The sequence below is a fragment of the Barbus barbus genome, assembly GCF_936440315.1.
Source record: "Barbus barbus genome assembly, chromosome: 11".
Classification (NCBI taxonomy): Eukaryota; Metazoa; Chordata; class Actinopteri; order Cypriniformes; family Cyprinidae; genus Barbus; species Barbus barbus.
In genome coordinates, this window is record NC_136739.1 from 20392409 (window position 1) to 20464497 (window position 72089).

Genomic DNA, 72089 nt, shown 5'->3' on the forward strand with positions numbered 1-72089 from the left:
GAACTCTGGCTGCGTTTTGAACCAACTGAACCTTTTATGGAGACATTTGTAGAGGCTGCTGTATTCTGAAGTCATATGATTGGTTTGTGTGAGGGCAGTTTAAATCTAGTGGGTATAGGGGTCTAGCATACATGTTTATATTGCTGTTATGTATTTTGCAAGCTCATCTTGTCCTAACCAACTAATTTTTAAGAGCAGACACAACCTTCTTTAACTGGAGTGTGCAAGGCATCCACTTAGTTATTTTAGCTGCACTAAAATATTCTGTAATGCTGTCTGATATTGGAAACAGGTATTTATCATTTTAATTTTTTATAGTAATCATACACACACTGAATTGTAGTGCAAATAGTTTTACTGTTGATTGCACTTGTTTGTTTTTCTAGGTACTGTTTATTTTTTATTTTTTTTATTTTTTACCTGTAGACTGTAGTGCATAATGAATCAGAATTCACACACATTCACTTTAAAAAATAAACTTACTAAAATTAGGTGGATAACAGTTAAAATTGATCTTGGCTTGTGATATGAGATACTTTGACATGGTTGTCTATAGCTATTTTTTTATTTTTAATTATCTCAGTTGTATCTTTCAAATTCATGTAGCTATTACTATCTATTTCAGTTGAAGTGTAAAAAATGCAGACCTGTTATATTTCAGATCCTGCTTGTAATTTTAAACACTATCTTTTTATACATTTTGTTTTTTCTGTGCCAGTTTTTCAGAATTGTCTTGAATCATGGTGCATGGCTTTTCTATTAAATTTAATACAGTGTTAGAAAAGGTTAAACCCATGTTTGTACTTGTTTATACACTGAGCTTTAGATATAGATCTGATAGAAAGTTAATAAAGCTTTGAAGTGTGGCCACATTTTCTGTTTCAGTCATTCAGTTGGATATACATGATTGGGAGTGCAAAAAATTCCCCTACATTTATTTTTTAATTCAATTTTTTTTGCCTTTGAATATTTGTTAATGTGACTGCACCTTTAGTGTTACAACAGTAAAGTGCATGACAAGGTAGTTTTATGGGGATGAGGCTAGTGAAGACGCTGTTTTTTCAACGTCTTTAAAGTTTTCTTTTGTTATCTCAGGCTGGTGAAGTCTTGCTGCGGAGGCTCTGATGGCAGAATCAAGCATTATAAATGATTCCCTACACTAATCACATCCAACACAACATCTAACGACTCTCTAAACTTCTATATCTCATTAAACTCCACTAACGTTCAGATACGTGTCTCTAAATATTTAATCTTCGCCATCACCCAAGCTGTAATCACAATCACATGTGAAGCCTTCCCTGCTGTAAGAAGAAGACTTGCTAAAGTTGTTGCACTCAAAGCAAATGACCAGCTCAAACATGAAGACATGACTCACCACAGATGTTTATGTATGACTGCATTTATAATCTTCAACAGTCTGAACTCAACCAAGAGCAGTTTGTGTAAAATTGTGTAACGGTTTGTGTAAAATTTAGTGTGTGGAATTGTGTTTTAAATGTATTGGGAGAAAAAAGATAAAGGCAGCTTGGTAAGATCAAAACACAGACTCAGGCTCCACATCTGCATCACTAAGAAGGGAGGTAAAATGTTTCATATTCATATTTTTAATTTTTTTGTCCTCGTTTTAATTATCCATTCAATTACCATTTTAAAAACCTTCACAGTTGTTGCTCTCAAAACCAAAAACTACAATAGTGCACAAAGCATATCTCTTACACCCCTGCCCTGTAACCATGGTCACAGTTTGTCTTATTCAAGTCTGTGCCATTACAATTTGACAAGTACATGTCATTGTTCCTTGACATATTCTTGCGAATTTCAAACCCTGTGATTTCGTTTTCTTTCAAACTGTTCATGAGCAGCTGAGATATAGTCAATAAATCTTTGCTGTTAATTTTGAGATGGCCATTTTGATAATTTCTTCTCCTGAATAGCTCTGACTTGCTGAGTGAAATAAAGACTAGAAATAAGGAATGAAAAGAAACAAAAAGGCAAGGGAAGTGGTCAATGCAGCCTTGTAGGTTTCATTTAAACATTTTTGTAATAACTCAAAATGTTAATTACACTAAAGCGAACATTTGCTTAAAATGCGAGCATGTTGTGATATATTAAGTGTTAAGAAAGCAGATGGCTTTTCAGTAATATTCAGTCTGATGTTTATTGATGTGTTCGGATGCAATGCAGACATGAGTTACTGATATTGAAACCTTGCAGAACCTTTTATTTTCCACTTTTAACACTTTGAGGAAACTAAAGTATTTTAAACAACCATTGGTTGACACTGACATTCACAATTTTAATGAAATTTATGCATTACTGTGATTGTGATTCATCTCATGTAAACAGAATATTGAGATTGTTAAAATGATTGTTCATAATTAGAGTCATAATCATAGAGTAACCATAAAATAATAAATTTTTATCACACATGACATTTCCCACTAATACCAGCATTTAGATTGTATTAGGATAAATAACCTGGCTTTTTGGCTTTTACAAAAATCTCAGCTGTATATTTTTAAATATTAACATTTTGTGGCAGGACAATTTTTAACTGTTGTTGGAAAACCTTGGCTTTCCTCCTCAGCAACATTGACGTTACATGTAGTTACATCATGTTTGGCAGAGGCGTAGCATGTCGCATCTTGTTTAGCAGAGGTGCAGCATGTCACATTTAGAATTTTTTTCTCTTATATTTTTGGGAAATAATCAATACTCATGCTTTAAAGGGAACAAGGCATATAATTTTTGTTTTATCACATTATTTAATATTTTTTCCTGAGGTCATCTCTAATCAAACAGGCCTTTTACTTCATATCCCCTGTGTAAATGTACTATGCGCATGTAAAACAAGTACCAATGCTTACAAGTTACTATGCCACTTCCTTCGTTGACTTTACCACAAGTTCCTAAACAGTAAATCAGAATCATTGACTGTCATTTCTGATTGATACTTTTTTGTCAGCTTAGTTTAAGTGATCTTTTTGGACAGGGAGTACCTTTTAAGTTCAGAAAGTTACAGTGTGTTTTCATATTACAAATTAAACCCTTTTGCAATAAAATATCGAGATATGAAATTGGAAATGGGATTTAATGCATCTGCTGTTTAGCTGTTTATAAACTCAATCTTTCCTCATCCTTAAACAAAGAAACATGGGTGTAATTCAATACAGAGGATGATGAAACCGGTTGAGATATACCTATGACCCTGACTTCACCTCTCTCAGCACAATTATCATGATGCTACTCTGTGATTGGTCAGCACTACAGTGTTATGGCCGTAAGAGGAACACAATCTACATGACCAGCGAACGCAGCAGTTTGCAGCAGAGGCAACAAGCAACCTAATGATGATTAACAAAAACTTAATTCACATAACATTACTTTTTAAAGAACAGTATTATAAAGAAATATCTATTACATGAATTACATTTTAATCAAATTAATTTCATATGCAGTTAATTAATCAAATTGTAATCAAATAGCCAAGAACATCTTCAGAATTAAGATAATTCAAATTTATTACATTATTGTGACAGGCGAGTAAATCATTGATTAGACTTCACAAAAAGTCCATTTTAGAAGTGGATATGTTAGTGATAATGTACATGATCAGGGCCACAAATGTGGAAACGGACGGAAAGCTTCGCCAAAGAAAAACAGTTCCTAGCCTAGAAAATGTTCAGAAAAGATGGACATTTACATTTGTATCAGTAATTATGTAGCTTTTCACCATAAATAAGGAAAAGGACACAAAATGCTGTTTGAGAAGAAAGCGTTTTAACATCTTTTATTTTAAATCCATTACAGTGTACAAAACAACCGTTCTGCAACAAGATGAACACTTCAACAATATTACCATGGCATAACAGGAATAAGACACCTCAGAATGTCATGACTGACCAATCAGAATCAAGTTTACCAAAGAACCATGTAATTTTTTTTATTTATTTCCATATCATTGAACATCACTGGGCTACAGTCCATAGCAATTTATTATCATTGATAATATTAAATATGAATATTATCATTCTTTCACACAGTATGTGCTTTTGCCATATTTTATTCATTTTTGGTCTACGTACACACTTGTGTTTTTATAATTAATATCACTGTTATTTTAATTGTTTTTATTACAACAGATCTGAAAATACAGCATAGTCTATGCATGTTCCAATGGTTTTCTAACTGTAATTAGTGTGCAAACCTCTTGGAGTGAGATGGTACTAAACATGTCGTCTGTTTAGTCAGAGCAGGCCGGTCAGAGCAAGAGTGTGTGAGAGAGACGCAGTGGGGATTCTGGGTGACACAGATATGACAGCGTGCAGGAATCCCCTAGTCTTGCAGAGAGACACACTCCATGCTTCCCTCTCCGCTTCTCTGCTGGTGACATCATCTCTTCCATGTGCGCATAAAGAATGAGGAAGGATTGTCAGGTGACAGGTATGTCACACCTGTCACTAGTAGAGCACAACGCTAGCAACACAAAGGTTATGACTCCCAAGGAACATTTGAGTATACTCAAAGTCACTTGGAATAAAATTGCTGGCTAAATGCAAGAATTTAAATAGCATGCAGCCATGCACATATATGTTTCATTTTGAAGCTTACCTAAAGGTTATAGCTGCTAGACCTGTGTTCAGCCTGTGCATATATATGTGTGTGTGCATATGTATGTTTGGTGATGGGGGCCATCTGTATGTGTGCGTGTATGCATAAATGGAAAACACTAAAAAGCCTTCTGGGTATCAGGAGGCAGAGCTTTAAGGTATGATATGTTAATAAAATGTGTCAAAATGTCTGCTTCCCATTCTCTCTTTATAAACAAACTTGCGGCATGAACTGAGCTAATTAGCGCGCCCATCTGCTCACTTGAGCAAACTTAGTGATACATACCAGAGAAACTGTAAAAAGACAAGCTCAGTTTTTCCCAGCAGATGACAAGTGTTATAAATTGCCGTTTGTTTACTCCGTCTGCTCTCTTTTCCTCCGTTTTTCCACCTCTGACATTATTCATTCAATTATTTCCTTGGCATTGCCGTGTCTCGTTTGCTGTACGTGTGTCATTGTTGTGGCATTGTGTAAACACAAGCAATGTATATACATGGCTGTAATTCAATCATCTGAAACTGTCTAGCATTTCCTAATCGTCCAGGTCTCTGATCTCCCTCGGAAGTGGGCGTTCTGCTAAACGCGTCTGCCAATTTTTCTGGTTTGTGAGGCGCTCGTGGTTTGCGGGGAGAAGACGGGAGGATAGGGGAATATGAAGACGGAGATCGGTATTCCCCGAACAGCATTATGCAAAGCTGTTAGCAACAATTAACTCATAGCACATCGATTGCGACGGGGCCGGGCCCTAGCCATTGTGCGAGCTAAGCACTGCAGTGCTGAGCTTGGAGCCGAGGGGGGAGCGATACAGGAAGATCCATCTGTTCTTTCTGCTCTCCTGCACTGATGGAAGTCTACGCTAATCTGGTTACTTGTCAGGACAGGTTAGTGAAAGCAGGCGAATGGAGGAGGCTAGAGCTAAACTGGTTGGCAGCTGCTGGCTGCACTGTGTCCTCTCCCAGACTCGATAGTGCTAGATTTGGCACAGGCCACATGCACTCAGCTCGCCCACAGACCAGCCAGTCTGTCACCAAAGGAATACCAGCGCTGGCTGACACGGCTTTCTGCGACTATGAACAGACTCGCGTGAATTTATCTATGCAGGAACCATGAGTTTTAGCACAGATGCAAGTAGGCTAGTTATTTCAGAAAACATTGTCATAATATGAGCCTTAAAACTTCCAGAATTTGAAGAGTTAAGGAGCTTTTCAACTACTACTACTTTCTACTACAGAGCATAAAAGTGAAATATATGTTTAAATCTTTGTGAAATGAGTACATTATAGAGAAATGGGAATATTATTGTATTTTAAAATAAGAAATGTAAATTGGGCATAGCAATTAATGCAGCGGTTAAAACAAACATGCTGATTACTTTCAAAAGCTTTTATTTTTTAAATTTTGGATCTCATTTGGCCTCATGAGGTTTCAACATATTTTATATACAATGAAAATATTATGAGGGAAATTAATGGCCATGTGACTGGCTTATTTGGACTCTTAATAGATCCATAAAGTTTAATAGGCAAACATGGGCTGGTCTGTACAAGATGATGGAAGCTGTCAAACAGACAGCTGTAACGGTGTACATGTGTGTCATGTTCATTGTGCCATTATAAGCAACCCTCCCAACATACTGAAAATTAAAAGCATTTTCTTCCATTTATTATCTTCACTCTTCTAATGTTGTCCGCATTCTTTGGATTCTCTTTGGTTAAACACAAATAATTTGTATTGTCAGAGGAAATAAAGATAATTTGATGGCGAAGGACAATAGTTTTCTAAAGTATGGGATGTTTTTGAATAAAATGAGCTTGAATATTTTTCAGTGTTTAATTAATCATCTGGGGAAAATGTAATCAAGCAGCCATTTATATGGGGTGGTGATGGCGCAGTGGACACATGCCTTTGGTGTGAGAGACCCGGGTTCGAATCCACTGTGAGACACCAATGTGTCCCTGAGCAAGACACTTAACCCCTAGTTGCTCCAGAGGCGTGCGACCTCTGACATATATAGCAATTGTAAGTCGCTTTGGATAAAAGCGTCAGCTAAATGAATAAATGTAAATGTATAGTTTTTGCTTTCATCCCTTAAGGTCACAAGATTTATTAATTTAGTTAATTATAGGCATTGTAAAAAGTAAAAATTGAGGAAATTTTTTATTTTTATTAAATTATCCTGCTAATTCTGCCATTTTCTGTGATTTTTAATTTTTTTAGTTCTAAACACGCACATAAACTATGCTTTTAATAACATTATGGTAGAAAATGTTGTAAAAAATATATATTTAATATGCTATTCATAAAATGATTTATTGTTTTGCAGGAGCTCTTGGGTCTGTACAACTGCCCTAACAGGAACATGATTGTGTCTACCTGTGTGTCATAAAATAAGCCACATTTTTTTGGAATAAAATGAAAATTGAGATGTTAGGCTTCATTTTCATAACTGTCCTTCAAACTCATATTTCAAAATCATCGAGAAAACCCAAAACAGATGCATAAAAGACTACAAATCAACACTAAAATGTTTGAAAGTCCCAGTGGGCATTGTTGATGTAAGTGGAAGTGAATCAAACCACCCAGACACTGCCTAGGAAAGGTTGTCTCTAAAACTCTGTGTAAAACATAGAGACTTATGGAAAAAGCCTCAAAGGGACCAATGATCACTTTGAAGTAGTTACAGAATTCAGTAGCAACAGAACTGCCAACCAGTCATCCATATTAAGATTCCATGCAGGCCTGGATGGGATGATTAGTTTCCAAGTATGATGGTATTGATTTGCATTTTGACTTTGGTACAGCTTTTTAGCTAAAATTCAAAGCAATATTATGAATTCAGGTCAATTGAACTGCTTTTTTCACAGTGATCTCAATGTCAAACAGTGGAATTCACTTTGGTTTGTAAGAAAAATCTATTAATACAAATTAATGTTATACTGTACCTGCAGTGAAATTTATGAACAAAGTATTAGGACAATGTGGATGAATGAACTACAATCACTGGTACCACAAAAACTGTAATATTTATGCAAATATCATATTTCATTTTTAAGAAGCCTTTTGTTCATGTCACAATTACTTGTAAGCTTCATTGGAAATGAAAGAGAACAGATGACAACTGCAATCTAGCATTTGTATTTGAGGAAAATGACAAATAATTTGGCAGGGGAACAAATGGTCACACACACACATACATACAAACACAGTTTTCTCTCTTTCTCAAACACACTCTCCATCTGCTGCTAATGGAGACTCATGTCTGAAGTAGGCGTGGCTGACGACTGAAGTCCCTTTGCCCCGCCTCTTCATGTGGTTTAGCTGTTAGGACCACCACACAACATTTTTATTCAATTAAACAGCCCCCACCCACCCCAAAAACTGTCCATACTACATCCTGTAGGCCTGTGTTGATTGTCTCTGTAAGCAATTTAGGCCTGTAATGATTTTGTGACTTGTTATGCTAATTATGATGGCCTTCCCAGTCTGTGAGAGCTAGTTGCAGATTTATTAGTCGCTGACTGTGAAGGAGCGAAAAGAAAAACGTTAGTGGTAATTAATCCTGTTAACCAAGGATAATTGGGCAAAAAATAGACCCCACCAATGGCTTTAGCTTTGAGGAGTGGCAGTTAACCCTGCTTCCTGTGTTTTATTTAACAGTTAATGTTTCCTTTGCTTTCTGCTTCCTCTCACGATCCCTGCAAATGTGCCGGCCCTGTTCCCTGATTGTCAGGCGCTCTGCCTCAAGGGGCCACAGGGTTCTACCTGCTAGTTAATGGCATTGCCACCTCCCTCAGTAACACGCAAAGACACACAGACTGGTAACCATGTACTGCAACATTTCCTGTGTGTGACTTCATAGGGCCCTACCTGAGCTCGTCCGATGGATGTTAATACAATAAGTTATTATAAGTTATGTTGAAATGTGTAATCATTAGCAATCATATTTGTACACATTCATTTTTGTGTGTTTCCGAAACATACATTGACAGCATCTAAAATAAGTTTTTATAGGAATGCAAAAATAGACAAATCATTTTAGGTTTATGAAATATTGAATTCATAGAATTTATAGGTTGATTTTACTGAATTTTTTGAAGGGATAATTCACCCCAAAATGAAAATTCTATCATTTACTCACTCTCCACATGTTTCAAACCTGTATGATTTTTTTTTCACAAAAGAAGATTATGTAAGAAGATGATGCACAACCAAACAATTGACAATTTCTTTAGAATTTCTTCTTTTTCTTCCTATAGGGTTGGAACAATTTGAAGGTGAGTAAATGATGACATAATTTGTAATTTTTGGGTGAACTGTTCCTTTAATAATGATAGTAATTAAATGACTAATTAAAATACTATCACATTATTCACAGCATTCGCCTAGTTTTGTTTTAGAATTGTTTAATTCTATTCTGTGTGATTTCTGATGCCGTATTCAACACTTTTTAAAGGATTACCCAATCCTAAATTTTAAAATGAATGAACACTCTTGTCTCATCAAAAAAATATTATTGTAATAGTGTATTTAACTAAAATTGTACATTTGCCTATTATGTTTTTTATATTGTTGAGAAACGGTTAGGTTTAGAAGGGGGTAGTATAAAAATATTTTTTTTATTTCTAAAGTATAAATACTTTTTTTTTTAGATGCTATCAATATGTATGTGTTTCGTCATATATCAAATGTACAAAAATGTATGTGTAAACATTATGTACCTATGTATGCTAATGATATCAATGTGAACTATTAGGACGTCTACAGTTTTTATGTGGATTGAAAGAATTTCAACTATAGCCACTAAATTATATTAGAGGAAGGAAAACTATTTTGTTTTTCCTTTCACGCAACAATACAAAGACCCTTCTTCATAAACAAAACAGCATGATACAAAGTCCAGTTTTGTGATAACGAGGCCTGAAGTGGCTGGTGTCCCTTCCTGCTCCTTTCTTATCTTGTCTTTTAAACCATCAAGCAGCTGTAAGTAAATCTGTAATTAATAGCAGACATTTCAGCATCAAGCATGGGAGCAGCTGCAATAACATCCTTCTCTAAAATTTTCCATACGCTGTCCCTTTACAGTTTACAGCATCCGCAATGACCTCTATGAAATTGTTTGTTCCTTATTATTTTTTTTAGCAGAAGATTCAGAGAAAAATATCTTTTAAGAAACAATGTTTTCATGACCTCTGAAACATGCAACATTTTTAAAGGACATCAAGGAGAGGATGAATATCTTTAAGGAAATGTGTACAGACAGTATACTTTAGATCTAAATATAACTGAACAATCATTTTTAAAGTAGAGACAAAAGAAATGTGACACTTTTGTTTTCTGCAAATGTTGGTGTTTTTAAAGGGCACAGGCAAAGGCGCCTTGATGCGTTCTGTCACCTGAGGTCACATTCACTTCCAAAGAGAGCAACCATAAGGTGACAGAGCTTTGTTAATTGCACTGGAAAATAATTAAATGGATGAACTAATTCCCCAATATGTATGTGAGTCCAACTTAATTAAAGAAACAAACTCAAATCAACCTTCAGCAAGAAAAAAAAGAAGTGTGTACACCCAGCATGAACTTGTCTCGCCCCTAAGCGTCCCACAGGAGGTAGTTTTAACATCTTTAGTATGTTTATTGTCACTGTCACATATAGCATAGGAGGCAAGGACATCCACAAAGGAGAGGCCAAAAGAAGAGAGCACTTGACATTCCCCCCTCTGAAGTAAAAAAAAACCTTAATTACACCATTTAAATAATTATTTACTGGATTTGTTTGTCCCTCATCTTCTCCCACCCTTCCTCCCCCTCCTATATTTATTCATTTATTTTCTTCTCTTCTTCTTAGGGAGTTTTTCACCATATGGTTGCAGATCAAGTAATGTCAAACATTTTGCCCTTGCAAGTTTTTGCAATTTGCAGTTTTCAAACGTGAGACCTGTTGAAGGCACAAGTGATAATGGACGCGCTCTACCCCCTACCGCCTCTGTCCCACCATATCTTTCTTCAATTAATGCTACAGCGGGAGCTTCATGTAATAACACTTGCGCTTGTGGCCTGTCCACGTGAAGGAGGGGGAGGGGGGTATAGGTGGTGTGGAAAGAGCGAGAAAGTAGGTAGGTTAAAAAAAAACGAATTAAAATGCCACTGTTGTGTGCTCATGTGTGCGTTGTGTGTTAGCTGGATGCTTATATTGTGTTTTGAGGCGGGCTAGAGCATGCAAAGCTTTGTCTATCATTATTGCTGTGAGCAATCAGGGTGATGCCAGCGGGATGGTGGACGCGTTGACAGCTGTAATTATGTATCTCCATGGTGATCACTTTTGGCCTGTCATGGAGGCCAGGCTGGCTCCTCCTCCTCTGGCATTTAATCAGATTGGGCTGTCACTTGTCAGGTGGACTGCGGCTGGTTGGGGCGTAGTGTGCATTTTGTGGGGGTGTGTTTGTGTTTGGAAGAGTGTATGTGTGGGACGTAAGGAGTGGGTCTCTCGTCTGTCTCAGCCCTTCTGCCTAAAATCGGCGAAGAATGTTTAATTGCATGCAGCGGACCCCTTCTCTCTTGCTCTTTCGCTCTCCCTCTGCTAGTCTGCACCACCTGGCCTGGTCAGACTCAATCCTCTTTCATCCTGCGCCTCCTCCAAAGGCCGGTTCGGCTGTAAGCTGTCTTTTATGCGGCTTGCGCAGGGAGTCACTGTGTCCTCCTCCTACTCTCATCTCTGAAAGAACCAAGCAGAGGAAAGGCACCTCCTTTCACCTAACAAAAAAAGCATGGCTGTCTTCTTCCGGCCCTAAGTATTTAGTTTAAGTAACATATACTGCTTATGTAGTTCTGCATTGGTTTAGCTACTGAAAAATTCTGTCATTTACTCACCCTCATGTTGATCTAAACCTGAATTATTTTTCTTCAGTGGGTTGTAAAAGGTGAAATTCTGAGGGCTGACACTTTAAAAATTCTTAGCTTCAAAAAGAAAGCAAATGCACTGTAAAAGTGTAAAAAAAAAAAAAAAAAAAAGTGGGTCATATGTGCTAAAAAAAAAAAAAAGCTAGTGCTTTTATGTTATTCAGTTATAGAGTAGATCTGGAGTCTGATTCATGAACAAATTCAGTTTTGTGCACTCATTCACTGAAAATGTCCGGCTCAAAGTTGGAGAAGTTGAGCTACTGTGGATATCAACTTAATTTTCTGTCTATTTTTTGGGCAAGATTTGTATGTCTTCAGAAGATTTGGAATACATTTGTATGATACTTTTGATTATGGTCTGTTTTAGTCGTTTGGACCTTAAAAAAGATTCATTGCAATTTTTAGAGTTGTAATAATTGAGTTTGTCACAAGTAACAAAATGAATTTTCATCTTTTGGTAAACTCCTTTAAACTCGGCATGACATGAAAATTCATTCCATTTTATGTATCCATATTTTTGATTCATCATTCATCAGATTCATCATTACGTATGTCTAATTTTTACTTTTTTTGACCTTGTAATTTTTAATTAAAATATCATCAGTCTTCCAATGAAATGGACTTCTCTCTGGAGATGTATGCTGGACTTTACTTATCATTTAGGCCCCTTAAACCCCACACCTCCTCAATCAACACCCGATGGATAGAATCAAGTCCCTGCTCTACATTTTTTTTCTCTTTTGGTAATTTTTTTGAATGTATGTCACACTGCGGAAGAAAATATCTGTTGCTGCTTCCATTTTATCGTGACTTTAAATTTCAGTGCGTCTATGAGATAAAAGTTTACAATGGCAAGTAAATAACGATCAATGTCGGTGTACTCAGCCTGCCAATATTCGGAAAACACTAATTCAAAAGAATGCTTTGGGATGATTTGCATGCAGACATCACAGCACATCACAAGGCGTGGGCTGAAGATGTGAGGAGAGAGCCTCATAACCTTCTCAGTGCCCCAACAGGAAGTAGACTTGTTTTTATTGCGCCCCCGTGTCCTTTAATGTGTAAGATGAAAGCATATGCATCAGTGGTGTTTTCTGTGCTTTTTATGGCTTGCTAATTCATATTTAGGGAAAAAGGAAAATATAAATGCATTGTTGTAAGAGTGCTTTTGGATTTGATTCATTTATAGCCCCCTTATTTATGCACTTCCTGAAATCCCAAAAAAAGACAGTCACCAACTGTGCCTTTGTATCAATGATGAGCCTTGTTTTACGCTATTATGCACATGCTATTATTTTTACAGCGTATGATACTTCTATGTGATCACAAAATGCTGCACAAGGATTTTTATTCTGCAGTAACTGTGAGCTTTCTCTTTGGTAACTGCTTCTGACAAAGGCCATATGTAGAGCTGGCTTTTACATTTTCAGCTTGTCATCTATATCTCACAAACGCGTCTTTAGCATCTGGATTGCTGTTGCTGCTGTGTGACTATTTATCTTGACTCCTTTGCCTCTGTGTTCCTCTTTGTTGCAGCATACAGGAGCAGCAAGTCTGAGGTGCAAATCCATGGACTGCTAATGAGACTAGATCTACAGTTTGTGGTGTGCCAAGCCTGGCTTCTTTAATACTGTATCAAAGGCCCAATTTCCTCCAGCAGCCTGCCTCTGAGCATCACTGTGAGCTGTTCTGCTTTCTACAGTCTTTTTCTGGCCTTGTGAAAAATACAAGAAATTATGTGCTTTTTTTTTTGTCTTTTAAAAGTTATGTGGAGCCCAGTTCTATTGTTCTCATGGGCATTTTCTTTAGGTGCAATGAATGTATACACCAACTAATTTCTGAAATATCAAGTGAGTATGGATTTTTGCAGTATGGCGTGATTGCAGTGTTGCCTTTACACTTGGGTGAATTCATATGTACAAAGGGATGTATATTTGATATTTTCCTCCTTGGGGGTGAGGCCAATTTTTGCAGATCAAAAGTGATTCTTTTATTTTTTTTAACCATTGAATCTGACCCTTGCTGCCAGGAGTATAATTCTGACTGTATTGGTTGTGCTCATGGCCATTTTCTTAAGAGACACGGACATTCCTGCCACGTGCTTCATGGAAAACATGACAAACATTTAGTAGGACAAGAAGATTTGGTTTTGTCTTGCGTTGAGCGTGAGACAGTGAAAAAAATATACAGTACAGAAAAACTTTGACACTTTTGATGGGTGGTTGTGCAATGCCAGAGATAATGTGGCTAAGCTGCTCATTTTGAATTCATGGAGTCCTTGTAGTATTTGAACATATAATTATTTAAACACAAACTTGGGTGAGGTGTGTGAAAAAACTCTCCAGGGATTTTCTAAACGAAGATAATCCTGAGATTTGACTGTTGAAGTAACATAGTTCTGTTTTTAACAAGGCATGCAATGACATTCAGACATGGTGAGGCCTCTAAACATATGGTGTTATGATTGAAATCAGCTCTAATCAAATTATATTTTTGTGTCACGTTGAAATAAAACTGAAGCATAACTGAAAGAAAATGAGCTGCGGAGGAATTCTTAGTACTGATAGATTCAAGTCAAAGATGAGATACCTGGCACCATATATGGAGTCTCGTATGGACAGTGTATTTGGCACAAAACAATTATATGACTGTCAGTTTGTCGTCCAAAATCCTGGTATGAAGGGCTGGTGGAAATTAAGACGAAATGGCTGGAACAGGTTCTAACTACCAAACTGAATTTGATTTAGCTGATTAACAACAAATGGAAATGACTTGCGTTCATTAGCCTGAATGAAAATGATCTCTCTTACTGTTCGTTTTTTAAAAAGCAGGAAAACAGGAGAATATAGCACCACTTTAGCAGAATAGGAAAGTTCATAGAGTAAAAAGCTATGAAGAAAAGAATCCACGTCTTGGCCAAATTATAGGCTTTTCACAAATGCTTTTATCATTCTTGGCAATTGCTATCAGTTGTCCTCACAGCTATGTGATAATGGTGACATTTTCTATATACACTCATTTTAAGTATTATTATTATTATATTGTGGCACATTTCTCTCAGATGCTTTTAAATAATTTACTGGTTGCATTCAGCGTTCAACCCTAATCATTGGGATCCATTTCAGGTCATCTGGAATGACTCATCTCTCTCTAACGGCATTCAGTAAATAGAGCAGATGAGCGGAGACGTTGTCCTTTAACTGCTAAGATAATGAAGTACTGTGGGATCTGACTTCCGGGCCGGCCAGGGCAGGTTGGAGTAAGTTCGGCCCAGCCCAGGGAACTGCAGTGTGGGGCATGGCGCCATGGCAGGTGCCTGTGTCAGCAGTACTGCCGGCCAAGGGGAGAGGTCAATCTCACACCTCCAGCAGGTTGGACACAGGCTTGCATTAATGATGCTTACAGTGAGATAGCTACAGTGTCAGGGGGAGAGGAAAGCATCGAGCCAGGTGTTTCCTCCAGCTCTGAGATTTACACAGGAACACAACACCGGTAACAGGCATCTAAATTAGGAATTCATGCTTGATGAAGTTGTTGGGTGAGTGGAGAACAGTCTTTGTGGTCACTGCTTTTTTCAAGAAAGATTCGGTTAAAATCACATCAAATTTCTTTATATAAAGCTTAAAGACTATAAAGCATTTATACAATTAAAAACATTACGTAAATTGCTTTTTTAATTTGATTGAGGCACGTGTGGTTGTGCTGTGTTTGTGTCTGCTGACGTTTATTATGATATCTGCTTTGAACATTACAATGCACGATAACTTTAACTCTACAATAAGTAAATCCACTTCACCAGCGAATTACTCTTCAACAGTGATGCTATAGAGCTGCTGCAAAAACAGAAGTTCAAAGAAAAATTCTGAAGATGGCTGCTCACTTGTTTCTCTAAAGCATTTTGTCTATAGAATCTGCAATTTATTGATAGTTGGTCCGAATTTTAAAGTTTGCTTTAAATGGAAATTCCAAATGAAATTACAGTGGACATTCTAAATCCATCTTATTGTGATTCATGTATGCATGTGTTGAAATTTTCATATTGTAACTCATGATAACTTGATCTTCCTGTGAAATGTCAAGGACATCTCTCTGGTGATGCATACTGGAATTCTCCAATCGTTTAGTCCACTTATTCACCTTCCCATTCTTATAATTCACTCACATAACTCCTCCTAATCCGATAGGATCAAGTCCCTACCCTGTATTTCTTTTCTTTTTTCTGATAATCTGTTTCAAGAAAAGATCTGACACTACTTCAGTTTCTTCCATTTTAATAATAGTGCATCTTGCTGTAAGTGAGTGTAGTGTTTAAATGTAAATGTGGCCAATGTATTTACAAAACCGGGTCAGGAAAGCTTCGTAATGACACTGAGCTATCTTGATATCAGGAGATTTAACTGGACATACAACTTTGAGTGTTTCCTCCAGATGTTCAATTGCACGATTTGGTAAAAATAGTCTTAATGATTAGTCTTTTTAGTTTTTGTAAACTTCTGAGTTTGAAAGCTTTATGTTACCAGTGCTGCCTTACTATGTAATACTATATAGTTCTAATATACGGTTACAATTATCTATGGTTATGATCATTTCATGTTCCAACAGCAGCCCCTGTGGCCGTTCTGCCTCATTCTGCACTCTTATGTTATGCATCTGAGTCATGAGCTCCTCACCTCATCTTCCTCCATACCTCTTTGTCCTTCTGCTCTCGTCCGTGTGGTAATGGATGAATGAAAGGAGGAAGGATCTATTCTGGACATTTCACACCCCCATCAGCTCTTTACCACAGATGATCAGCTGCTGCGTGTGTGTGCTATAGCAGAGTGTAATATAAACAGAGATAATGTGAGCGTGTCCTGATGCCACAGTGAGTCAGTAATTCACAATGAGTGAATATAGGAGTGTAGCTTAAAGGGGTAGTTTGCTCAAAAATGAAAATTCTGTTATTTACTCACCTTCATGTTGTTCAGATCTGTATGATATTTTTCTTTTGTGGAACAAGGATATTTGGAAGAATGTTGGTAACCAAACAGTTTTGACATTTCTTAAAATATCTTTGTTCCACAGAAAAAAATGTTGTTTGTTTATATTTTTGCTGAACCATTATTTTCTATGAGTGAAAGTGGAGAACGGTACTTGAACAGATACATAATAGTTAGAAAATGGACCTGGTTTTCTCATGGCAGCAGGATGGGGTCTGTTTAAATTTTAAATATGAAATATTTTCATCAGCCATCACATTAACAGTGTAATGTACTTCATTAAAATCAACATTTTTGCCCTTTCTCTCCTCGTAGTGGCCTGATTCATATTTATCTTCTTCGATGCCTCCGATGGCGGCATCTGGTCTGAAATGTCCTGAAGGAAGAACTCCTCCTCCTGGCCTTCCATTTTATCTGAGATCAGGAGTATTTGCTGGCCCCATTTGATCTTTTCAGTACACTCGGGTTTAATGTCTGGCCAGTGTTTTTCGAGCAGCAGGTAGTCACAGGCAAGCCGTTCTAGGGTCATCACTCTTTTGTGTCACTGTAATTCACACACAGATGGAGACCTTTGAACTCTGACAGAGGTCATTTTGAAATTATTACTTTATAAATTTCTGTTTTGGTTGGGTGTTTTGACGAAAGGAATGATCTTTGGACAGATTTTAGAGAAAAATACAACCCTGTAAGGGTTTTCTCTGTGAAGGATTTGTTTTCATACACGAGACCATTTTTTTATTAGTTTTAAATAACCCTTTTACATGTTAATGTTTTGTTACTGCACATTTTTAAGTTAAGGGGGGCTTTCATGTATGTGGTTTTTAGACAAAATGTCATTTGTTGCTAGCAAAGCATCGGGTAGACAGCTAGTTCTAGACAGGTTTGATCAGCCTTTTATGGCTTTTTTACATGCTATATTAGAGTATTGGCGGGGTGCCTCTGACAGTCTGTGGAAAGACTAGACTAACAAAAGCATCTTAACATGAGAGATGAGATGAACAAGCAAGTCATAATCTTTCAGCACAACAGACTGTCTATGCATTTACTTGATTCTTTTTTCTTATAGATATATTAAAATGTTTTTATGATTTTAGTTGTCAATATTTTTTAGCAATATAATATTAAATAAATATAATTGTTTATTGATTCAGTGATTCTAGTTTAGTTTTGTCTGAGAAAGTACCACTGTGTTGGTCAATCCGTTAGCTCATTAGTGTTTTTTCACATCAAAGACAAGCAAAAGTTTAACCTCACTGTGCTGATTGCATCATGTGACAGACGGAATACCTTGTAATTGGCCAGTGCAAGGTTAAAAAGGTTTTTTTGTCAGTGGTAAATCAGTTTGAGCAGTAGACTTCATAGCAGTCTGTTGAACAGAATTGTGTTAATGACAGATTCATTGGAACTGCCATCATCATTGTACTATTTGAAGCTGTAAAACTCAATTTGTACATGATTGGTGACACTTTCTATTCTAGCAGTTTGTATAGGTTGTACCCACTATGTACCTGACCTCTTTTTTATATTTCTTTTTTCTACAGGGTGGTCCCTTCTTCGCTTTGTAATGACCGAGTATCTAGTTCAGGGTGGGCATTAGGCTAACTTCATACCTCATTTGATGTGAGGTCTGTTGATGTGATCAATTGCTTGAGTGAAGTCACCAGAGTCTTTCATCAGGCGTCTGTGTATGGACAGAGCTGGAGGCTCAAACCTATCTGCTTTCATGATGTTTGTCTCTTAACTGACTTCAGAACAGTGTTTAGCTTCACACACAGTAGATGGAAGACTCTCTAGATCATTTATAGCGCGGCAGTATCTCCAAAAACTGTCCATGTGTGTCAGCCGTAACTCGCTGTGTTACATTTTGGCTTGCGTTTGCAGGTATCAAGGACTTGTGTGGTTTTGTTAACTCAATGTGGTGAAGTTGGCTTTAGTAGACATAATTTAGCAGACACTGTGGCTGTCACCAGCACCACAGAGTTGTGAAAGTATTGGCAGTAGTTAGAACTGATGTAAGTGTAAAACTTGTAGCATGTGTTACCCAATTAGATATCTGACATACGCCTGTATTTCCGATCCAGAATCTATTTCTTTTTGTTGGTGGGTGGCTCCACCTAGCCATAGATGAGATTGTAGAAGGGTTTGACAGCTTGGGGGACATTTGATCTTGTCTGTTGTTATTGTTTAGTCATGTTGCCCCAATGCTCAGCTGAGATTCTGGTAAGCCTGGCTTTGGTTTTAAAAGATTTACTCTAAGTGGATGACAGCACCCTTTTCCCAGTAGAATCCATGTGTGACGTGCATTACTTGGCCACATTTTATCATACCTGCAGGCGTTGTGCACTTACTTACTCAGCCACTGTACTTTTCAATTGCATGTGCATTTGATTTATCTGTTTGGCGTCTTATGTTACCTTAATGATTGTTTTGACACATTTATAAAACACATAGGGATTCTTATTTTATGAGCGATGTGCAGTGCCATTTCTTCCATAAACGTAGACCTAATAATAATAATAATGTATTATATTATTAGTCATGGTTGTAGACTTTCATAAAACACATAGTGATTCTAAACTGAATGAGCCATATTTAAAGCCATTTTTGGGCCATAATGTATAGTTAATATAATACAATACAATATAATATAATCATGGTTGTTTACACACATTTATATAAAAACAGTTCAAAGCTATTTTTGAATGTGCTATTCTATTCTATGCTATGCTATTTAAAATGCAAATTCTGTTGGCTTTGTTAAATTAACATTGTCGTAGCACTTTAAGTCAAAGTTGGCATAAATTACTCTCTTTTTATCTCTGTGTCTTGTATCATATTGGCGTTTGTTTTTTACAGAATTTTACATTTTGTAGGCTGTGCATACATGACTTACTGCTGGCAAATGCTGGGTTTGTTTTACCTGTTCCAGAGCGCTGCTTTCTTTCGTGTCTTCTTCAGTGCATAATGATTGAGACAGAGGCCTGTACAGATTGAATGTAGATTGAGTTGTACACAACCACACATTCATATCGCCTGCTACATTTACATGGGAAGCTCTCAGCGTGTTTGTGCAAACAGGGCAGGAAGTGTTTGTTATAGTGGACGTGTGGGGTAACTATAAGTGTCCCTTTGATTCCTGTGGTTTCAGTGACACATTCCCTCTCTGCGCTGGGCATTGTTCACCCACACTTCTCTCCAGGAGCCAGCAGTGTTTCCTGCTGAGGGTCTATACACCAGCATCTGAAGGGGTGTGTTTCAGCACAGCAAGGCTTTCTTCTCTCTTTTCTCCTGCAATCTTGTCTCTTCATCGTCACATCAGATTGTTTGTCTAATTGTGTGATTGTTCGTCAAGGCCTGAAGTGGGGACCGGCTCTGCATTTGTGGGTAAAAATTTAGATTTTTTCAAAAAAATAGTTGGATTTTTGTTCCTTATATTATATTATATTATATTATATGTGATCATGGACCACAAAACCAGTCATAAAGGGCAATTTTTTGGATTTATAAATTTAGATTTGAACGGTGAATAAATAAGCTTTCCATTGATGTGTGGTTTGTTAGCATAGGACAATATAGATACAACTATTTGAAAATCTGGAATCTGAGGGTGCAAACAAATCTAAATATTGAGAAAATTGCCTTTAAAGATGTCCAAATTAAGTTCTTGATTATATAAAATTAAGTTTTGATATATTTACGGTAGGAAATTTACAAAATATCTAACATGATCTTTACTTAATATCCTAATGATTTTTGACATAAAAGAAAAATCGATAATTTTGACCCATACAATGTATTTTTGGCTATTGCTACAAACATACCCATGCTGCTTATGACTGGTTTTGTGGTCCAGGGTGACATTTATATTATATTATTATAATGAACCAGACAAAAGATTGACTAATTGGTACTCATTATTTATTAATTTTATGCATTTATTATTATAAGCAACAATGACCTCATTTTAAGGTTCCACATCCAGATGTAAATGAGGTGGTGGTAACCAACTTATTGCGTTCCAGTGATCGGCCACACTTAGACCTGTGGAATGGCACATCTTATCAGTGGCCCTCCAGGAACCGAAATGCATTTTAGAAAGTGTGATTTCTTTCCTTTTCTTCTCCATCTGACTTTAATTTTCTCTTCTTCCTCTGCTCCTCTGGGTCAGTTGCTGTCAGGTATTGAGAGGAGAAGAGGGGGGCTGCCCGCTGCTGAGCCGCCGTTCGCCACGACACGCGCCCACCTCCGAGTCACATCTGGTGCAGGGAGCAAGCGCTCCGATAAGTGAACCGAAGCCGATGGTGCGCCACACAGATGTTGCCCCCGCTACTTTCCCCTCTAAGTCTTCCAAATCTCCTTGAGAGAGTCGCACACACTTCAGCCTCCTCCTGATAAAAGTTTGCAGAGCGAGAGTCTTCGTTCTCCACGTGGGTGGTCCAGCCCGTACGTTCACCACACTGATGGGCAGGAAGCCCATGGCATGCTGTACCTGCGCCTCATCCTCCTCTGCCCCTCTACAATCTCGTTAACTGTGTCTATTACATTCGAGGCCGCCCGAGGGCTTCCAAAATCCTCCTGAATCTCCAGCGGTGGCTGCAAGGACGTATCTAGTAGATGCACGTCTCTGCAGCCTGGCGGTTGGGGCAGCAGGGTGAAATTGAATTATCCGTTGTGAGCCTGTGGCCTTGAGAAGATAGATGTGTCAGAATCGAAAAGAGAGGGCTGAACCGGAAAGTTCTGAAGTCTTTTTTTTTCTTAGGCACTGAGTGCTGTCTTTAACTAAGCAACTAATAATGACCAGCCCTGAAAGCTGCAGACAGGGGATCTTCTCTCTGTCCAAAGCAGGGGTGAGCTCGAGTCATGCTGCGTTCCTCTAAAGAGGAAGCACAGGTCAGGAGATCAAAGAGACTTTTTTTCTGATCTTCTCCAGTGGGGTTAACTTCAGTGACGAAGCCACGTGTGTTTGATTGACTTTTGGATTTGTTAAAGTATGCGCCTTTTTTTTGGTTAGTTACTAAGTAGTCATTTTGTAGCCGATTTCAATCATAAGCAGCTTACAGTATGCTTTTTTTGCAGGTGATTTGCTCAGGCTCAGTGTTGGTAGCTCATGGCTCACTTGTTGTGGGGAAGGAAGCAGTACCCTTCTGTCTTTCCTGCAGCAGCTTTTCTATAAGTATTCCCATCCTCTTTCTATAACTCACACTAATGTAATTGCGCTATTGTCTGAAAGTGACAGGTCTTCAAGTTGTTTTAACAAGTTCAATTAATTGGAGGCCACAGGGATGTCATCTTCAATAATTATTTTGAGAGTATCTCTACTTGTGGAAGAAAATACAGAGGGCAGGGGTTTTCAAACTGGGATTCTGAAACACCCAGGTGCTGCAAGGGAGTTAATTTATTAAATTTGTTTTATTCTGCTGTTTAAATATTGCTTGGAAATCTGTTAAAAATTATTTTATTCTGTTTATAGCTAGTATATTATCTTTCTCTTCAAGTGGCCTTATGGATAGAGTCGGACTTGTAACCTGAAGGTCGTGGGTTCTCAGGGGAGTCTCAGGTCCAGCAGGAATTGTCGGTGGGGGGGGAGTGAATGTCCAGCGCTCTCTCCACCCTCAATACCACAACTGAGGTGACACCCTTGAGCAAGGCACTAAACTCCCAACTGCTCCCCGGGCGCCGCAGCATAAATGGCTGCCCATTGCTCCGGGTGTGTGTTCACGGTGTGTGTGTGTTCACTGCTGTGTGTGTGCACTTGGATGGGTTAAATGCAGAGCACAAATTCCGAGTATGGGTCACCATACTTGGCCCCATGTCACTTTACTTAAAAAATACATTGCACATAGTATTTTACACATTTATATTTGAGAAGCTAATATTTGAGCATTTTAGAATGACTTCTGAATAATCATGTGACCCTAAAGACTGGAGTAATGGCTGCTGATAATTCAGATTTACCATTACAAATTATATTTTAAAATATAATATAATATAATATAAGAGGTGTTTTAAATTGTAATAATATTTCATAGTAGTACTGTTTTGCTGTATTTTTGGCCAAATAAATGCAGCCTTGGTGAGCATAAGATACCTTTTCAAAAGCAAAATAATTTCCCTAATAATCTTTTGTCATTCTTTTGATGTTGATGTTCTGATGCCATCCAAGTTGATGGCATCAGAAATTTTGAAACCCCCTGATCTAGGAATTCATTACTTTCTTAATTAATTCATAGACTTTCTAATAAATCAGTGGCCAGACCCTAATGAAACAGAAATATTCTCAACATCAGTGCATCTGAACATGCAGGTCTCAAGGTACCAAAGGCATGATGCTCATTCTCTGCTTTGGGTGTGTTTTATGAGCTTGTTTTTTTGTGCAGTTCTGTGTTAAGCTCTCTGTTACTATTTGATATGCTTCTGCTTCCTGTTGAGTAGGGTGGGCTGCACTTCAGGGCCTTGTGGCAAATGCCACCTCCAGTGGCATCCTCTCAGTGCCTGCCAGTACAGCATCAGGGGCCTCTGATGTCATAGCAAGGGGCCGCTGGGGGTCACCTGGGTGACCAGGTCCTACTGCCGCATCAGCATGTAGGGAAGCAGAGTGAGTGTGCTTCCTGCAGGAAATGGCCCTGAGTGATTGATGATGCCTGCATTGTTCAACCTGTGCCAGCATTTTGTTGAACTTTTCCCTATTTATGCTCGAATCCATCGGATCCGCCCTCATTCTCCCCCACTCCCAGAGAAGAAACAGCGCAATAAAGCTTTGGATCTGTTCTAGGGTCAGCTCAGACATGCAGCCTGGCACAGGCGTCATATCCTCTGGCTGTGTTGTAGGTGCTTCAGAGAGCGTTCCTCAGGTGTGGTGGGGACAGGGTTTCTCTCACAGGGCACTAACACAGTGTTGATTCAGTGCCGAGCGATTGCCTCCAGCTCTTCCTGTGTGGTGTTTGTCTCTGCGGGCTGGCTGATTTTCCACTCTTTCGTTTATGCCGATCTCTCGCTTTCATCCTCTTTGGTGGGGTCAGAGGTCGTCAGTCTTTTTAGGAGAATGATCTACATTTGATAGAGTTGTCTCTCCACTCTCTGCCTTTTACTTTGGATGTGTGTTTTCTCACTTAAATAATTAGTAATTGTTTGCTTTCAGAGAGTAAACTCGATTTAGTCATGAACAGTATCCTAGAATGGACATTTATGCATTGGAGAATCATAATTGTTTTTATCCCCACTTAAGGTAATTTTTTTTTCACTTATCTTATTATGTGGCAATGACGTTGTTGGAAATTACAATTTAAATACTTTTGGAAAAAATATTTTGGAATGGCTGAGAGCATTTTATGTGTTTTTAAACACTTTTTGTGAAAAAACCCCCAACAAAAAACAAACACTTTTCACACTTTTTGTAAAAATTAGAAGTTTATTGGACAGGATGTACAATATAAATGTTCCCAATTTTTCCTTTTTATGTATATATTCCTTGATATTTTATATACAGCTCTAATTAAAACCAAATCCTGAAACGTGGTAGTTGGAAATGTTGGAACCTAATTCCTGGATGAGTGTTCATGATATTTATTTTTTGAGTGTTAATCATATTTTCCAATATCCAAAAAACCCTATCAGTACATTGACTTAAAACACAGAAATGGTTGTCCACGAGAGGTGATAATCTCTGTTACCTTAATGTTTGTGCTGTCACTCAACCCTTACACCTTTCCAGTTCCCTCAGTTCTCTCCCCCCTCATCTCATTGAACAGGCTTCTCATTATGGACACTCGGTTCATACCTGCACATCAGAGCACAGGCCCTCTGCCCCTCTCCAGCCCACCTTGGGTCAGCCAAAACCAGGGGCCAGTGCTGCCCTTTGGTGAGTCTGGAGATTTATTCTAATAAGTACTGCGCTTTTGACAGGTTAAAAGCTGACCTCTGCCGCCCGCCAGATATCACCGTGTCAGTGTCCTTGTGTTCCCTGTCCGGTTTTATCAGCTGGGCAGGGAAATGTAAATTAAAAGAAGCATAAAAATAGATGATGGGACATGTACCTTCTCTCCTTTTTTTTCACCCTCTGTGATTGTGTGCAGGTAGCATCAACTTGAAGAGGCAGCTTGTAATGTTACGTTTAGGGAAGTGCTAGCTGTCGTTTGGCCTGTCAAGTAGACCATGGTTCTGATGCTAGCGCGGACTTTTGCATGAAGGATTGAACTGTGCATGTTTTTCTCACTGGAAACAAATTATAGATGTTCCTCTCTTTTGCTGATGAACATGACTGTTTGGCATTGTGGATCTAGCCTCTGCTATTTTAATTATTGGATAAACCCCTGAATTAGTGTGCATTGTAAAACCTGTGTTCATGGGGTTTTTTATTTCTTTATTTTTTTGAATACCTGTTGTCCGCCCTGGCAAATGTATTTCTGTTTACTCGACTTCAGTTCCACATCTTGATAGGTTTTGGAACCAGGAAAAATTCTGGAATCAAATGATGGTCCGTTAAAGCAGGGGTGTCCAAACTACGGCCCGCGGGCCATCTGCAGCCCGCTATCACTCCTGTGGCTTTTTAAAAATGATACGAATGCATTTACACTGTCCCGCCGCTCCGACGTGGCCACCGGAGCGGCCACTCCAGTCAATCCGCGGCATGTTTCAGAAGCGGCTCTCCGCATGGCTTCACTAAAGATAGGCACCTAGTCTTTTTTTTGACGGACAGTTCAAGCCGCACAGTCATCGAAAACAAAATAAAAAGTCAAAATATTATACACTACAAAACTGGCACAATTGTAAATGTTACTTGTTTTAAAAAATGTGAAAGTGTTCATTTGTTTTGAAAAATGTATTCCTTGTATTAGAACCGTTTTGAAAATGCTTGAAATTCTCTGTAGACATTCCAGTATCAGAACAAATGCCAGCATTATGCCGTTATCCTCCTGCTCATGGGTGCTGTAATTTTGTGGGGAAAACATGGTGATGAATGAGAAAAGGCAAGTGAGTTTGTTTTGAGTTTGTATTGTGCATTTGTATTGTGCATTTTCCAGCAACCACTCCGCTAGTTTCAGTTTTGCATTAAATATTTAAGGCTGGGCGTTTAGAATATATGTTTATAGTGAATGCCACTATAATTTGTGTTTGTTTTTTTACTTATATTTTTGTTCTTTTTTCTATTCTGAACACTGCTTAATTTACAGGATTTTATGTGGAGGGTGGGGAATATAAAAGCATGTTTCTAATGTTTGTAAACGTGGCGTTTATTTTACATTATTTCTGAATGAAATTATAAAATGTGTCTTATACATCGACTTGTACACCAATGCAACTTATCTGTGTGTCATAAAGTGCTCATAAAAATAGGTATAGGTATACAGTAGTAAATGAGTGTCAATTTAGAATAAAAAAAAATAAAAATCAAAGCTTCATTCGTCTTAAACGTTATGCGGCCCCTCACTTAATGTGGAAAACTTGATGTGGCCCTCGAGTCAAAAAGTTTGCCCACCCCCATGTTAAAGTTTCTTGCATATGCATTCTCCTGCGACCAATGCAGTCTGAGTCCCAAACAAATTACTCTTTTGAATTGGTTCTTTTTAGGGACTCCAAAACATTGAACACACGCAAGTCTGCATGCTCTGATTCTGTCTGTGTGAATGAGTGGATTAAGGCAAGGCAAGTTTATTTATATAGCACATTTCATACACAGTGGTAATTCAAAGTGCTTTACATAAAAGAAAGTGAAATAGACATTAAAATCAATAAAAACATGGAAATAAAAATAATAAAAACAAGGAATTTTAAAATTATATAGAAAATGATTTAAAATAAATTTAAAGAAAATTATTATACATAAAAATTATTGCAGTCAGTTCGGACATATAGCACAGTGCTCATTCAACAAATGCACAGTTAAACAGATGAGTTTTGAGTCTTGATTTAAATGTGGCTAATGTTTTAGCACATCTGATCTCTTCTGGAAGCTGGTTCCAACTGCGGGCCGCATAATAGCTAAAAGCAGACTCCCCTTGTTTTGTGTGAACCCTTGGTATTTCTAACTGACTCGATCCTAATGATCTGAGTGGTCTGTTCGGTTTATATTCAGTGAGCATATCAGCAATATATTTAGGTCCTAGGCCATTGAGTGACCATTGAGTGGGATCAGTTTTGTCTATTGCACTTAAGCAAGTGACTGTCATGTTGTTTTAATTGTCTGCCATTTTGGATAATATATTTGTATTAAATCATAAGATTTAGAAATCAGAATCTAGAAAAATAAATAAGTAAAAAAAAAAAAAAAAAAAAAACCCCACAAAAAACAAAACAAAAAAACGGCAGTATTATTGTTCAGATTGTAACAAATTAAGTTAAAAGTTTATGAATTCAATTGTTTAGACATCCTTTTGGATGATTGCAATTTAATTACTTACTTACTTACTTTTACTTTTGTCATTTAGCAGACGCTTTTGTCCAAAGCGACTTACAAATAAGAAAAAGTAACTAAAACTAAAAAGTTACAACTCTATAAATACTATCTACCCACATATTTAAGAAACTAAAGAAATTAAATCAAATTGACACATGCATATAACAACAACATTTCAATAATAAACATATCAATGAAAAAATTAAATAAAAAGCTACTACTATCCCTTGCCGGTGTCCCTGCCCGGTGGAGTCGCACGGTAGAGTCGATGGTCTTTACACTCTTTACTTTTTTACTTTTGTCATTTAGCAGACGCTTTTGTCCAAAGCGACTTACAAATAAGAAAAAGTAACTAAAACTAAAAAGTTACAACTCTATAAATACTATCTACCCACATATTTAAGAAAATAAAGAAATTAAATCAAATTAACACATGCATATAACAACAACATTTCAATAATAAACATATCAATGAAAAAATTTAATAAAAAGCTACTACTATCCCTTGCCGGTGTCCCTGCCCGGTGGAGTCGCACGGTAGAGTCGATGGTCTTTACACTCTTTGGTCTTCACACTAAGAGGGCTTCACACGACGACTGCCGCGACCGCTGCCGCGGTATAATTAAACCATTAGAATAGAAATTAAAACATAAAACACATAATTTAGGAATAAATTGGATTTCATAGGGCCCCAGTAATGGGCTCCTTGAGGTGACTAAAATTATTAAGAGGAATTATAATTCCCATCCCTACACCTTGATAACAATAAGATTTCCATCCCTCTTTATCTTCCTCTGATTCTGTTTCTATCACTAAGTGGATCAGGCATAACATGGGCTAAACGGTATGCTGCCTTAATCACGATGAAATTCCACATGTAATTGTGTGACGTTAATCACGCTCAGTGTTTTCTTTTTCCTGTCCCCTGACATTTATAACAATTTTCAGGAGGGCTGAGGGACACGAGATGTTTTAAGACTGGTATTATGCCCACAACAAAGGCTAAACATGCACTATGAGTGATGCTATTTGATATAATGTCTGTTCCTGTAGGTTTTCCAGACGCTTCGGATGTTTTCTTTGATGCTGTTGTGTAGGAGGTGTTATGGAGTGTACCGTGTGTTTGGGCGTGTGTTTGTTAGGGTGGGTGGTGGGGCGTTCTTTGTGGTGTCTGATTTTGTTGCTGTATGTTAATAGATTTAAGTGGTACATCTTTGAAGTGCCTAACAGGAGGTCTGTGAGTGGCTATATCATAACAGCTCACAGATGCCTTTTGTATACATGACTGTTATTGGTTTAGCAGAGCAATCGGCCACATCCTTGCAGCATGGAAAAAAAGTATAAGAAAATATGGACATCAACTTAATAGATATGACATCTATACAAATCATTTGTTCTGCATATATTGTATTTGTTGTACAACTTATTCCCATCCATTTGTGTCAACATGACATTACAAGTGAAGAATTGATTTTGGACTCGATGTTTGGTTGTTTCACTCATGATGATCAAATGATGACATTGCTTAAGTCCAGTGGCTACATTAAGTGAAATCCACTTTCTATTCACTGTTATTGCTTTTTATGAAACTTACCTGCATTCCAATGCATGATGAAGCTAGAATAAAACATTTTTTGTTTGTTTGTTTGTTTAAAAGCAGATGTTCTGTATTGCATGCTCTGACGTTCATATAACCAAATATTCTGGGGCCCATGAAAGTTTTGTGTTTTTTATATATATAAATGCTGTCGAGGAAAGAGTTAATTTTATTCTTTTATTTTATTCAGGCTTTGACTGAATTAATTGATCAGCACTGCATGGTGATTTGAGATTTTAGGCTGTTTGCCTCTCCATTGTGGGGCCCATTTCTATTGGCTGGGGTTATGACTGAGATGGGTTTCCATTGGCCAGACCCAGATCCCACCCCTGCTGTCTCAGCAGTCGTCATGGCTGTGAATCTACTTATTTAGGATTCAGGATGAGCGGAAAAATAGGGAGGACTCTTGCTGCAAATATCTCCAATTCTGGCATCTTTGTTTTGCTATTGATTACATTTCAGAGTGCCCTCCTGTGGTATGGTGCTCCCTGTGGTGTCTGGGCTGGTAAATTCATTTTGGGACAGAGGAGGCATGCATTAATCTGTACTGTGAAGCCTAGACACATGTTATGCTACCTCACTCCTGCCGTTTGACCTTTGCTCGAGAAATTCCTCTACAAAGGTCACCAGGTTACCATTGCCCACCTGGAGAGATTCTGGTCTCCACTAGGTCCTGGATCCATCCATCACCATGCAGCAAGTGCTGCTGGTCACAGATACTGGGCTAGATACTTGTTCTAATACAACAGAATTCATAATGTCTTGAATTTCAAGTTCAACTTTTAAAGTTGAAGAAAGTTGTAGTTGAATTTTTTTATGTCTTTAATTTCAAGTTATTAAACAATATTGTTTAAAAGCTTGGGGTCAGTAAATTTGTTTAAAATGTTTTTTTTTTTTAAGTGTCTTATGCTTACCAAGGCTGGTTTTATTTGATCTGAAATACTGTGAAAACTGTTAAATTGTGAATTTTTTATTTTGTTTAATTTTAATATATTATAAAATGTAATTTATTGTTGTGATAAAGCTGAATTTTTTTGCAACCATTTACTACGAGAAACAACAATAAATGTCTTTACTTTCAAACAATTTAATGCATCCTTGCTAAGTAAAAGTATTAACTTCTTAAATCATACTGACCCCAAGCTTTTGAATGATGGTGTTATTTATAAAATGATTGTTGTATTATAAAATGATCAATTTATTAAAAACAAAATAATTTTGTCAAATATTCTTTGAATTCAGATTTTGAATTAGTTTTGTAATTTCTACTAGGTAAATTTGTCATCATTTTATACTGAGTATTTTAATCTAGTTAAAATCCAGCCAGTCAATCAGTCTGTGGTCATATACATTCATCCTAGTTGTTTGTCCGTTCTGAAACCGCTATAATGCTTACGACATGACAATCAAAAGTATTTATCGGTCAAGCAGAAGTGCTTGAAGTCAGATCAAGAAAAAAAGATGGGTAGGACAAAAAGGAGCCAGACAGATCTCCCCTGAGGAGCCTGGATGAATAAGCTGAGGAAGAAGCTTGGTGTCAACAGGTGGGATGATTCTTAGCCATTGTGGCTGCCTTTGTCCTTCTACCTGCACCACAATGGGATGTCCCCTATTGGCCCCTGGATAAATATTGCCAGTTCTAAGGCAGAGGTGCACAGTAGCTGTATTGAGCTTAAGTGGAAATCAATATTGGTCCATAGAGCCGGTGCTGCCAACCCCTGCCTGCAACACAGGTGTTTACGTTAATGGCGATGCTGGCACAATCACACACCCCCCCTAAAGGTCAGACGGGGGCATGTTTACCTTGCAGTGCGGCTCTTTGTGTGGCGCTGTGATTTCAAGCTGCACTTCACAGCTACAGATAATTCTATAAATGAGAAATGGCATTTGGGGGTCACATGAACACAATATTTTCAAGAAAATTACATATTGCTTTCAGTAATCTCTCTACTGAGCTTTTCTGCAACTTTTCATGCAGAGATTCTTTTGTATTTCTCTCATTTTAATTAAGCAAATATGCTCCTGATTACAGTAGAATAGGTATTGAAGGCTCTACACATGACTAGCGCTCTAAATACAATGTGACCACATTCATAATCAGCACCACCTTAAAATCAGTCATAGCGAAATTACTCCCACTCTGTACAACAATACAGGTGCGTTATTATTGTAATAAAGGATAACAATGACTGCTGGTTTAGTAACAAGAATTTCAGTCATCTTTATTTAGGTTATTTTAGGTGATGCTTCCTTTGGAAGAGTAGATTCAGCTGTGGTGGGCTGCTGATCTGCTGACGAATTTGATTAAAAGTCAAGGTCCATCTACTAAATTTTGTTTTTATTTCTCTGTGGTGAGAAACACAGAGTCTTACTAATTTGATTCGCAACTGATTCATTTTCTCAGGAGCTGTGTTTCTTCGCCCTCGACTAGCCAAGCAGAACAACTGGGGGTTACAACGGACTGCGATGGGGCCCGTGGATGGATTCCAAAGGGGTTAATGCTGCAACACTGGTAAATTCTCCACCTAAATCCAATTCAATCTATAGATATTGTTTGGATTTTTATTCTATCAGTGCTTTTTTTCTCTCACATGTGAGCATGTGACACGGGGCGAGGGTGTGGACCAAAGCATTGGTTTATAGTGTGAAAAACAGTTAAGCAGAAGGTTGGCTTCCCCTAACCTCTGTTTGTTGGTCCTGTGGAGAGAAGCCTGGCCGTAGGGGACGCTAGCTGTGGAAATGGATTATGATCACTACAGAGAGACCGCGATACGGTGAATGTGATGAGTGAGGTTTGGTAGAGCAGCCAGTGCCATACTTCTCAGTCTAAAGACAGTAGCGACTTCTCAGCTTTGATATGAATTATTATTTTTTTTTTACCAGAATGTTTTAAAATAGGTCGCTGTATGAGATATTTAGTAAAGGCAAGTGAAATCGCTTATTGGATTTAATCTTACTATTTAATATCCTGTTTTTTTTGTGCTTTTTTTCAAATAATTACTCATGCGCTTCAGACATTTGATACAGAGCTTGGCATTAATAAATCATGTTCTCTAAATTCATAATATCGTCTTGTCCCCAGCAAGGCAACATTTGATATTACATTAAAGGCCTAGAGGAAAAAATGTTTGCCAGAATCTCATCAAATCATATTTCTAAAAATATTGCGGAACATGTTTCACTCAAATATCTACTGCACGTTTTGTTTTGTTTTTTTGGTCCAAAATTCCCCCTGCTATTTATTTTCTTTTTGTGCCCCAGTCTTTTTTGAAAGTCCTTTATTTGATTCCATGACTCCCTCTCTTTCTCTCTTTAACCGATTCTCTTGATAGCAATTTAATTTAATCTGGGGGGCTCCAAGCAGCCACGTCCTTTGATGTTTCTTTGACAGGCTCTCATAACACATCAGATTTGATCTAACCTTTCTTGGTAGATAGAAAGAGAGAATAAAGATCAATTATTAGGTGAATTTGAAGTTGCATTAGAGGTTTTTTTTGCCGCTTCCTAGTTGCTTTAAGTACCCATCTGTCTAAACATCTCTAAATTTTTTCCTCCTTTTTTTCTGATCATTTCCTCGATTTATTCATGAGCCATGGGAGCCAGCTTTGTAGTCTCCATGTAGCCGTTTCGGCCTACCCCCACTGAATACAGCTATGTGCCTGCAAAAAATATATTTTTCACTCTGCCTGCAAATTCTCTGAACTCTGTTCACATGAATGGCCCAACTTTCTGAAGTTTTTTTTCCCTTTTTACACCCTCTCACACCCTCCCTCATTCTCTTATCCTTTGCGTTGTGTCCTTCATTGTGGATTTGTATGCAGAAAATCACTGCTGTGGCCACAAAGCACAGTGCATCACTCCAGACCATTTTTGGACGCCATGCTGTGTGAGTTATGAAGAAGGATCCCTTAATGACACTTTGACTATTAACAATGTTTTAAGTCAATATGTCTCTCTTAGCTTTCCCTCTATAGGCCAATAAATGTAAAAAATGGTGTGTTTAATGTGACTGGGTCAGACTTATAACTGAGTGGATGTTCTCATGGCTTATGTCTGTGCAATCGGTCACATAATGGTTTTACACAGGATAATTTATTTCCTGCTACAGCCCATTTATGTGCGTGTATATACATAAAAAATCTACAAGTATAGTATAATGATCTAAATTTGATATATACATTTACTGATGGGAAAATATTTTTGATTTGTACTGTAAGGCTATGAAATCAGGATGCCACATACGTCAGATTTGTTCCAGTCAGTCAAATCACAGCAAAAATACACCGCCTGTGCCACGCTCTGAATTTCCAGCATCCCACACGGGCGTTAGCTACATCACCTCGACCCGTGGCATGTTTACGCTTTTTAAGCGGCACACCTCAAATGAGAGTGCCTGAATCCTGTGGTTGACTGCCAAAGTCTTTATTTTTGCAGAGGAACTGCATGGGCCATCTCTGGAAGATGGAGTTGCGGTGTGTTTCGGTGGCTGCCCTTACGGCTGCTCATCTTGAAAACGCTCATCTAGCTGACTGCACAGTAAGCAGACTGGGAATGTGGCGCTTAGCGGCTGGTGTCACAATCTGCCCCTCACAATAGCCCGGGCAAGTGCCAACACAGCCAATCTGGAAAGGGTTTTAATCTATTTTCAGCAAGCAAATGGTTTAAAAATAACATTTAGAGCTTTTTATTAACTAAACAGAGAAGAGAAACGGAAAAGTGAGAGTGAGGCCAAGGTATTGTATTCTGAACAGAGTATATGTGTCTGGTTATGCAGTTGTGGAAATTATTTGAATGTTTTGTTCCTGTTTTCTGTTATTTGGTCTGTTTGCTAAGAAATAAAACAACAGATATACTGCCATGAATGTATAAATATTAAAACATATTTTCATTCATTTATAGTGTGGTAGTCATTGAGTGGCAGAGTTGTCTTGATCAAATGGTTCTTGTCAGGGTGCCAGCATTGTGTCTGGGAGAAGCCGGGCAGAGGAAGAGGAGGATGCTGTGGCGTGTCTCTTTCTCCTGGGCAGGGTACAGGAACTGGAAGCAGACCAGTCTGCAATCAGCGTGGTAGGCCAGTAGCCAGCTAAGCATTAGAGAAAACCCTCATGGTGGACGAGACACACACTTCCAAGTGCAGCTAATACAGCAATATTTAATGAATGTTTGTGAAAAGTTAATGGAGCATTAGTAACAAATTTTAGGAATCTGGAGGAAAATAATGTTAACTGATTGTTTATGCTTCATAAATACGTTTTATAAAATGTGGCCAAGAAAGACCTTTTTTTATAGTCGATAATATGTTCTCATTGTCATCAAAGGCGCACCATATGCTAGATGAGCCAGTATTTGTGTTGTTTTGACTGATGAGACATGACGTTCTCATGGCAGACATTCTGTTGAAGATGTTTGAGGATTTTTTTTTTTTTCCAGTGTACCATGTTATTTGTAATTCCAGTAGACTTCAAAATGCTCCAATATGAATTCAAATAGTTTATGTTTCTTGTTGTTTTCATGTTTCTCTCTAGTTTGCTTTGCATCTTTGTGTTAACTCCAAATTTGCCTGTGACCTAGTTTGGGTCACATTAAGTTATTACAAATTTTGACGAACCTGATACCAAGTGGAACCTCCCAGAAGCTTGTAAAGTGGATGCAAACAAATGGCTGTCGGTTCCTAATGCGTTTGCTTCACGTATGTGGGTGCACAAGGGTAGCAAAGGGAGCTGTAATGGATCATGTTTGTGTTTTTTAATAAACCCAAGCAATATTTCAGAATTAAGGACAAGCAAAGTGTAGGCTACATCTGCATCGGAAGATAAGCAAATTTTGAGGATATTTAAGGCAAACGGGAGTCCGATGTGACTGTGCCGAGGATGTACCCATGTCCTACTCAGCACCTCTTGTGTTGTGTGTGCTCCACACTCCAGCCTACATGTAAGGGTGAGTGATAAATGAGAGTGTGTTGGGTTTAATCGACCGAGGCTCCCTACACGTTGCTCTTTGGATGCTGGGGAGGGACGGTGGATAATGGAAGCATTGTTTCACCCAGTCGCCATGTCTCAGCAGGAGGACAGGGGGAGGTGGTGGGAATAGCAAGCCGGCCTGGAGAACAGGGGTCTGACTGCACCTCGCATCAACCTTCAGATCCTATACAGACAACCCCCCGCCACCCTCCTGCCTCCAGTGTGCACTGGGATCTGGATCATCCTATATATCAGACATATTCATAGTTGTTTATTCCCTTATTCCCAGATTCAGCAGCCATACATTTGAGTGATGTATCGGTTATTCCCTGATTCCCAGATTCAACAACTATAAGTTTGAGTGATGTGCTGAAATGTAAATTATTAGCTGAAATTTGAAAATTCTTGGCCTACTGGTTTTGAAAACTGAATCCATTTGTTTTGAGTGTCTGTTAGGTCCACTGATGTTATAATATTAAACAATTAAGTGATTTACAATAACTGCCCTCTTGGTAAAAATTGGAATTAAACCTTGTTCTGGATAATTTCATATGCATCCTGCTCTTTCTGCATGTCAAAGTTTGATATTCTATCTTTTTTAAGGTGTTGTTTCTGTAAATTCTTTTGGACTATTTTCTCTTTTTTCTTAAATAAGACCAGTTTATTATTAATTGTGCATGCTCATTTCCCCTGTTTTTACTTTTATAATACTTTGCATAACACTAACGTAACTTATAATTTAATAACACTAGTATATGCAGTCTTTAGCAAATCTTAAAATGTTGTACTTTATATTATCATGCTGTGTTTCAATTCAATCTTGGCAAAAAAAGAAAAAGAGTTTTTAATGTTTTAATTTTAAATGATTTAAAATAGTATAAAAGTTTAATATTGGTTTATCTGTATGGCAGATTTTATATTTGTGCATCCCTATCACAAGGCAAAGGACTAAGGTTTATCTTTGCAAGCATAAGGATAATAGAGTGTAAACAGTAGTTTTATCTGTAAATGCCAGTCATATAATATTAATGCTGTTAATTGCATCTTGGTAGGGGTTGAGTAGCTGTGACGTTGGCCTAACTGGCAGATACACAAACGTGACAGATACATTGGTTACTTCATACTGACGGGTTTGTCATAAAATGTTCAGACCTCAGTATTTAGTCTAAATAACTTGTAAAGATGCATTTCACACTGGTGGTGTTTTCACCAATTTATAGGCAGAATATTTGATTTAACATGGAAGCCGTGTCCAAGAGATGCCTATTCACCTCTGTGCTGGCACAGATGCCATGTTTCTCTGCTTTGACACTAACATCAGTGTGGGGGTGGGATACACAAGGTTTTATGCCTCACCCCACAGAGCAGTAAAATCTTTCTGGACCCACATCACACACTCACTGGTTTTATGGTGTTTGGTGTTGAAACATTTCATTCTGAGCGAGTGTTTCATCCCCTTGTCTTGTGTTTTTATACAACTGTGCACCAGCGATCCCAGCATGCACTTTCTTGGCTGAATTGTGTAATGGTGTAAAAGCGCCACGTTGTGAGAAATTATCGGAATTTGGCTGGGGGACATGGGAGTTTTGACATTATGTCCTTAGCGTTATATTGCTCTTGGTGCACTCGTTGTTGTATTAGGCAGCAGAGTGATAAACCTACGACTTAATATCAGCGAATGCAGCCTTGTGAATTAAATCCTTCAGGGAAATCTTATGGCTTCTAATTAAGTGGATTAGAATTAATCAAACAAGAGCGCCGTGTTGGATACACGTTGGAGGAAATACAGAACATGTACACAAAGAGTATTACACGTCTTACATCTCATTACGAAACTCATTAAAACTTGCTTAATTAATTACAAGCGCTCTTGACCAAATGCGCTTTGTGCGAGCCTTATGAAGTCATTTAGCTCAATTGAAAGTCACTTTTCCTGATAAAAATGAAAGATCTACATGCTTTTGCTTGGTTGAGATACGATACAAGGGAGGGGAGCTCTAGGCAGTGATAATTTTAAGAGATTTTAACGTCTCTCATTGTCAGTGTCTCTCCAAATGTGATTTACAAATAGCCTCTGGTGTTTTGGTTTTCGAATAAGATATTTGTCAGTAGACAAAAAGCTGCATGTTTTCCTCATCAGAGTGTTTCTACAATGACAACGGTTTTGATTCTTCAAGGTATGGATGCTGTAGGCTCCTTTCTTTAATTTATGTTTGATAGAGAATGAATATCTGTGATTTCCCGAAGGTTTCAGCTGTCAAACATCCAGTTCACATTTACAAACGAAGAGAAAGGAACCAGAAATGCTGCCACATCCTGTGCTGCTCGTGTTTTATTGGCTCGTCAATATTCTGAGCTACACCTGTCTGGGGTGCAGTGGGGCTCGGAGTACCTGGCCAATAGGACATCCATCACCTGCCATCTGAACAAAAGTTCATTACAAAGTCACGGTGGACTGGTATCTGGTGGATTTAGCTGTATTCTGCTATTCTGTTTGTTGTTTCTGTTGTCATAACAAGCCAAGGTTGATCTCGGCAAGGCGGCATGTGCAGGGTTGCTAGCAAAACAGCGGGAAAATGCAAACGGGGAGGGGGTCTAATCCCCCCCCGAGAAGCCCCCGCACCAAGCCCTTTGATCTACCTCATCCTACCTCATCCAATCACTTCAGCTCCGTGACCCCTCTCTCTCCCTGAAACCACCTTGATTACTGCCAATACTATTTTAAACATGCTAAAATAAAATCACGTATGTATTCGTGGAATCCTCTGCCCCTTTGCTGCCCACCAGGCCTGGCCTCCTCTCTTCTCAAAGGTGCTGACATAACCCACCTCTCCATTTCTAGTGCTGTATATTTATTCATTGTAAAGCAGGAAGACTTTTTAGCTGAAAGATTTTTGCTTGGATTGTTTTTCTTGTCTAACCTTTATGTTGTAGACCAGAATTAATTTCATGAAGACAAACTTTATTTATTTATGAACACTGATCTGTTGTAGTGTATTTGAATATATTGTCTCTAAGGCCTGATATACTTTAATGTATAACCCTTACTTTGTTGCCATGTTGCCAAGTGATCCAAGTTGAATATTTTAAAGAGTGCTGACTACTGCGGTATCATGCACTGTACAAAAGAAGCAAAAAATATGTTTAATACATGTTTTTCAGTTTAAGTTTTTTTCTTTTGTTGTTTTGGACACCATTAACTTATTAAATGGGCGAAAACATTTTTCAAAATATCATCTTTTCTGCTCCACCAATGGATGTCAGTAATACAGGTTTGGTGATACAACATGAAGGTGAGTAAATGACGACACAATTTTCAATTTTGGGTGGACTGTCCCTTGAAAAACTTTTAAATAATGCTGCTTTGCTCTAACTATCATTAAATGCTAAATGTCTCATTCAGCCAATAAATTCTTTAAGCAAATACAGAGTTAAAACTTTGTTTACTCTTCTGACTATAAGTGGATCTAAAGTATATAGATGTATAGATGTCCTTACATAGAGATGAGTTGTCAGTTGATTAGCATTCTTTTATGTATTTGGATACCAAAGCAGTTGACACCAGATGCTTTCTTTAAGATCTTTGTACATTCTGGACAAAACAGTCCGATCCCCTTCTTGTTTTGACACGTGTGCCCTTAGCTTTGGACCAATCGCTGTTCCACTAGCCACTCAGCAGGAACAATAATCCACCGGTCGTCTGACACATGGTCTTAATCAGGGAATCATATGGGCCTGATGATGGTTTGTAGCAATAGAATACATTCTCCACTCACCCGTACCCAGAGTTGCCAAGACTTCAAACGGTCCAGTCCCCAAAGGTTTTGTAAGGTTCACAGTTTTACTGTTGTTTTGAAGTCAGAGTTCCTCTTTGTCCAAGCGGGAGCTTGTGTTTACACAACTGGCTTGGCATGGAACTCATCTCCCCCTGGTTCTCCAGACCTCATCTGTAAATAATGCTGCTGTCAGACTGAGGTCTCTTTAGCTGAAAGCTCAGATGTCTCAAAATCAAACTTTCAAGACCCAATATCTATCACTTCTCTTTTAGCTTCTGCATTAGATTTGGACTTTGGGTCTTCTGGCAAGTTCAGTGTCTCTGGCCAGTGTGCCGATAATTGGTTATAACTGTCTGGCTCATGTTGGATTGAAGTAACAAGTAAGACACAGAACTTGTTTCTGTAGGGCATGTACTGAAACTTCAATTCACAAGTTCATACTTGCATATATTTAGCACGAGTAAGGTAATGCGTATTTGGCAAGTATAGTAATGCGTAGTTGGCGTGCTGTCCTGGGGAAGGGCTCCGGGCTCAGGAATGGCCCGAACCCAGAGTACCCACCATGGTGTGGTGAGAACTCTAGTGATGCCTCTTGAGTGGAGAAGGGGTGGTGGAGGGATGCTGATTAACCGTCAAATGAATAGAGGTATGTCAGCTGTATTTATATTCGTGCATTGATTAACTTGAGTGCGAACCTCCTGTGTAAATTAGGATAAGTATCTGACGTGCTCCTCCCGAACTTTAAGAAAACATAATTTCACGAGTTCATGCTTACATATATTTAGCACGAGTAAGGTAATGTGTATTTGGCGAGTATAGTAATGCGTAGTTGGCGTGCTGTCCTGGGGAAGGGCTCCGGGCTCAGGAATTGCCGGAACCCAGAGTTCCCCCAAAAAGCAATTGTGTTGGACAGCCGCCAGACTAAGAACCTCCCCAAAATACGCACTGAGATCTGGCGGGAGCTGGTTTTGAGAAGTCGCCTGTATGGCAGGCCGAAACCCTGCGTGCTCCGTGGGAGTGGCTTGGCATAGGATGGGTAGGCCCGATCAGCCGCTGGTGGACTGCGTGGTTGGGCGCCCGGTCGGGATGGCTCGAACCGATGCTCGACAGTGTGCTCACTGCGTTGGAACGAGTGAGCCCTACTGGCCAATGGAGGAGGAGCAGCGTAATTGTGGCCCTGACCAGGAGGGCCCGAGTTGCCTTGAGGGGAGCAGCTCAAGTAGTCGGCGTACAGGCCCTGCTGGCTGTCAGCCCCTGCTAATCAGAGGACAGAGGGCGGGTAGCTGACCGAGAGGGCCCATGAAGCCTCCGACTGGAGATCAAGACGTCGGATGAGTGGGTCCTATCGGTTTGGCAGGTAAAAAGAGTTTGGGACGTCCGACAAGGAAGACTCTCGCGACATCCGACGGGAGATCAAGATTCACGGCATCGGATGGATGAGCTTTGCTTGTGGGCGGCAAGTATAAGAGCCCAGCCGGGAGAACTCTCACCGACATCTGACGTGAGATAAGACTCATTGCATCAGACCGGGTAAGCCTCGCCGGGCGGGTAAGGAGAAAAGGAAAACCAGACTGGGAGGGCTCTCGCAGCATCCGATGGGAGATCAAGCCTCAGGACATCGAACAGGTAAACCTCGCCAGGCGGGGGGAAAAAGATGTGAGGTTTGGCTGAGAGGTTTCAGACAGCGTTCGGCAGGGGGGACGATACCCATGGCATCAGACGGCTGGGCGTCGCTGACCGTCAGATGGAAAGGTAAGGTTGGGTGCCCGGGAGACTCTCGCAGACGTCTGACGGGAGATCAAGACTCTCTGTGTCGGACAGGTAAGTCTCGCTGACCGTAGAATGGATAGGGTAAGTTAGTGTGGCTGGGAGGCTTTCGCCGACGTCCGACGGGAGATCAAGACTCACTGTGTCAGACGGTTAAGCTTCACCAAGTGTGGGACTTGAAAAGGTAAGGTTGTCTGGCCGGGAGGCTCTTGCCGGCGTCCGACGGGAGGGAGATCAATACTTGTTGCATCGGATGGTAAAGCCTCGCTGGTGGCTGAAAGCCAAGATTGCTTGACCGGATGGCTGCTGTAGCGTTCGACGGTGGTTCGATACTCGTGGCGCAAGCAGGTAAGCATCACTGGTAGTTGAAAGAGAAACGTATTCTGAAGGCTCTTGTCGTGTTCGACGGGAGATCAAGACTTGCGGCGTCGGTCAGGAAAGCTTCGCTGAGAGAAGGGCGGAAGGGCGAAGTTATATGGTCGGGAGGCTCTCGCCAACGTCCGGTTGGAGGTCTATACTCGCTGCATCGGATGGTTAAGCCTCGCCGGTAGGCAGACTGAAAAGCCAAGATTGCTTGAACGGACGGCTGATGAAGCGTTCGACGGGGGTTCGATACTTGCGGCGCCGGAAAGGTTTGCTCGACCGGCAGGCTCTCGCCGGCATTCGACGGGAGATCAATACTCACACTGTTGGATGGGTAAGCCTCACCGGTAGTTAAAAGAAAAACATTCAGAAGGTTCTTGCCACGCTCGACGGGAGTTCAATACTGGCATTGGACAGGTAAGCTTAGCTGGTAGTCAGCCGGAAAAGCAAGGTTGCTCGACCGGGAGGCTCTCGCTGGCATTCGACGGGAGATCAATACTCACGGCGTTGGATGGGTAAGCCTCGCTGGACGTAAGACAGAAGGGTTAAAGTTGTGTGGTCAGGTGATAAAAGGCATGTATTTTTCTTTTAACCACGCAAAAGCAGGATAAGTATTGAAACAGCTAGCCAGCCAAGCGGCACATCGGCTGGTAACGTTAGACACTTTGGTAGAGGTGCCTAGCAGTACGCGCTTCACGTATGTATTAAGTTGCACTTGTTAAATAATTGTTTATTTATGATGCGCCTTAATTTATTGGTTTGTACCTATGATTGTTAATCTGTTGGTCCACTGTGACTAACAGCGAAACTTCCTCTTCCACTGTTGATCTTATCCATAAAACAAATGAATCTTATCCATCTTATCTATCCATTTATCGAAATGCAATGTGTAGATTAAATACGGGTAAAAAATGCTGGTGACAAATGCAGAAAGTTTGAGTAATTCCAGTGTGTATTCTAGGCATTTGCGTCATGGTAACAAAGACGTTAACATCCAGTGATATCGCGACGCCCTTTAACAACTTTTAGCAATGAATTACCTGCCATTAGCGTTTTTACCTGAAAATTATTTGGCAACATTGGTGGTCTGCGCCGCTAGTGGGAGCCGCCTCGCGCTAGCATCTGGAAACAGAAGCAAGAGGCCCGGTTGCTTATGGCGCTGCGGTCGGGAGACCCGCGGTGAAGGCTGAGCCGAAGCGGGAAGCGAGTGAGGCTTTGCTGCGGTGAGAACTGGGGGGTGAGAAGAGAATGGAAGCGACGCCAGTGGAGGCAGAGAGCAGCGGCCGCGGCGAAGCCTGGAGCTCGGCGGCCGTGTCTGGCGGAGAAAGACCGATCATGGGGCTGGCAGTTTGGCCGGAGGATCCAAAAAGTCCTCAGCATAGGTCTCGTTGTTTGGACGGGATGAGTTGAGCCTGTGATGTAATGGTAAAAGGTGAAAACCGAATGCTGATTAACCCGTCAAATGAATAGAGGTATGTTAGCTGTATTTATATCCATGCATTGATTAACTTGAGTGCAAACCTCCTGTGTTAATTAGGCTAAGTATCTGATGTGCTCCTCCCAAACTTTGTTAATAAAACATTATTTATGGGTGCTTTTGACGATGTGATCTGGTAGAAAAACTCTTACAGCACACATTTTACACTTTCAGTAGTATATTTGGTCCACTTGCATGTTTTAAATGTTATGCACACAATAAATAAATATTCATGTTTTTAAATGACAATTTCAGTAATTATTGGAACGGTATTTGTAATATTTAATATTTTTTAAATTACAATTTCAGTAAATATTGGAATTGTAATTGATATGATATTTTTTAAAGAATTTTCAGTTTCAGAATGAAAGGGAATAAAACAAATAACGTTGATGAATTAAAAAAAGTAGCAAATAAAAATGAAGGTGTTACAAAAATTTTCCAAGACCGTTTTAATGTGAGCTTCCTGTAGGCTGTGTTTGTGGGATATATAGCTGTTCCTCTTGACCTTATAAATTCAACACAAAACCCTGAATCCACACAAACCCTAAGGCAAGGAGATTAGCTGCAGACAAATGTGCAAGATAAATCTGAATCTCATGTAAGCAACTTTAATTATGCCTGATTTGTTGTTACAGTGAGTGGGAATACAGTTCAGATTGAATTAGGCTGTCTCGTAGGTAGCCACAACTACTGACACATTTAAAAATGTTCTGTTTTCAGCCATTTTTTTGTAACACCTACCCAAAATCCTCCGACAAATTAAAAACACGCTCTCAATCCACCAAGAAGAAACAGAGATGCCAAAAAGTATGTTTTATTTTCCTGCCACTCTGTCTGTCAATTGCTCAAGATGACATTGTACAGACATTACAGGTCAAAGCCATCTGATACTTTCGATTGCGTCAGTCTGTCCCTGTCTGTTGTGCTGCTGAGAGGTTTGCGTTTGTATCTCCGCTTTTTTTATTGAATCTTTACCTTACTTTTACTCTCTATTGTTTAAAGTGATAATGTATAAATTAATTCCCACCATATTTCTTGTATTATCTATCAAACTAATCTGACTAATTTGATCGTTCGCTTTTTAAAACCGTGAGTGCAGCGCGAGTGCAGCGCATCAGCTGGTTAACTTGTTACTCGCGGTTCCATTCACGTTTCTATTCGCGCCTATTATTGTTTTCTTTTTTCTCACTCAGTTTTCATTTCTCTCTCGCTCCGTTTTTCACTAGTTCATCAAACAACAGTGGTAAGTGGTAAGTTAAGTTGGTATCATTCATCAGTCACGGTGAGTAATGGCTTCTTCTCCTGCTATTGTTGTTTGCACTTCATGTCACATGTATAGTTTATCTCTCTCTGTCGGCGATGAGGGATTCACATGTGATAAATGCAGGGAAATAGCTAGGCTGACAGAGAAGGTTTCAGAATTAGAGACACGCATCCACACTTTAGTTGAGAATAGTAAGAATGTGAGGGCTGTAGAGACTGCTTTGAATGTGACTAGCTCAGGGAGTCCTGTGCATTGTTCAGTTCCGGTTGAGCCCGTGCAGCAGGGCAGCCGGGTGACTGTAAGGCGGCCTAATTGCGGGTCAAAACACCGCACTTCCATTCCGATCAAAACATCAAACAGGTTCTCCCCACTCAGTGACACACCCCCTGAGAAACGTGATGAAAGTGCTCTAGTTATTGGTGATTCTATTCTACGGAACGTGAAAATAGAGACACCAGCCACCACAGTCCAATGTTTACTGGGAGCCAGAGCGCCTGACATCTTGGCAAATTTAAAAGTGCTCGCTAATGCTAAATGTAAATTCAGTAAGATTGTTATCCACGTCGGCGCTAATGATGTTCGACTTCGCCAGTCGGAGATCACTAAAAATAATGTTAAAGAGGTGTGTGAACTTGCAAGTATGATGTCAGACACTGTAATATGCTCTGGTCCACTCCCTGCTCCGGTGGGTGACGAGATTCATAGCAGACTGTCGTCACTCAATGGCTGCATGTCTAAGTGGTGCTCGCAGAATAACATAGACTTTATAGACAATTGGACAAGTTTTTGGGGCAGACCTGACCTGTTGAAAAGAGATGGTCTTCATCCCTCTTGGGGTGGTGCCACTCTTCTCTCTAGAAATATGGCACATAGTCTTAAGAGTTCGTACTTGACTAACTGGGGCCCAGGTCAGGAAGCAGACAGACTGGCTAAACCGACCGTCTGCTAGCCGCCTTACGTCACAGAAGTCCATTAATTCTCAGCACATAGAGACTCCTTCACCCAGATATCACACTATAGAGACTGTGTCTGTTCCCCGAACTAGAAAATACAGAAAACGTCCAAACCAAATTAAGAGTAACAATTTAATTGATGTTCAACAAATAAAAAATGTTTACAATACAGAGAAACAATTGATAAAGTTTGGCTTACTGAAAATCAGGTCCCTTTCTACAAAAGCACTTTTTGTAAATTATTTGATCAATGATAATAATCTAGATGTGCTCTGTTTGACAGAAACATGGCTAAAACCAGATGAATACATTACTTTAAATGAGTCCACCCCCCAAGATTAATGCTATAAAAATGAGCCACGTCCAAAAGGTAAAGGGGGAGGTGTTGCTACAATTTATAGCAATATTCTCAGTATTTCTCAGAGGGCAGGCTTTAAGTATAACTCGTTTGAAGTTATGGTGCTGCGTATAACATTATCTCGAGAAACACGTGTTAGTGATAAATCCCCTGTGATGTTTGTACTGGCTACTGTATACAGGCCACCAGGGCACCATACAGACTTTATTAAAGAATTTGCTGATTTTCTATCTGAGTTAGTACTGGCTGCAGATAAAGTCTTAATTGTTGGCGATTTTAATATCCATGTCGATAATGAAAAAGATGCATTAGGATCAGCATTCATAGACATTCTGAACTCTATTGGGGTTAAACAACACGTTTCCGGACCTACTCATTGTCGAAATCATACTCTAGATTGAATACTGTCACATGGAATTGATGTTAGTGGTGTTGAAATTCTGAAGCAAAGCGATGATATCTCAGATCATTATCTAGTCTTGTGTAAACTCCATATAGCTAAAACTGTAAATTCAACTCCTTGTTACAAGTGATGGTAGAACCATCACCTCTACCACAAAAGACTGCTTTGTAAGTAATCTTCCTGATTTATCTCAATTCCTCAGCATATCCAACAGCGCAGAAAAACTTGATGTAACAGAAACTATGGACTCTCTCTTTTCTAGCACTTGAGATACAGTTGCTCCTTTACGCTTAAGGAAGATCAAAGAAAACAGTCCGACTCCGTGGTATAATGAGCACACTCGCACCTTAAAGAGAGTATCCCGGAAAATGGAGCGCAGATGGAGGAATTTCGTATAGCCTGGCGGGAAAATACCCTATCCTACAGAAAAGCATTAAAAACTGCTAGATCTGATTACTTTTTGTCTCTTCTAGAAGAAAACAAACATAACCCCGTATTTATTCAATACAGTCACTACATTAACAAAAAATAAAGCATCAACAGGTGTTGGCATTTCCCAAAAGCACAGCAGTAATGACTTTATGAACTACTTTACTTCCAAGATCGATTCTATCAGAGATAAAATTGTAACCATGCCACACGTCAGCTACACTATCACATCAGATTGTGCACTATAGATCCCCTGCAGAAAAAATCCACTCATTCTCTACTATAGGAGAGGAAGAATTGTATAAATTTGTTAAATCATCTAAAACCAACAACATGTATGTTAGACCCTATTCCATCTAAACTACAAAGAGCTGCTTCCATAAGTCATAGATCCTCTTTTGGCTATTATTAATTCATCACTGTCATTAGGATATGTCCCCAAAACCTTCAAATTGGCTGTTATTAAGCCTCTCATTAAAAAAACACAACTTGACCCCAAAGATTTAGTTAATTATAGACCGATCTCAAATCTCCCTTTTCTGTCAAATATACTAGAAAAGGTAGTATCCTCGCAATTATTTTCCTTCTTGGAGAAAAATAGTATTTGTGAGGAATTCCAGTCAGGATTTAGACCGTATCATATCTGCTCTCATTAGAGTTACAAATGACCTGCTTCTATCATCTGATCGTGGTTGTATCTCTTTATTAGTTCTACTGGATCTTAGCGCTGCGTTCGAAACTATCGACCACAACATTCTTTTAAATAGACTAGAACACTTTGTTGGCATTAGTGGAAGTGCATTAGCATGGTTCAAATCGTACTTATCTGAACGCCATCGGTTCGTAGCAGTGAATGAAGAGGTATCATATCGATCACAAGTGCAGTACGGAGTACCTCAAGGCTCAGTACTATGGCCGTTACTTTTCACGCTTTACATGTTACCCTTGGGAGATATTATCAGGAGACATGGTGTTAGCTTTCACTGTTATGCTGATGATACTCAGCTCTATATTTCTTCGCGGCCCAGTGAAACACACCAAATTGAGAAACTAACGGAATGCATAGTCGATATATAAAAAATTGGATGACGAGTAACTTCTTACTGCTAAATTCTGAAAAAACAGAGGTGTTAATTATCAGACCTAAAAACCCCACATGTAATAACCTAGAAACACTATCTAACACTTGATGGCTGCTCTGTCAATTCTTCTTCATCAGCTAGGAACCTAGGTGTGCTGTTTGATAGCAATCTTTCATTTGAAAGCCATGTTTCTAGCATCTGTAAAACTGTGTTTTTCCATCTCAAAAACATATCTAAATTGCGACCTATGCTCTCAACGTCAAATGCATAGAAATATATAGAAATTCATGCGTTTATGACCTCCAGGTTAGACTATTGTAATGCTTTATTGGGTGGTTGTTCTGCACGCTTGATCAACAAATTACAGTTGGTCCAAAATGCAGCAGCTAGAGTCCTTACTAGAACCAGGAAGTACGACCATATTAGCTCGGTTCTGTCAACTCTGCATTGGCTCCCCATCAAACATCGTATAGATTTTAAAATCTTGTTAATTACTTATAAAGCCCTGAATGGCTTAGCTCCTCAGTACTTGAGCGAGCTCTTATCACATTATAGTCCTTCACGTCTGCTGCGTTCTCAAAACTCTGGCCATATGATAATACCTAGAATATCAAAATTGACTGCGGGCGGCAGATCCTTTAACTATTTAGCACCCAAACTCTGGAACAATCTACCTAATACTGTTCGGGAGGCAGACACACTCTGTCAGTTTAAATCTAGATTAAAGACACATTTCTTTAACCTGGGTCACACATAACACACTAATACACTTCTATTATTCAAATCCGTTAAAGGATTGTTAGGCTGCATTAATTAGATCAACCGGAACCCATAACACATGATGTACTCGTTACATCATAAGAAGAATGGCATCTACGCTAATATTTGTCTGTTTCTATTGTTTCTCAGTCCGTGTCCGGATCAGATGGTGGATCGGCGCCAGGAGATGATGTATGTGGCCCTGATCGTCGGCGGAGGCCGGAGACCTGGATGAGCCCCGGGGTAATATCCCCAGTCACCGTAGCCACCCGATCCGGTCCGTATCCAGATCAGATGGTGGATCAGCACCCAGAGACGACCTCTACAGCCCTGAACGTCATTGGAGACCAGGACACCGAGATGAGCGCCAGAGACAGATCCCTAGTGAGGACCCCGCCACTTAGACAGCCATCGGGAAAAGACCACTGGAACCAGTTGAGCCCTTACAATCTGACTTTGCTGCAGTTGAAATTGAACTGCTGGTTCGTTTGGCCAGAGGAGAACTGGCCCCCCGACTGAGCCTGGTTTCTCCCACGTTTTGTTTCTCCATTCTGTCACCGATGGAGTTTTGGTTCCTTGCCGCTGTCGCCTCTGGCTTGCTTAATTGGGGACACTTCATTTCCAACGAAATCGTCGACCTGATTGCAAAGACACTATCTAAACTGAACTGAGCTGGATGATGACATCACTGAATTCAATAATGAAATGCCTTTAACTGAAAATCTTTTTTAATATTTAAATTTTACATTATTGACACACTATTTTCCTTTTTTGACATTGTGCAGTTGCTTTGACACAATTTACATTGTTAAAAGCGCTATAAAAATAAAGATGACATTTGGATGTAACTATATGGTGTCTTGATTTCCTTTGCAACCCATTGTGTAACAATTCTCTGCTCCATCTCTCTCAGGGCCTATAAATAATTCATTGGGCACTTGAGACCCTTGGGCACTTCGGCCTTTCAGGGTTGCTTGCGGTGTGAAAGCATGCTGGCGCTCACTGTAAGAGATTTCTCCTGTACAGCTCGGAGGCTGCAGAGCCTGAATTGGATGAACCTGTACTTGGAGAAAGTAGTGAAGTGGAACACCTGGACTACCGTGCCCAAGAGCTTATTTGATATGTTAGGGAAAGACAGTCGGTGAGTGTCAGGAGGCTGCGCGGGGGTCAGGCCACCATCTTGCCTACCCGACAAAGAGGAGAGAAGCCCAGCGGCACCTGCCTTATTAGCACCGTGCCACCTTCAGTTGACGTAACCTCAGCCAACCTCTGGAAGAATATATACATCATCCGTAGGGCCGCGCCTACTCTATAGGCCACGCAAACGTATTAGTACAAGTTTTTGCCGATTAACGAATTCAGAAGTGAGCTTCATTATTCTGCCCTTAATTAAGATCACAATGCAAATTCCTTCATTAATAGTGACACAAACAATTTCTTCTTGGCTCCACGGGGATTATATGCAGGCCCCATTGAGCAGGTTGCGAGGTGTCACCGCGTATTCAAATGGCTTGCTTGTTTAATTGTAGTAAATGTAGCATGTCCGCATAGGTAAAAGAGTTTTGAGGGCCGGTGTGGGAGGAGGTAGAGCCCGGGCTGAGGCCCCTCCGCTCCCCCAGGCAGCTGTTTGCGGGGCCCTGGCTGCTCCCTCGGGGCCTCGGCAGGACCGTGTTGTTGGACTCTTGTCTTTTATGGCAGCAGCAGTAAACATGACAGGCTGTTTGGTACCATCTGTTTAAAATGGCTGCCGCATGGTAACAGGGAGATGAACTTGAGAGTTGGTTTGTGTCTGTCTTCGTGCTAACAGTCTTGTTTCCACGTCTCTGCAGGTGGACGTTTGACGGGAGAGGCGTGGATGTGTCCAGCCAGTGGAACCTGGCGTCTGCTTGAATGCCCGTCAACACTGTACGCACCCACAAATTCACACAAATGCGCACGCATGTAAAGGGGGGAGAAAAGCTCTTCACAGCTCTTCAGTTTCTGACAGATTGATCGGAGTTGCCAGAACATTCTGTGGCTGTCAGTTTTGTAGCAACTAAATCATTCTCCCCAAAGATTTAAGCATTTGAAATTAAGATTTTACGGAGCGAATCATATGCCAAAAAACACCTATTGCAAGTCACATGCATTAAACATTCAGACGACAATGTTTTGATGAATTACTGACCATCCGTTGACCCCCTGATGTTTTTGGTCCTCTTCTGACCAGGAATGCAATGCATATTTGACATCTTTTCTAAAGAGAGTGGTCTCATTTGGCGGCAAATCACTGGTGCGAGACTTACCCGCTAAACAACATTTATGCATTTTGAAGACATAAACTAGACAACTTGCATACCATAATGCTCAATAGATTAGTAGTTTATTAAAAAAATTAGAAATGTCATTAAACTTTATTTTTTTCCTTTACATTTCCACAGACCCCTGGATTGAAAACCCTGGCTGTCAGAATATCAAGAATATCCCATTTTTCTACTCCTATTGGTAACATTGTAACGCTCTTTGCTGTATTTGTGTCCTAACCGCATAGATTTGAGCCTGTATCAGGGTCTGTTTTCTCCACCCATTCTGTTTACATTGAATAGGTCATTGGTAGCCAACTAGGTGGAACTAATTTGGCACAGAAGTGTGGAGTGACTGGGCGTAGTGTCACATGAAGCCACTGGGATGTAATGAGGAATACTTGATTAGTGTTAAGCAGGAGAACACGGCTGTCTAAGCCAAGCGTGGAATAGGAACGTGCTCAGTGCCGTGTAGTTAAAGGCAATATTCAAGATTTATGATCTTTGTAATATTTTTTTCAACATTTTATTATATCATGAATATTTCATTTTAATTATTTAATTAGATGAGAACAAATTTATATTGTTAGAGAATAAACGTAAAGTTCTCACATAGATTAATGTAAAGTATGAGGCAAAATTGAAGCTGTTTATTTGTAAGCATTTTAAACATTTTAACATTTTCCAGAATCATTATAAACGTTATGCGCAACACTTAGCATAATATAGACTGAATATTCATGCACTGACCCTGTTCAAAGTTGAGGGTGTTTATTCATGGGTCATGAATACTTAAGCTATTTTCCTTCAGATTAATTTCCGCCTCTGTCTGTTTTGAATGGGACCATTACAGTTGTGAAGCTCTAATTAAGCACTACCTTTCAATACAGAAGGCTCTACCATCTGGTTGTTGTCGTATGCACCACAAACATAAGGGCACTGACAAAAACTGAGATGAGAATTACAACACAAAGCTGAAAAAAAAAAACCCCTCAACTTTTCAAATTTGAAATGCCAGCACAAATGTTCCTCGCACAATAGCATATAAGCAATATCTTCAAATGTGCAGTGATGTGCCCTGTCATGAGATATCAAGGGGATATAAGCATAATTAGGGCCGTCGATCAGTTATACCACTTTAATACATTTACTTACATGATATGCTGATTAACCTACTTCAATTAGATGCATAAATCTCTATGCATTTATAATTAGAGGAACATGAAATATTACATTTATTACATATGTAACAGTGCACAGTAAAACATTGCATATATCAACATTTGCTAAAAAAAACAAAAACAAAAAAACACCTGAACTGAAGACAGGGTCTTACATTATTTTGATAAATCTTGGTGGTTGCAAATTTTGTGGTAAGTTATTGAATTGGAGTCAATATTTATTTCAATATAGTGTATATATAGTTTTTCACATCATTTATCATAAGTCTGTCACTGGCCTGTACAGTCCATAGTAATGATTGTCCAAGAAACACAGATTCTTCTACTCACATCTGCACTCTTTTTGATAGTTCTGATTGAAGGTGTTAAATTGACGGCCCTAGTATTAAGAATCAGTCACTAGATAGCTTAGCATGGATGTTCTTGATTGGCATTCAAAATATGTATTATTTATGTGAAAATATTAATATTACATATTTTGTCTGAAGTCATGGTGGATATCTTAAAATGCCAAAAATCTAAGATGTTCTGTTGCAATGGTTGGTAAATATTTCACCTCTGTAGTTTAGTCAAGAGGCATGAAAACACAGCAAATCCTACCTTAGACCTTTGGATTTATTTGGTTGTGTTACACCTTAGCTGTGAAATTTCAGCCAACTCTGCCCTTGAGCGTTCAAGGATACTGTATGTCAGCCACCAGGAAATATTACATAACTGTTTATTTATCTAAAGGCTATTAAGATTACAGCTCCAGTCGCCACGTGATGTCATGTAGTATGCAAAGCTGCATCTCTTGGCTGTTGACTTCTTTAAATCAATATACAGATGTGATGACGTTTGTAAAGCAGTGGACATGTGAAAGCACTTCTGCTAGATTTAGCTGCGTGAGGCCTAGATCAAATATTGAGTGAATTAAGGAGGGGCGTTGACACATCAAAGACCTGCCTTCCGTCAGAGAGATTAAAGAAATTCTTGAAGAACTGGGTGAAAGAGACAAAATAGTCCTCCTGTAACCACACCGCTTTGGGCAGTCAATACCTGACCAACTGTACAACGAGAATATCCTTGAACAAAGAGGAAAAAATCAGCCGCAACTGCCTCAGGTTGGCCTGAGCATCTTCTCAAGGACATCTTGGCTAACCTTGAATAATGGCATGAATTTAAAAGGAATTGGCCACGCCCTACAGGAAGTTGAATTTACTGAATTGCAATTCAAAGAAGTTTTAGCACATTATAGAATTCTAGGAAATTGAATGTTTCCCCCAACCAATTAATTGAGTTTATTCTATCTGTCTGTCTGTCTGTCTGTCTAGCTAGCTATCTAGCTATTTGTCGTTCTATCGTTCTATCTATTTATCGTTCTATCTTTCTATCAATCTATCTTTCGGTTTATCTATCGTACTATACATCGTTCTATCATTCTGTCGTTCTATCTGTCCTTCTAACTATCCTATTTATCGCTTTCTATTTTCATGTTAACTTTTTTTTTTTTTTACTTTCACTCAAATTTTATTGTAATTCTGCATTCTGTTTGCTGCAAGCCTGCAACATTGTAAATTCAATTCAAATTGAGGAATTTATTTTTGCTGTCATTGCCTTTGTTATGATTGGACAGTATGTAGACAGGAAGTGAAGTGGGAAAGAGAGAGGGGGACGGGATCGGGAAAGGTCCATGAGCGGGACTCGAAAAACTGGACGCCTGAAGCACAATGGTGCTTTATGTCTGCACGCTGACCACGAGGCTATTGGCGCCGACATTGAATTGGAATTTATGTTGTAAATTCATTTCTGATTGCCACACACCCCTAATATGAGAACGTTCATCACTATATCTGTTTGTCGGTTTTGTGTCAGGGTGGGATAAATGCATATGGCGGGTGATCTGCACCAGGACTGCTCTCTGTTAAATGATCCTGATAAACTCCTGGAGGTCAAAGGAAGATGTGTCCTAAGCCAGTCCACCAGGATTAGGCTGATGAAGTCTTCAGGCCATCCTTTAAAGAAACTCACAAGCCATTTCCAGTCCTCCTCTCTGTGCCAGGACGTGTCAGTCCAGAAAAAGAGGAAGAACCCGGCAGATTAAAACCATTCCAGCCTCTTCTCTCTCTCTCCCTGCCTGTTCTTCAAAGACCTGACTTCCAGATAGCGTCTTAGATAACACAGCGCTCGGACATGAGGAGATTTATTTTGGAGAGAGAATAGATAACATGCCATGACCAGAACGGTCACTTGAGAGCACAATTATAAATAAACACTGGATATTCCTTTTCAGTTTTTAGATGTGGACATGTCTCTTGGCTGCTTTGGGCTGCATCTGATTCGGGGCTCGCTGAGACACGGAAAACACAGATGAGTTAAAAAGGTGTGGTAATGTGCATGTGATCTGTGCACGGTAGTGAGACGGTGCTGTGGTAACAGAGGGAAGGGTGATTGAACAAGCGCAAACCTCATCCCCATCGTTTCTCTTTTCCCTGCCGTGACTGGCTCATAAATATGCATTCAGGTAAGCCGCCACATCCCCTTGCTGGCCGAACCCTTTGCTCTTTTCACTTCAGAGTCCTTCAGAAGTGGCGGCGGCAGCAGTAGTTACCTGATGCACGACTGGTGCTCTGTGGTGAGACCTCGTCCTGGGGCCTGCCCCATCTCCTCCTCGGCAGAGCCGCAGCACTCTGAAGGGATTAAAAGATTTATGTCACAGCAATAAAATCTTGAGAGAGTCTGCGCTTGACTTACTGGGCTCTGGCCCAGAGGCATTGTTTTGAAAAGAATTAACCTATAATACATCTCAAAGCTTTTGAGGCTTCTCTTGAGAGAGGCTGTCTCCCTTTGGCTTAGAAAGACAAACCTACGACAGCTTTATTTTCCAATGGCTAATAGAAACGGTGTATATGTGGGACTGTAGCAAGGATTTTAACCTGACTGGATTTTTTTTTTGGCCCACCACTGCTTTCACTAACCTCTTTTCTATTCTAAAGACAGGCTTCTGGATACTGAGAACATGATGTCCTATTCCATCCATCCATATTTTATTTTTGTACATTCAAATTTGAATTGGAATCTTGTTTGCCACCATTCAAATTTTCAATGTAGTTATCAATGGCACACTTTACAACACTATTAGTGGGCGTGATTCAATTTCCTTCACAATCAATTCTGTTCTCCAAAAGACCATCACACACACAATAAGGGATGCAGTAGAATTCAGAAACGTTGTTTGAAGTTTCTCATATTTGAAAAAGTAAAGTCCTAAAGTATTTAAAAGTATTAAGTATTTAAATCTCACCTTATAAATTATATAGTTTCCAAAACAGAAAAACATTTTTAAAATTGAAATTCCAAGCATTTAAAATTTCACTCTCCTTCAAATTTTTAACACTTTCAAACCCTGCTGGTTTTTTTTAGCAACATAACATGATGTGGGATTCCTTTCTGCTTGATTCTTATGTATGTAATATCGTTAGAGATGGTAATTGATCCATCAACACTGAAGCATCACATTTTATTTTTCTTCACCACATCATGCCTTCCAGATTGTAGCCCAATCACAAACAGCTTGTTGAGAAAGTCACACAGCCGAGCAGATGATGGGGTGGTGTCAGATACACATGTCTGTAGCAGGGGCTGATGGGAATCTCACTGTATTTGGGGAAGAAGGGGTCAGCGGGAAGACGCTGATTGGGCAGTGAGCCAAAGCTCTCCTGCACAAGCCGTTGCATTGATCCACACCCATGCAGCTTTGGAGCGCTTTGTGCAACCTTCACAATAACTGCAGGAATAAGCAACTGCACACTCAGAAACCATCTCTTTCAGCTCACATCCCTCTCAGTCTCCAGCTCGAAAATTTAAATATTAGGGCAAGGCAGGGAATAGGGAATTTAGAGGTCGAGTCCCTGGATCAGTGGGTTTTCCATTTTTTTTTTTTTTTCTTCTCATTGCTGTGTATTTAAGATTTACCCAAAAATGAAATTCTTAAAAAAAAAATTCCAGAGTCCAGCAGAAAAAGTCTGACATTTAATCTAACAGTGACAGAATCTAAATTTTTTGATTTTTTTTTTTTAAAGAATTGTAAAGATTTGGTTCGTCCTCCATATGTTACAGTACAGATATTACGAGGCTAGTCATTGCATTGTGTATGTTGAAGTATATCAAGTTTCATTGTAATGTAATCTGCTGCAGGTCTTTGTGCAGGTAAATCACAGACATCTTTGAGGCTGCTAGCTCGGCCAAATGCTGCCCATCCCAGACTGAGCCGAGCCACAACTCTCCTGACCTTGCTGTCAGCCGTTGAGCCGTCTGAGCTTATGTGCCTAGCCTCCTCGGCCTGTCTGTCATGGGGCATCAGTGCTGTGGAAATGGTTCATTTGATTCTCTGACACTGGATGGCGTGAGTTGGCGGGTGCAGAAAAGGAGGTTAGCCACGCCATCTGACAAGTGGGCACTAGAATGCACAGGAAGCACAGATAAAGAGAGGTAGAGAGGCACAGAGAGAGAGAGAGCTTCTACTGAGAGCTTACGTGAAGGACGTCGGGTAATATCTAAAGCCAAGCTACACAGCTGGGGATCAAATCCCATAGATGCAGCAGAGCAACTTAATTAGAATTCATAAGGTGCAAAGAGCAAGTGATTTGTGTTTGTGTGGGCACAGTATAAAAAAGATGAACAATAGAACATTATGTGCTGAAGAAACCATCAAAAAACCTTAATTATTACTAAATCTTTTCATCAATGCCCTAACATAAAACAATTGTAAAGCTCCTCTGTATAGAGTAGGCTACATAGTATTTGTGTACATAGATGAATATATTATATTCAGCTTTACTGCAAATGTTCCATTTATAGCTATATACACAGTTATACACAGTTTTATATTCACCTTGTTGCGAGGCAATGTGTATACGTAGGTATACATACAAATTTTACAGTATGAAAAATAGATAATCATTTTGAGAGATATAGAGAGAGATTGACAACCATAAAAATTACCTAAAATATTAAGTGACTAAAATTACAAAAAAAAGTCAATGTTATTTAGATAATAAAAAGATAATATATCTATTTAATTAATAGTACATTTATCTATCTCAGATATTTACATAGAGTCCGCAGTTATTTACTGAGAAGAGCGAGGTTGCTATGGGGTTTATACCTAAGTGTACTGTAAATCTCTTTGGGTATAAGTGTGTACAATCTCTTTGGGTATAAGTGTGTGCTAAATGGCTACTTATTATTTTTGGGCCAGTTGCTGTGGTCAGCAGCCCTGCGGTGTTTATGTAGCGATCTGACTCCCGTCGTCAGGTTTCACTCCTCAAGACTGTGACAACAGTTACCAGTCATCCACTGCTCTGAGACAGTGTTACAATGTTGCCGTTGGCTACCTGAGTTCAGCCAGGGCAGACACCATGACAGAGCGGCCCACTCATATCCTGCCAGGTTTCAACCGTTTAGATAAACAGTTTAGGCTCTCAAAGGCTTTCGACAGACACCAATCCGTACATTTTGCCGGGATCTGCATGCAAGTCAGTCGAGTAATGTCCTTGACTCCCTTTGCTGAAATGATGTTTGTGGATTGTGGGTGTGAAGTGATGAAACTTGACTTCCATCCTGTATGGTGGAAGAACGAAATAATTGCAAAAATAAACCTTTGTTACAAACCAAAATCACATTCATAAAGGATTTCGTTTTGCAGTGAATTACTGTAAAACACCATCTAGGTTGAATGACTTTGTTGCTCTCTCTCTCTTTTTTTGTTCCAAGCTATTCTGAAGAAAATTGGCCCTCATTTTTAGCGAATGAATGTCACCTCACACATCTGCCATTGCTTCAGACCCCAATTATCATCCTGAGAGTTTGAAATTGTACATTAACTTAATGGCAATTGGATTGTGTATGTTCATGCAGCATCCTGACACTGGAAATTAAACAGGGTTCAGAATTATTATGCCATTAATTGGCCCTTGATACACAAGCCCAATCAAATTTGTGGCAAAACCACTTAGCCCGTGTTAAGGATTAATGACGGCCATCGGAAACAATTTGGAACTTAATCAGTTTAACTGAGGAGGGTAAATTTATTATGATAATTGATCCGCATAAAGCGGAGTTTCTTAGCGGGAAGGCTATGCAAATGAGTGACCCTTACCTAGTGACTAATCTGATGATGCGCTGATGGCGGGATCTTTTTTCATCAGGGAACTTTGAGGAAGTTTAGGAGTGCAAGTCCTCCTCAGAGTCCAGGAAGCGAACCTATCCCATCTCACACTGGGCCCTGTCGTGGTCAACCCACATTTCCATAATTCGCAGCTTCCCCTGCCATGACAGCGAGACGCAAATAAGTGTTGTAGAGGACAGTGTTTTAATGCAGTGAAGGGGCTCCCAGTGGGACTGTTATTGCCACTATAGAACATCAGTTACACAGTTGCAACAATAGTCTCTTAATTGATTCATTTAATTAGCAGGAGATGGAGCCAGTGCTGCGTCTTGTCATCTTGTATCTTAGGGGGTCCCGTACAGCCTGTGTGCTGTCTGCCACTTAACAGTCCCTGCACTTGTCACTCTCCTATCAAAGTGTAATTATATGTAAATGAAAAAACACAAAACCTGTCAGAAGTTGCCCAATGAATCGTCGGTAGACGTTAACGTGCTTCTGGAATAACGATAAGAGGAGAAGAAAGCACACAAGCAAGTTTTTTTAAAGAGCATTTATATTAATCCCCCTGTAAACATCTCAACACTATACCTGACATGAGCCTGTGGAGGAGGACTTCAGCTCCTTGAATGGTGCAGATGTCTCTCCCGTCTTTCTCAAGCATAACAATGCCATGAAAGGCCACACACAATAGCCTCAGTCTTTAGACCTGTGATGTTTCGCTAATGCCTTTGACTCTGCCATAGCAAAGCAGGTGGCTCACAGATTTTTGAGTTCTTTTAAGTCTGTCTGGGTGAAGACGGCGCCTACTCGTTTCACAAATGCTTTGTGGCCATTAACCCTTTTCAAGGTCTTTGTATTATTGTGGACTGAGAAAAATTGTAACATTTAAGATATTCTCTCAAGGGAGCCTATTTATACAAAACGTAATATGGTAATACCTGAAAAATATAATATATTTAATTCTATTTTTAAATGATAATTGGCCCTATGTGGAAAAAGTAATTTCCTCCTGAATTTCTCTTGCACTTTAGTAGCAACAATAGCAATCAAGCACTTCCTATAATTGGAGATAAGTCTGTCACGTCGCTGTGGAGGAATTTAGGCCCACTCTTCTTTGCAGAATTGCTGTAATTCAGCACCATTGGGGGGTTTTCAGGCTGCCAAAATTCCTTCACAGGGATGTGGAAAATAAAATAAAAAAGTATATACTGTACATCCATTTTGCATGAAAATCTGAAACTCTTTGGTAAATATGCAAAATATACACCTCTTTTATGATCTTGATCTTGAACATTTGGTGTTAAAGTGTGTGCACTTGCACTTGATGTTTTCTGGCTTTGCCATAATATGTATGGGAATAAGGGTTTCTTTCTCATTCCCTGAATGTGACCACACTTGTCACCTAACATTTGAACCTGCAGAGTAAGAAGTTAACATTACATGAATAATTGTGTATCTAATGAAGGAGCCCCTTTCCACACCAGTTCTGTCGTTCAGGCAAGCAGCACTTTTTTTTTTATCTAGATCTTTTTTGCGGGTTGTCACCAGATTTATACTTCTTCCTGACGTTGTGAATGACAAGTATTGATTGACCGCTCGCAGTCTATGGACGTGTTATCAGTTAATTCCAGGAAAAATGGAGGATGTGCTAAAATTGAGGAAGATCAAGAAAGGGGTGGTGGGGAATTCTGGCCTGCTGAAATGCTCCATTCAGAAGACACAAGTAATTGTACGGATTACATTCGATCGTTCCCTAAAAGTGCGGTAGATCCTGAGCAAAAAGTCTTGGGGCTTTTTCTATTGACTTGAGCACAGCAGTAACTCTTTGATGTGTGTAGAAGTGTAGAATATGGAGCCTTCTCTGTTCATTTGGTTTGGCCGCCCATTTTCCTTTCACAGTACCGTAACACGTTGTGCATTTAGGTCAATATTCGCGACCATCATGAGGCTGGTTAATGGACACCCAAATTCATATTAATTTGACTGGATGCATACGAGTTGAACCGAACGATGAGGAAGAGCGACCCATTAATCCTATTCAGCCGTGTGTCCTGTTGTGAGACTACTGCCGTCCCCTGTACAGGGTTCTCAAATTAATTAATTGATTGAACCGATTTGCCGGCACTTACAGCAGGAAATGTACTGTATTTGTAAATGTTAACTTATAAAGGTGAGCCCGTCCCCTCTCAAGAGCACATTGTAAGAGAAAGGTTAAAGTCACGGACGGGGATTATAATTTTCTCAAATCCCATCAAATGCTCTTATCGGCGGTCAACCCAAAGGCGAAACGCTTTCCGCGGCCCTTTCATGATGACTCAGCCCCCAAAACGAATCTCCGCGACCTGTATCAAAGCTCGATTGTTCTTTACACTTTGTTTCTGTGTGTTTTGGCTTTCCTTTCCTGTCTCAGTTACATAATGCATATTCGTCCCCTATTTGAAAAGGATGATTAGAGGTTGAAAGAGGGATATCTACAGAGACAGAGCAACTTTCTGGCCTGCTCCCGCTCTCTGCCTTCATCTTGTGTGTTTTGAGTAGTATTGTGTTCAGAGGCTAGGGAGAGCTGTGGAATTTCCTGTTCGGGGTAGGCCAACGTGCAGCTCCGCACTCGTCCCCTGCCATGGCGAAAGAGCGCTTTCAATGAGTGCTTGGAGCATGATCAGTGCGCTAAGAATATCTTGCGGCCCTAGGGTCAAAACTAAATGTGCTTCGACGGTTGACATTACTGTGTTTATTTGGAAAAGGAAAGTAAGGATGGGCCAGTTGGATGAGGATGCCCTCTCTTCACCAACAGGAAAAGGGCGTTGCTTTCATTAACACAATGATGGTTTGAGCCTTGATTTCATTGGACATGGTAATAAAACAAGTGTGATTTAAATCAGAATTCAAGTGGGTAATAGGATAAACGAGAGAAGCTGCATAAATCCTCCAGAGACCAAAAAAAGTGCCAGTCTTGATAGTATGTAAATCTAGGGGGCTAGAATTTTCAGTGACAAAACATTTATTAGCACCAAGGCCAACTCGGTGTGCTTTCTGAACATATTTTAGTACTGTGTTTCTGTTATCTTAGTACTGTGTGAAGTTAGCAGTAGGCATACTGTATCAAAAGAGTTTTAAGATCAATGAATGTTCGGATTCAAGGATTATCCGTGAACTTCCTGTTCCTTGCTCTCAAATTACACAGGTGATGCTTTGCAAATCTTATCAGTGTCAGAGGACTTGTTTGTGTGTGTTATTATGTGCTGCTTCTACGAAGTGTACACTGTAAATGTGAATTATAAAAAAAAAAATCATGCTTCTGATTGTGCACACAAGGGGTCACGTTGCGCTCTCAACAACCAGAGCATGTCTTCCTTTGCCACTTTATACACCTGCACTTTTGCATTTACTGGAAAACCGCTTTAGCCCCGTCACACCTTACCCGGGCTTCCAAAGTTTGTAATCGCATTTGATGCGCAAAACTCTGAAACTCTTTCACATCATATCCTACAGAGAAAGTTTCTGTATGCCATTATGAACTGTGAGTTTGTTGGAGTCAAAGGTCATCATTAAAACCACAGAGATTAGAAAGATTAATGCTGACATCTCGTAGCCTCTCTAATATAAAGCGTGATGTATGGTGTTCCTCTAGAATGACCTCACTCCCATGACTAATGGCTTCACTTGGCCGATGCAGTAAAGGTCATGACCCAATGGATAGAGGAAATGACCAGTTAGCGGGAGGTCACCCCACAGGAGTGTCACAGCAGTGTCACCTGCACTGATTCGCTACTTCAGACCCGGCACCTGACTCGCTACTAGAGAACACTGCACAGTCACCGGTAGAGGCTCGCATTTAGCAGGACCCGGCCTCACCCAGTGGAACAATTGCCAAGTGTCAATTTCAACAAAAAAAATCAAGACAAATTGAAAGAGGAAACAATTCGTTCACAACAGGACACGCGGATGTTGAGGATAACCTGCCTTCAAAGATGCTGACTTGTCCGATCAGACTAGTTTAGCGGTAGGGCACTTCAAAGTGTCTGGGCCCAAGCAGCTTTCCTGCCATTCTTGCTTGCGACTCTCAGGTTGCTATAAGTAGCCCAGCATCCTGTCCCCCGCTGTCTCAGGTGGATTGACTTTGTTTGTGTATCTGAGACGCAGGGATTTAGTGGTCCTTGGTTTGTTAGCACCGTGTCATATATCACTCTAGAATATATGGACTGGAGAAATGAAGGCCCCGATATACTCATGATGAACTTCTTTTTCATTCTTCGCTTAGTGGTAGATAGAAGTTTGAAATACCTGAGGAGTGGAACATCCTGACGCCACCCATATTGCTGGGAGTGACATTTAGATGAACTTGTCAATATGTGCTGCACGCTTTCCTCTCAGTTTTATTTGAAATTACGTCACAGCAGTTCGTTTTTCAGTATCACTTGGAGTATATGTGAGCCTTGAGAGTATGAGTAATGCATTTTTTAAAAGCACACAAGTGTGTAAAATAGCACATTTATAGGGGTACAACAGCTGGGGTTTCTCGGCCGGTAGCCTTAAAATGTACAACTTTGTACCCTATCTACCCCTGAAGGGTTCTTATTGATACTTTAAAGGCATAGTTCATCAAAATTTCAGTGATTATTTACTCACCCTCATGTTGTTTCAAACCTGTACATATTAAACATTTTGGAAAATGTGTTTTGGTTGTTTTTGTTTGTACGTAGTTGGAGACCCCAGCTTTCTTTAAAATTTATTTTTTGTTTCTGCAGAAGAGAGAAAGCCATACAACAACATAAGGAACATAACATTGGAACAACATAAAGGTGAGTAAATGATGATTTGATAAATTATGAATTTACATATTTGGGCAATCTATTGCTTTAAGGGTGCATATTAGTACCTTTAGAGGGTGCCGAGGGTCCTAAAGGTAATATTTTTTTTCTGACAGTGCACATGAGATGATAATGTAGTTTTAATATGTGAACATGGAAACAAAACCATATTTTCCTTATAACAGCAGCTGTTTTGAGATTCTAGACTTTTGTCTCTGGCACAACGCATAGTTTTCCATGTTAATTACGCAGGCTGAAGAGGAGGAGGGGGTGGAGAAAGAGAAAGCGAAAAATGAAACCGTATAGTCAACTTCATTTAGTGGTTTCTAATTGCACCCTACAGGCCCCTGGCAGACGGCAGGGGTCTCTCTACGAGTGGGACGCAGCAGTGTCTCTTACACGCGCACACACACTCCTGGAGAAAGAGAGTGGCGAGAACATGAAACGGGTCAGAGATTAAACACTTTCTTTACACTGGTAATTAAGCCATCATCAGGCTGAGGGGCGTTTATTATCAGCCTGCCGCTCGTCTAGATGGATGTGAATTCTGAGTGAGCTCTTAAGACTCCCATCCACACAAACACGCTCGTGCGCACAGATCCGCATGCACCCGCGTACACATACGTGCACTCATTTGTCTCAGTATAATGATGTCTTCGCGCACAGGGTAGAGACTGCGTCAGAAAGCAAACAACTCCAACTCATTTATTAGGGCCTTTTATTCCTCAATATTACATTATTACCGAAATGATTGTATGGGCAGGGAGGTGCGTTATTTCACACAAGCTTTTATCATTTGCACTTGCTGTGCTGTTGGATATGATTTTAAATGTATTATTTGAATCACTGACATCAAACAGAAATTAATGTGGGGTTTAAAGCAAAGATCTTGATTGTATCTTGCTATTACAAAATGGACAGGGAGAAAAGTAGTATTTGAAGTGTGCTTCCACAGATGCAGCTTTACTTGTATGTGTGTGTGTTTGTTTGAGTACATGCATAAATGCGGTGAATTAAAGTTTTGGACCAAATTGGTAGCTCTGATAGCTGTTTCCAGTATAATCTTTTAAGTTTCTTTAAAGAGCGCTGACAGCTGTTAACCTCCAGATTTATAGGGAGCCGAGATGAAAGACAAGGGTCTTATAAATAAATAGGTTCTAAAATTGCCTGTATTTTCAATAAATTGTCGGACTGAAACTTAAAAAGAGGAAAATATGTAAATGACAATTTAAGGTTGCCTATTTGTCATACAGGAGGCCTAATTACATATCTTATGAATAATGAGATCTGTACATGAAACAAAGCAGCACAGATACAAAATGAATGCATACTATGTCTATATCAGGTGGTTTAAAAATAAAAATAGACTGCTTTTACATCAACTAGTGTAGCTGTCAGAGTTGTCAGTCATCTTCCGCAAATTAAAGATGCAGTTTTCTAAAAACTGGCTTATGCCACGTAAAGTAATATTTAAAGTCATAGTCAACACTTACCTTTCATTTTGAGCATTCATTTGTCTCTGTCATTCTTTGTGTCCACAGTTGACGTGGCGTATGTGTGTCTTTGGTGGTCTCGGGCCGGTCGGCTCAGCCCACCTCGTGAATGGCACACATGTTCCATTGTTAGACCTCTGTGCATAATTGCACAGTCACACCAACAGGGCGGCAAAAGTGGCACTTAGTCCAGTAAATTACCTTGGTCGGGTAATTACCTGCTTGTTCGGTAGTTTTGTGGTCACCTGTCAGAGCAGCTCCTGTCCAGAATGTACTGCTACACCTGCACCTTTTGTCAGGACCCCATAGCAGCGTCTCCAACCACCTCCTCTTCACCTCCCGCCTCTTCTTAATCACTTTCGACTTTATCTCCCCTTCCGCCCAGTGGAGGGGTTATCTTCCACATTCATTACCTCACTGCTCTGATTACAGGGGAACAGGAGAGTGGTGGAGGTGTGTGGCGCGCAGCGCCCGCCATTCGCTAAGTGTTTATGTAGTAACGCTTTGTGTCATTGTTATTAATGACTCGTGTTTCGGATATACCCGTCTGGAACGGGTGAGGTGGGGCGCAGAAGCAGCCAGAGCAATTATTTGCGCCTGCCCGTCGGCAGCCGACTGGGACAATGAGGGCAGATAGAGGAGGAAAGCTGAGAGTCTGCATTGCATTCTGAAATATGCTACATGAGTATAATCCACCAGGGTTTTTGCGTGCGCCATGGTGTGTGCCAGGCTCCTAGGTGGGCAATCTCAGAGACGGTAGGGAGGCCCAGTGTTATTTCTAGGTACATTTGGCATGGCCTCCATGGGTGTTAGCCTGTCAAACTGGAACAGAAGTCATATAAAAGCAACTTTTGATACCTTTGGATACATATATTGAAAGAGGAATGGAAAAATTAAAAGAAAAAGACAAAGGGTGAAATTATTTTGTGGATGTTGACTATATTTTTCCAAGTTTGAGTCAAGCTAGCAACCATTGGTAGGCTGACATGAAACCATTTTTTGTTACAAGTGTTGTAAATTATTGGTTAACTATACAATACTGTATGTGTACACACTACTGTTGAGATTTTTATTTAAAAGAAATCACTGCTTTTATTTAGCAATGATGCATTAAGTTGATACAATGTGACCTTAAATACATGTAAATGTTAAAAAAATTTGTTTCAAATCAGTTATTTTGAACTTTCTACTCGTCATAAAAATCTTGAAAAAATGCATCTTGGTTTTGACAAAAAATATTAAGGAGCAACTGTTTTCAACATTGATAATTTAAAAAAAAAATGTTTCTTGAGTACCAATTCAGCATATTACAATGATTTCTAATCTGAATTAGAATGAATGTCACACTGCATTATCATGTAACAGCCATTACTCGGCTGCTGAAACGTCATCTATGTCAACAAAGGAATAAATAACATTTTATAATATATCTAAATAAAACGTAAAAAAAACAGACATTTTAAACTAATATTTCACATTATTATTTTTTGTTGTGTTTAGGCTTGACCACACACAGTGTCTGAGCCTCTGTGCTGCTTAATCAAAGATTGTAGGTTCAATCCAGGGTGTGGGTGACCTGAGAGGTACCCTGTGAACCATATCATCATTGGGCCCTCGAGCAAGGCACACAACACTAGGCTGTTCTACAGGGACACTGTCCCTGCCATTAGTGCACTGTATGTCACTTTGATTAAAAATGTATACTAAATAGCAGTCCATAAAATTACAGGACTGCCAACCTAACCTGCACTTTCGTTTTCCACCACTCTAATTCTAATCAGCCTGCTGTGATCATGTTCACGAATCTCAAATAGAAAAGCCGAAAAGCCTTGTTTTTTGAGACCGGTGTTGTGACATGTTTACCTGGTATAACAGTGGCACCATGCCCAGCTGCCATATAGTAGGAATACAAGAGCTGGCCAGAGTCGGTGATGTGAGACGTCTCACGTTGGATATCGAATGAGACCTTGAGTCCTGTCAACCCCACTGTTGCTTTTGTTGTGTCACTTGTACAGCCTTACAGCAGCTTACCTGTCAGTCTGGCCTGTCATAGTTTTGGTATCCTTGCTGCTTGGATCCTATTTCAAGCTGAGCACTTACAGTCAAGTCACATTTATTTAAAGTGATTTGGACAGATTGTGCCAAACAGCTTCACATTAATAAACAGTCAAATAACAGTGGTAATGTTGTAAAGTCCATCAATTATGATATAAAACAGCTCTACAGAAGATAATAGTGTTATTCAGCTCACTTTAGTTCAGTGTTGTTTCAGTTCAGTTCGCTGTGTCAATGGTCATCAATTATGGAACAAGTTTAATTCATATATAAGCAGCTCTACAGAAGGCAGTAGTATCATTATTCAGTTCATGGCAATACATTAACAGTGTTGGTATTGTGAAGTTAGTTTATACTAAAGTAGATTACATTTCATATTTTATTAATTTTTATTTTCATTTTTCATTTAAGACATTGGTTTAAGAAAACAAATGGCTGATCTAACTGCCTACTCTTTTTTTGTAGAGCTAGTTCTTCAGGACATGTTATCATGCAAAAATGTTGCTAATATTGTTTTTAAGGTGTAGCACTTTAATCTATACTTTATTTCAATGTTTTATAGCACTCAGACAATTTAATAATTCCGATATAGATTTAGGCCTAAAGCTTATAAAATCAAATTTGAGAATACATTATCTTACCATTTTCTGTCTTTACAGCTGACTTAGTCCACATTTAGCATCTAAACAGTTCTTTTGACTTAACCTGTGTTGGAGGGGGTGTGGATGGGGATGCTGTCGTGTTTCTAATACCATGGTTGCCATGGTTACCTATGTACAATAGCCTTCCCAAGGTTGTGACCCCATGTGACCTGGGTTCAGGAGGAGAATCTGGGGCTTCCTGTGAAGTATAATGGGGAAATGTGCACTTCCCAGACCTTAAAGTGCTCCTCAAAAATCTGTGATTTACGGTCCCCAGTGTGGTTTCCCTGATTGGTTTTATGATGGAACTTCCTAGTCCTCTCCTGAATTGTATGAAGGGTGTCCGCACAAGCTATATATACAACAGCCGGACAGCTGGGGAGGATGATGCAATGTCCAAGAGTGATGGGCAACATGCTAAAGGTCATGAGGGCCATGTAATGAGGACAAGGTCTGATCTCTCACCCTTCCTTGCATTAAATATGAGTTATGATATGACCATGACTTTGACCCAGTCATGCAGACACAGACAGAGCCATCTATGACTCGCATGTATCAGGCTGCCACCCCCTGGCAGGCTTTCCATTCCATCTATTGATTGTACATTTTGTGTATTGTGTGAGTGAATAATGCTAAATAATAACTAAAGAGTTTTTTTTTTTATTATTATTGTAGTTTTATTATTTACTTTATTTTTGCAGCTTACAACTTTCAGGAACATAAGTAATGCAACTTGATGCAGCTTTTTTCTTATGCAGTACTTATAATTTTTTTAAAAGTTGAAACAATAAGCACAGCAGGTGCTTTTGAGTTCAAGTAGGATCAAATTGAAAAATGTTTTAGTAGTTCAGTCTTATTCCCTTTTCCCATGCATTGCAGTTTGTTTCATGTGCCAATTCTTGAGGTCTGGACATTGCACATAGCACTTTTAATGGGTTGCTTTGCCATTTTTTCATTATTCATGTCATTTTAATCAGTAGTTTGAGAACCAATATAAAATAACACAATTTTTATGATGATTTCAGGGCAAATTTAAAGTCAAGGCAAATCATTTTAAGTTCAGTCAATAAATGTATTTAAATTAAGTAAAAAATAAGTAAAAATGCAAATTGTTATTTATTTAACTTCGATGGACATCTATTTCTATATAAATCTTTTTTTTACAATGTTTCTGCCAAACACTAATGACTGTCACTGCTACATAGAGACTAGTTGTTTTTACAAGGCATAATTATAATTCAAAAGAGTTGGAGTTAGTGAATATTGAGCCCAAATTAAATATGATAATGCAATTACAGCTTGATCACTGCTTAACATGTTAAGATTACTTTGAGCATCCCAAATGTGATAGCATCTTTAAAAAAAAAGCATCATCACTGATGAAAAGTTCTATTTTGAGAACAAAGGCGATGTGAAGAAACACTCGATGAAGGACATGGTGAATAACTTTTCAATTTGGGGGGCCATTTTGCAGGGTCAGTGCCTAACAAACCTTTAAATGATTATTAGGCTGACCCAAAGTCCTCAAAGCTGCTAATAGTTGGCATAAAGAAAGCCAGGAGCAAGCATGAAATATGTGCAGCCACCATGACGGGGGAGAATTATGGTCTCCCAGATAAGTGGGCCACGCCAGGGACAGATGGCAGCCTGGGAAAGATACTACTCTAGGCTCAGCGGCGAGAAGAATGACAGTGCATCATGTGTGATATGAGAAAGGAACAAAGGAGTATGTCATTTTAGCTAACTCTGATTGAAAGTGGGCAGCAGTGCTTAGGTAATTAGACTCCCGTGGATAAGAAAAAAATGACTGGGAACTCATGAAGACACTGTGCGCTGGCCACACGCTTTTTTTTTCTATTCTCTAGATGGTTTGCCTTCCTATTTGTGTGTTTGCATTTTTACTTTTATAATTTGTGTATAATTTCTTTTTTGCTGCATTCTTTTGCAATCATTGTGCCTGTTTTGCTACAGGTTCCAGTATCAGTGTTAAGTTGCATCTTCACGTGTCCTCACCTGGAGATTAACCAAAAGAGAGAAGTTGTTTTCCGTGACTTTACAAAGTGGATAATGAGCAAAGGCACTGTAAAACGGCTTTCAGATCCTTTTTGTAAGACATTTCATTTCCTTTAGTCTCCTTTGCAAATAAGTTGTCAGAACCTGTGTTTTCAAAGGCCAAAGCCAAGGGCGTTAACAAAGGCATTGGCTGTCTGTATCCACAGAGTAACTACATCAAAAAAGAAACTGGTCCAGGGCCTAATTAAAGGGAGACATGAGTGTCTTCTGGCGTTAGCTCACAATAAGGGGCCACGGCAAATCAATGGACACCCAACACTATTATTATCATCAACAGCAGTGAATTCAGGGTGATTTGACAGGGACAAAAAGACATATTAAAGACAAGTCCAGAAAACTCCAGACACCTGCGTAGTTGAACAGCGACACTGTGGACAAACTGTTAGAGAAACAACATGTCCTGGGTGCTGGAGGGATTTTAAACTCATTCATTTTGTTGTAGGAACACCGTTTCAGTGTCTATTTTTTAATAATAATAGTAAGATAGTTGTTTTTACGAAGTTGACGGATCTGGCTGTTAAATATACTTTATGTGTGAAGACATAAGTAGAGCTTTGTGTGTGTTTGTGCTAGTTAGTCTCTTAGCTGGATCAGGTTGCTTTAAAAACATGACCTCGTGAACACACTCTAGTTCTTGTGTCCAGGATTAGGAGTGACTTTTTTAGGTGCTTTAAAATGGTTTTTGACACACCAGTGTGCATTTTAAAATTGGTTTCTTTCATGAAAGTATGAGGCAATATGAGGTATTTAAGTGAGAATTTTTAAAGACAGAAAGAAAGCAATTCAATAGCATTGACCAAGGTTATTTTTTATTTGTTATCTTTTTTCTGGTTCTTTTGAAGTCCAAATTCCAGCAACACATTAGTATGCATATAGAGTTCAGTTCTTTTCCAGCATAAAAAAATGTAGCTTAATATTAGCTCAGGTTTTTTGTTTTTTTTAATATGCCTTCATCCAAGCATAAATTTAATGCTGTGAATCGTACCTTCAGCCAGGTGTTGGTGACTGCAGGGAGGGAGTCATGAGGTGTTGGACCCCACGTCCCCCACGCAGGTGGCCACTGGTGTCCCCTGAGGTGCGCACAGACTTGTTTTAAGCACTTCCTTCACTTCAGGTCCTTTCATGTTTTCACTGTTCCTCCCTTCCATATGACAATGTCATCTTCTCCCTCTGTTTTTCTTTGCTGCTTCTGTTCTCTCTGTGCCTCCTCTCTTCTGTTCCATATTTGGTCTGTGAAGTGGTGCATGACTTTCCCTGATTGCTACAGTTATGGGGTTGTAAGTGTTGTGTGCATTGAACTTACTTTTGTTTAACGTTGACCATTACACACAGGCACATTATGCATGTACAGTTCTTAACAAATTTATCAGACCAGCACCTAGTGTAAGGCTTGTGCCACAGCTGCCCTAAACTCACAGTATTGGTGATTACCAAAATAATTTTTTATGTTTGTGTAATGGTTAATCCACACCAGTATGTGTCACAGTAGTGTTGCTAATGCTAAAATATAATTATTGTCGGGATTTAATGGATTCAAAGATAAATCGCACAAGGGTTTAATCAAAAGCAAGTCTTTGGGAACAGCTAGAACATCGATAACAACAGAGAGGGTGGAAAAGTAGATAAAAACATTGCCAGCAAAAATGCAAGCTGTTATATAGGCCAAAGGAGGCATTACAAAATAAAAATGGCAATGTGTGAATAAAGACTGTTTAGTAGTTTGAGTTTGTTATTTGCCTAATAAATGACAATGTTTAGTTTTAAACAAGTTATTGACCGATTCCTAAAATATTAGTTATTAGATATTTATGATACTACACAAGATTTCTGTTTAAAAAGAGGCTGTTCTTTTGAACCTCTGTTAATCAAGCAGTCTTGAAAATAATGCATCACAGTTTCTGCAAAACTAATAAGCTCTCAACATTGATAATTATAAGGAATGTTTCATGAGCACCAAATCAGCAGAGTGATTTCTGAAGGTTCTCAAGGATGCCATCACAGAAATAAATTACATTTTAAAATATATTAAAATAGAAAACAGATGTTTTAAAATGTAGTATTATTATTATTTTTTTAATATTCCTGTACTTTGTAGCATTGGTTAGCATTAGAAACCTGAAAGAATGATAACTATGCATTTTACTCTGTTGTCTACAGGAAAAGAATGACAACAGAATTTTCTGTTTAAAGACATGAGTGATTTTTTGACATTTTATACTTTTTACCTAAAATCTTAAATATTTATTTATTTTTAAGTCATGCCTCTTTGTTCCGGTTGACATAATTTACAGATCACAAGAATCAAATGTTTTAGAAATCTATCAAAAAATCCTATGTGTTTAGTTATTTATAATATGTATTATGTAGGTACTTGGGGTGTTACTTTTTTGCCTTTTGCAGTTCACTTAGGCTAAATAAAGTATAATCATTAAATAAAATGCATATTTATATAAGAAAAAGAAACAAGTTCAGTTTAAAATAGTTTGCTCACTGCAAAACATTTAATAGCTATTTTCTTTATAAAAAAGGTTATTTCTAATAACCGAAGACCCTTTGTTTCTTTCATGTCTCTGTTGTTCACCACTGTGTTGAGTACATATGGACACACACACACATTACATCTGGTATTCATGCTTCACCACCCTTTTGAAGTGTCTTCCTCTTAAATTAAAGTGTGTTTGTAAAAAAATTAATAAAAACCCCTCACCGCAGAACTTATCAAGGAAAGTAGCGTTACTAGGCATGTTTAGGAGTATTCAAAGCCATGCCATCTCCATATGGGTCACACGATAAATCCTAAATCCACGATAAATTATCTACCATCTACAACTCTCTCTCCTCCACGTTCTCGCCCGTGGCTATGTTTCTATCTCTGCATTAATTAGCGCTGTGATTAATACAACAAGCAAGCAGTTTAGAGGTAATGGCAGACAATTAACATCTCATTGCTCCATAAAGCGCTATGCTAACTACCCTGGCCACTGCTTGGAATTGAAATAAGTGTTTGTCTTCATTTGTACGCTATCTAATGTGAAGTGGGCTCACTTTGTATGCCATTAATCTAATTAGAGCGAGCTGAGAATGAATTCATGTCTCTCCAAAGAGCATGAATGCAGCGTTGTCACTGTTATTTAGCGCTGTGCCACCGTGCCGCAGAAGTCCCCACGCTTTCAGTGCCGCTCTCGAAAATGAACCATCTTCAGTGTGTGTACTGAGACTTGTTGCTGTTTTTTTTTTTCCACCTCTCCACATCCGCTCTCGCACTCGCTCTAATTATTAGAACATTGCAAATACAACCGTGCACATCAGTGAATAGAGCCGTAGCTGTGCTGTCATGGGCATTGCAGGAGGAAAAGTCCTTGGAGTGCTGTTGAATTAAATGATGCATTCTGATTGACAGCTACCTTGAGACTGGGCTGATGGAGTCGTCAAGGCAGAATGCTAACGGGCTGCCACCACTCCGGCAGCTAGCACACACACACAGCGCTTTGAACAAAAGCACTCGTGGGCATGTATAATCAGACGATATATATTTGAAGGTTATAAGGTTGTATGTGCCAAAGTTAACAAATGAAAACAGCTACACCAATTAAAGAGAAGCCATTAAAAAAAACCATGGTGTTCATTCGGTACCATGCATTCAAAGCACTTTGCCATTTTGTAAGGGCTTGAACAAAGATCTTTCTTACCCTCATGTCACTCCAACCCCCTTTATTACTTTATTTGTTTACAAAATTTATATTTTCAAGAACTGTTTGTTTCCATGCAACTTTTCAAAAAGACCTTACTTTGTGTTCCACAAAAGGCAAAAAGTCAGGAAGGCACCAATATGAGGATTAGTAAATGATGTTGGGTGAGCTATCCAATTTAAAGAAATAGTTCACCCCAAAAATTTAAATTTGCTGTAAATTTATCCAAATTCGGGCCATCCAAGATGCAGATGATTTGGAGAAATGTAGCATTACATCACTTACTCACCAGTGTAATGTGTGCCATCAGAATGAGAGACTCTTCCCTGTTGTCCTCTCACATCAAAGTCGACTGATATATTTGTTTAGAACTATTTTGGACTGTTTTTGCTTGTAAAAATTGATTGATCTGTGCACATTTCTTTCCTGATTCAAACGAGACAACGCTATCTCATGACCAATTCGTATGTATTTTATGAGGTAGCTAATTCGTACGAATTTGTACGACCTCACTTATACGATTTTGTATGATTTTTTCTAGACCCCAATAGGTTTAGGGGTAGGTCATTTGTATGAATTCATACGAATTGGGGAATTTGTAAAATACACACGATTTAGCAAAAATCTTCCTAAAAGGTCGTA